General features: G+C 39.0%; 1 protein-coding gene across 5 annotated transcripts; it reads right to left on the minus strand.

The window, feature by feature from the left end:
• Positions 1-20,114: 20,114 nt before the first annotated feature.
• LOC135711180 (troponin C-like) lies at positions 20,115-55,619 on the minus strand. Of its 5 annotated transcripts, none has more exons than XM_065233956.1 (8): positions 55,254-55,619; positions 55,147-55,176; positions 54,917-54,941; positions 38,858-39,124; positions 38,477-38,608; positions 38,383-38,403; positions 20,399-20,485; positions 20,115-20,329 (listed from the first exon to the last, which is right to left on the minus strand). In XM_065233956.1, exons 1-7 carry the CDS (start codon positions 55,263-55,265, stop codon positions 20,460-20,462), a joined length of 513 nt encoding a protein of 170 aa, XP_065090028.1. In that variant the 5' UTR covers positions 55,266-55,619; the 3' UTR covers positions 20,115-20,329; positions 20,399-20,459. The 5 variants fall into 5 exon arrangements, with proteins under 5 accessions (XP_065090028.1, XP_065090032.1, XP_065090029.1 ...); XM_065233957.1 differs by lacking the exons at positions 20,115-20,329; positions 20,399-20,485 and adding exons at positions 30,399-30,987; positions 37,655-37,788 and having other exon boundaries at positions 55,254-55,615; XM_065233960.1 differs by lacking the exon at positions 55,147-55,176 and having other exon boundaries at positions 20,117-20,329; positions 55,254-55,611.
• Between the last annotated feature and the right edge of the window lie 16,470 nt (positions 55,620-72,089).

Consider the following 72,089-nt stretch of genomic DNA (forward strand, 5'->3'; position numbering starts at 1 on the left):
GGTTGATTGAGCTATATTTCGCGTCTGTTATGACTCAAATTTATGTCAAAATTGACGCTCGTATATGTCACTCTCAGAGTACCTAAATTTACATGAACTTTTCTAAGTGTGTATGAATCAATCGCCGCTGGAAAGGGTTAATGCCATTAAGGATCTTGGACAGCAAACTACGGTTTAACGAGCACATATCCATGACAGTTGCAAAGGCCAACTCCATGCTAGGATTTTTGCGCCGCAATACTGCACAATTCGACGACGTGTACGCCCTGAAAGCGCTGTACTGCCCTATGGCCCGCAGTGTTCTTGAATATGGAGTACAAATTTGGGCTCCATGTCATGCTGTTCATGTACTGCGCATCGAGAGAATCCAGAAACAGTTTATAAAGTTTGCATGACGACGTCTGCCATGGACAAATCCAGATAGCTTACCTCCGTACGAGCATAGATGTGCACTTATTGGACTGCAAACACTAACAAATCGCCGATTCTTTCTCCAGAGGATGTTCATATTTGACATGATTAGTAATCATATTGACTGCAGTTGTTTGCTTGGGAACATCAATTTCCACACTCCAGCTCGCCGTCTCCACAACTATTACTTTCTGTGGACTCCCGGACAACGTACTGCTTATGGTTATGACAATCCTCTCGATAGATGTTGCAGACTGTTTAATGATGTGTGTGATGTTTTTGATTTATTTTAATATAAGTAGACCAGTTTTTAAGAATAGGATTGAGTCACTGTAAACAGTTTGTATTGCTAAAATGTCAAAGATGGTGGTTGAATAAATAAATAATTTACAGTGTAATAGTCACCTTTTGCATCACTAGAGCCACTGGCATCTGGAAAAATCGTGTCTTGGGGATAGTAGAAGAGTGAACCATATTGTTAATTTATAATAATTGGTTCTATGTAAATTCGTTCAAAAAGCGAAATGCGTATAATTCTAAATACCCTGTAAAATTACAAGGTGAGCCCTAAAGCCATCCATGTAAAATTCAAGTGACGTTTAATTTTACATGCATTTAAATTTCATGTCGTGTAAATTTAAAATCCAATTTAATTTTACATGAATATGCATGCTCTTTTAATGTGCATAGAAATTCGTCTAAAATTACAAAATAATTTTAACTGTGTACCAAAACACGTTTATTAAATATGAGAACAGCCATTGTTGCATGATGCGCTATATCATGTCATATGCCATCAAATGGATAAGATAAGAAATTTAAAATTATTTCTGTTTGGAATCTGACTTCTGGTACACCTGACTGGTACACCGGCAGTGTTGGCATATATTTATACACGGTTAGCTGCATGGTTCAAGCAAAATTTTGGTTTATACGGATGAAAGTGCCAAAAAGTAGGTTTTTCAATATATACGTTTAAACAAATTTCAAACGCAATGCGGAAAGCCGAGTTATAAACAATCGTCCCAAAACTTTGTACAGTTGTTTGGGACATCAAATGGAACTAAAAAAAGAGTGTTCTCGTTTGGTGATGTCAAGTTTGCGTTTAAACGTACGACTACGTCTGTGATTTATATATGAGGGCACACTTTGTGAAAACAGAAAGTGGAACATGTAACAAAATTATGAAAGGTTTTGAATGTTAACTTCTCAGCTGCCCCTGGACCCCTTTCACTATTTTTATCGCCATTCGATCAGAAATATGTCTACGCATCTGTAAAATTTAAAACTTTATCATTTGTCAAAATTTCACTATTGAAAATTGCACGAATGTGCAACTGTTGCTATGATTATTAAAATTAACACAGATTTAAAAGTTGAATTCCATCTGGTTTCACCAAACGGTGTTTATTCAATCACCGCGTGGTGAGAGGTGGTGTTTTCCAGTACACAACGAAAGGCTACCCGCAAGCAGCCAGCTATCAAGGCTGCCCTCAACCGCTAATCGGATTCACTTCCAATCACCGTGTGTGGTGGTGTCCGGTCGTTGGCATCAGCAGCAGCAGCAGCAGTGCTTTCGGCGCGTGGTGTTGAACACTGTTCTCCAGTACACAACGATAGGCTGCCTGCAAGCACCTAGCTGCAGCCCACATGAGCATCCATAGAAGGGGAAAGAAGCCGCACCACTATTGATCGAAATCAGTAGCTCTTCGTGAGTCGCTGTGGGCCATCTATGTGAAGTGCGTCATACAACAGAGTATAAACAGAGAGAACCCCGCTCAAATTCCTATTCCTACATAAAACACATGCTCCTTCTTCAGTTTTTCCATATAACGGTGACCCACCCCAGTATGCAACCGTCCATATTTGTAAGCAGCATTTCTTGCAAGTTTCTGGTCTGGTAAAAAGGAACTTTACATGAATTAATGTTTGCATGCTTAGATGTTAAAATAAATATCAAAAATATTGGATCATTTGATATGCAGTCGGCACAAACATACCCATGATTTATGCCGCTTTAGAGTGTGCGTGAGAAATCATTGATAAACAATCCTTAAACATTTTAGGTCGAGGTGCCAGGAATATTTTTGAAGCGTCGGAGTTGGAATAATTTTCACCTACTCCACAGCCTTGCTTTCTATGCAAATCAGTTTTATACAAATATTGAATCGCAGTTAGCATTTTGACCTCAATGTTTTTAATTTAATTCAGGTTGCTTTGTGAAGTAGTAAATAAATGCATTTTCTCTGACTGGACATAAATTCTTGTTAAACACTTTGACCTGACACATGAAGATTAAAGTATAGTTGGGTACTTCCATATTTGGGATTGTTTTCATGTAAAACAACTTCGATGGATTTCTATGTCCAAGTGGCTCATGCAAATAATCATTTGAGTTGAATGTCAAGTTCTAGATCGTGTGTTGGTCTTAAAACTCTGTGTATCAAATGCCTGTACATTATTTTAAAAATGACCCTTGCCTATCAATAACATGCCATGATTTACATAATCCACATGTTCTAACAAGACTTCTTCTTGGCGAGATTATAATCATCCCATGAAGCCACAAATGTACCACCTCTACCGCAGAGAAAAATGCATCTCTATTAACCACGTACAGAAAAAAAATACTCGACGACAACGTAGCAGCATAATTGGCGTACGTTTGAACTTGAGAGCTTGGTTCATCTGGTTGATTAATTACCCTCGCAGCAGCAGTAACAGCATCGTGGCAAAACGTGTTTTTCAGAGCTGCGGCGTTGCACTAACTTTCGGTACGCTAATTGACCATCTTGGCACCTCACGGCTGTGAAAACCTTTAGGCGATCACCAGAAACATGAACGTCTACACCGTCCAGTAAATATGCGTGTAGTGAACTACATTTGTTCTAAGCAGTTTGTCTTCATGTCCGAGTCTGGGCACGGGCTGTGAGGCAGACTGTGAGATGATAAATCAAGTCCCACCGATCCGCGCAGGATCGTTGTTCTCTTGTGGATGACCTCTAAGCAAAAACTGTGCTCTGGCATGCGTTCTGCAAGCGTTATTAGCGACTGAAAAGCAATAAAAGAATGTCCACATGGTGCAGTGCGAGATTAGGTACGCAATTAATGTCACGTCCGCCTGCTCGTTAAATGTCAATGTGGGGCGATATTCGATACGGTTGCAATTATAGAGATAAACCGTCGTTATGATTATGCTATTAAATTGCGAGTGTCTCCATGCACCGAGAAGACATCGACCAAACGAGTCATTTTGTTCTAATGACCGCTAAATTGGAAATTATTAACGATCGACACCAGCGGCCTAATCTGAATATATCATATCGTGCAAGACTTTGCTATCTGATTGGTGCTGGTGTTAAAATGCTATGACACTGATTAGCATTAGTCATTAGCATAATAGATTATTGCATCTTTTGAAAAATTATTAAAACGAGCTGTTTCAACTGCGAAGCAAATTGCATCTCTTCAAATATTTCAATACAAACGGTCTAAGTGACTCCATCTAAGTATTACTTCACCTCATCCACCAGCCACACAGTAGAAGATTGTACAATACGCATTGTGATCGCACGACCTACACTCTCATAAGCAAATTAATTGAATCAACCGACCAACCGTGAAAACCATCCGCCGCTAGCAACCATAACATATGAAGGTATCGTGTAACAGCTTTGAGCCGCGACCAAAACGCCATAAACGCATCTTTCGAAAAAAAAAAAAATACAAAGTGAAATTGTTTTACGAAAGCATCAGAGCATCATAGTCGTCACCACCTGCATGTTCTCATGGCCAATTGAGAAGCGTCTAATTGCGTACAGGAGCGTCAGCGGCGGTGGCGGCAGTCTAGCTTTGATTCGCACATTTGAATCGCTCATTTCGTACCGCAGAGCTACCAGATATGGGTCGCATCGTTATGTGATTTGATGAATGGTTCGTTTTGGTAGGCATGTGTGTACTTAGGCGTTGATGCATGCGACATAAAGTATGCCACGCCAACAGCTTCTACTCACAAGACCTATGTGAATGGCATGTGTTCAACAGTCGAGTCTCATTAGGGGAATGATCTATTTATGATTGGGTGACAGCACTGATCCGTTGAGTTTGAACCAGAATGATCTGAAGCACGGTTTATTTTTTATAAATTTAATAAATTAAGAACCGAACAAATTTCAACAGTCCCAGTCATCTATCATCTGTCCAACGCACCACAAAGATTAATGCTTGGTCTAGGTAGAATCTGGACCCAGACATTATTTTATAGCAGTGTCTCTAGTGGTCAGTTCTAAAATGTTTTGACAGCCGTTTGTTTTGAAAGAACTGAAAGTTTCGTGCTGATTTTAAAAAGTGAAGCCCGATGAAAGACGATTTATTTTTCACTAATCTTCGAAAATTCGACGTGACCAGCTCCAAAAGTCAGGAAAACGTTAAAATTGGAGAATAGTTTGATCTGGCCGCAAAGACTCTAAGGAAAAACGCATTCTACCATTTACAAAGACACATAATGAACAAGCCAGATTTGTCGAATTGTCATTACAACTCACAGCGCACACTGGGGATAAAATCGAAACAATGTGTTAAAATTCAATAACTTCGGTGCTCGCTGAAACAAGAGACTAAAAAATAGTCATTCTTATAGAAAAAAGTTTCAGGAATCGATTCGAGTGGGTTTCATCTTGGGCAAGAAAGGGTAAGTTGGGGTTTTTCACTGTTTTTCCCTAAAATCTCCTATTTTGCATGATTTGAATGCTGTATCTCAAGATACCGATGATATAGACGGATTATTTCTTCGGCAAAGTTGATCAAGAGGTCAAGGACTGTTTGATGCTGGACAGAACAATTCGAAATTCTTCCGCTAGGCGGCGCTAGTGAGCATTCGAAGTGTATATGTTTGTGCTGCTGTATCTTAAGATCCAGACTATTTAGACGGATGATTTCTTCGGCAAAGTTGATCAAGAGGTCAAGAACTGTTGGATGATGGACAGAACAATTCGGAATTCCTCCAATAGGTGGCGCTAGTGATTATTGAAAGTGAATATATTTGTGCTGCTGTATCTCAATATCCTGACTATTTAGACGGATGATTTCTTCGGCAAAGTTGATCAGGAGGTCAAGGACTGTTGGATGTTTTTTCGTAAAATTTAGAGTCGGTAGTTTTTGTTTAGGATTTTTATAAAATATTCAAACAAATATCAAAGACAAATCTTCTTCTGATCGCGGTTGATGCTATTGATTATTTAGTAACATGAAAAAAGCAGATTTCATCAGTAGTTTGTCTTGCTTTACATTAACGCATTTCCACGCTTTTACTAATTTTCATTCAAGTTCAATTTAAATTGGTTTGGAATCCGTTATTTTTTGAAAATTTAGCACTTCGCTCAACAGGTACAATTTTTCCGAACTGTTAATTTTTTTAGTGTTCGACGGTATCGTATTAAAAACTTTTCTTCGTTAATTTATGCTGCTTTCTAAAATTAAGCACGCCCAGGGATTCTTACCTCGAATATGCTTTCAAGCCATTCTGCATTCTTCTTAAAGAACCTATCCTTACTGTGGGTTTTTGACCATCGGCGATTAAATTGACCAATCCAGTTTCTAACACCTTGCGTAACAGCCGCAGGTGCTTTCGACAGTGCCCTAGACACAAAGTCAAGTAAACGGTTTTTATCTCGACCAGACGCAAAATATTCCTCAACGATATTTTTATTTGACAGCATTTTGCTTAATGAAATTCAGTGGAACACACTTAACACCACGTAAGAACTGCACTACACTGAGCTACTGTCACGCAAGAAACAATGAGTAAACAAATAATTCTTTTGGATTGGGTTTCGATGACGACATTTTCGCGTCAAAGTGGTCTTCGTGGTCGAGTGGCTAGCGGCGTCACCCGTCTAACAGCTATTTTGCGTGTGCCATGGAGTGAGGATTCGATTCCTGCTCCAGCCGGTGGAATTTTTGTTAAAGATATAATATATACAATAATGACCCGATTTTATCAGCCCCCTTTTTGAAAATATTTTCTAATATTCTACGAACCCATGCGCTATTTCAATGGTTTTATTGCACCAAAGTTTACCCTAAACATCGATCAAGAGGATTAATGGAAAAGATTTCGAATTATGGATATAGGCAATTACTGAACATTAAAAGAATAATGCGTGAAGGGACTGATAAAATCAGGTCATTACTGTAGTTTATAGTTTAATGGATATTAAGAGACGAAACTTGCTTATATGTATAGGAAAAATCCCAATTTATTCACCTATGGTCTGGTCCTATTTACACTCAACATGACTACCAATGATCTTATTTAAAAATTCTCACGTCATTTGATGTGGCACATGATTGATTTTAAAAAAGTCAAACCTGCCACTTCCCCGGTGCAACCCGGAACATATCCGGATTCAGCAAATCTGTTTCAGGGTACTAGATATCATTGTTATTGAACTTGTTTTCGAATTCTAATGTAATTTATTGTGTCGCATGATGGGTTTTGAACTTACTCATAAGCTGGTTATTTTAACTGAGACACTAAGAAGTTGTTCCGGCCGTATCTCCGGAATTGTATGACCAATTTTGAAACTATTCCGTAGCGATCTATGTAATCATAATCCCGAGCAAAGTAAAATATCAAATTGATAACAAGTTCTATGACCCGGTCATTACTTTTTGATAATGTCCTGCAAAATACCTCAGCGGCGAAACCTGCCCAAACATGTTCAAGGAGTTACTGCGCATTGTCTTTGATCTATTTGGATGTATATAAGAAGCTCAAGTAACATTCTAGGTCATCCAAAGCATTCTGTAGTTTAGAACATTTGACAACCAAGGCCTGCACAATGTCCTCAGCGTCGAAACTTGCTCAAACATGTTCAAAGAGGTTCTGTACATCGCTCATGATCAGTTTGATGTATATATGATGCTCAAGGTTCACCAAATTATCCTTGATCTCAGATCAAATAATGTACCAGGTCAGCCATAACCGGTACAGGGTATACCCTAAGATACACCAGAAAACACTCTCTTCGTGATAAAAATGTGACGTAACCATACATTTTCAAAGAAAGAGTAATATGTTTTCACTGTTTCTACGGATAAGTGACGTCCACAGTATAAGAATGTTGAAAATTCAAAAGAAGTTTTAAACAGTGAGGTTTTTATAATTATTGCAAGTTTATGCACCCAGGTCCATGACTATAATGCACATCAGTTTCGTTGTAATTGATGGTGTATGAGATGTTCTAGGTTCTCCAAGTTGCTTTGGAGTTCAGATTATTTGATCTACTGGCTCAATCATGAACTGCACGATGTCCTCAGCGACAAAACCTACAAAGACATGTTTATAAATTTTCTGCGGATCGTTTTTGATTTATTTTGATTTATAATCAAGGTTCTCCAAATTGTCTTGAGCTCAGATCAAATGATTTACCTGATCAACCATAACTGATACAAGGTCCTTAGCAACTAAACACCTCCAAACAACATCAATTTAAGGTGTATTAGAAGTTCTAGGTTCTTAAATCAGATTATTTGATCTACTGGATCAACTAAAATCTGCATGATGATCTCACCGACAAAACTTTCCGAAACACGTTTATACAGTTTCTGCTGTTCGTTTATAGTTGATTTTGAGGTGTATAAGATATTCACGGTTCTCCAAATTGTCCTTGAGTTCAGATCAAATTCTCATCCAGGTTCACTGATTCAAAGCCCTTTGTATTAAAACATCTCCAAACAAGGTTAAACATATCATGCACATTATTTACGTTTGAATTCGATATGTTTAAGACGTTCTAGTTTCACCAAATTGTCCTCAAAACTTGTTAATTAGGCTACCATCTCGCATTTTAGTTTGATTACATTCATAGATCAGAGGGCCTCCATAAGCTCGGTCGGTAGAGCCTGCGACTATAAAGCAAACCATGCTGGAGGTGGCTGGGTTCGAATCCCGGTTGGTCTAGGATTTCAGATTGGAAAATTTCTCGACTTCCCTGGGCATAGAATATTATTGTACTTGCCACACAATATACACATGTAAAAATTGAACAGGCTTGAAAAGCTTTCAATTAACAACTGTGGAAGTGCATCTAGAGCACTAAGTTGAGAGCAGGCGTTAAGTTACAGTTGGGACGTAATAGCCAGAGAAGATCATAGATAGCACTAACTAGCGGAGGAATTCCAAATTGTTCTGTCAATCATCCAATAATCCTTGACCTCCTGATCAACTTTGCCGAAGAAATCATCCGTCTATATCATCGGTATCTTGAGATACAGCATTCAAATCATGCAAAATAGGATATTTTAGGGCAAAACTGTGAAAAACCCCAACTTACCCTTTCGTGCCCAAGATTAAACCCACTTGAATCGATACCTGAAACTTTTTTCTATAAGAATGACTATTTTTTAGTCTCCTATTTCAGCGAGCACCGAAGTTATTGAATTTTAACACATTGTTTCGATTTTGTCCCCAGTGTGCAGCGGTTTATAAGCGCTAAATCATGCGTTTTCTTATTTACGCGAAAAAATATTAATTTAGACATGGAGATTTTTTTGTAAACGATTAGCTCGTTCTTTTGATTTTCAATTTTTCATGATAAGTTAACCTAAAGAGTGTCCACAGTTAATTTGCATCACTTTACGAAAGCTGTAACATTTTGCCCTTTGGATTTTTTTGTTTGTTAATTAATTTATACAATACATCTTAAAACTATTGTCCCAATAAACATTTTATCTTCCGCTATCCAATAAACCTCCTCCACTAGAACGGGAGCCGCTTCCAGTGGTTTCATTGTATGGCAGATTAGCCATCTGGGGTCAGAGCGCTTCCATTGCAGCAATTGATGCAAAACGTGGTCAGCACTCACACATTCATCACGAAACGGTTGCTTTCCAAAGTCGACGACGAATCGACTGAAAGAACTGCTGATGAAGAACAATGAGGAGGACCACACAATGGTTGCTGCCGAGTAATTAGACGATCGCGTTGTGTCACGTTGAGTCACATATTAAGAGTGGTCTGCTTCTGTCGACAGCCGAGTTAACATTGAATGCCATTTGGGTTAATTTTAATGAAATTTTGGGTGAGATGGCCTCTGCGTGTAATGTTTACACTGCATGAGCTTCATTGTGAAATATCTAGTAGTTTTGAAAATGGAGTCGAAGGAATAGCGCGTGTATGAGAAAATTTTGCACACTCACCTCAACAACCCACATCTTTCGCACCGCGCCATCGGAAATAAATTGGGAATCCAACAATCTACTGTTTTTCGTATCACAAAACGTTTCGGAGGACGTTTAACGGTCGATCGGAAGCAAGTGAGTGCAAGAAAAAGTGTTCTGTACTGCATTGAAGATCACAAGAAAGTGGTTGCTGCCTTAACATGCAAACCCAACTATTCCGTTCGGGATGTTGCGAAAAAACTGCACCTGACAAAAAGTTTCGTGCAAAAAGCCAAAAAACGAGTGGGACTACACACCAAATTTAATTCGCTGAAAATCAGCAAAATTTTGCTGATTTTTGACTTGATGAAAGATCAGCAAGCTTTCCAGCAAAATATTGCTGCTGAATTTTCCAGCAATTCCAACTGCTATCAAAATGAAAATATTTGACTGAAAATCAGCAAATATTTCAGCAATATTGCTTTACTGATTTTTAGCAATAAACAATTTTGACATTTGGCAGCATTTTGCTAATTAAACTATTAAACTCAGTAAATTGAAATTATTTTCACAATGGACTTCTAGCTTCTGTAAAAAATCGTTGAAACAAATATACAAATAGTAAAGCTAAATCGCCAGGCTCTTTCCATGTATAATTTATTGTATATAAAAATTATTTTGTACGATTTGTACGAATGCAAAATACTTGCGACTGTATCAGTTTGATGCTTTTAACTGGGTGCCCAGAAATCGTTTATGTTAGCTGAATTTCTCGGTAAAAAAATATCATTTGCTGCATGATCCAGCAATCTGTTTTACTGATATTGATTTTGTACGTTCATTCGAGGTTCAGAAAGCACCAAACTACAATGAACGACAAAATAGGACAGCTAGAACGTGGGCACGTCAACCACACTGCTGTATCATGGACGATGAAGCATAAAAGCGGACTTCAAACTAATTCTGGGAAACCAGTATGTGACTGTGAAAGACAAGTTCGATGTTTCAGAGTTTCTCAGGAAACAGCAAGTGTCCAAGTCCAAGAAATTCATGATTTGGCAGGCAATTTGTTCGTGCGAAAAACGGAGCAAGCTCGTAACAACTACAACCGTAAATGGCCAAGTTTACATGAAGAAACGACTGTTTCTGTTTCTCAAATCACACAACGTTCCTACAATTTTTTGGCCGGATCTAGCCTCTTGTCACTACTCCAAGGACGTTCTGGAGGGGTACATGACGAATGGGGTCAATTTCATGTCGAAGGATCTCAATCCCCTAAAACACCGGAGTTGCGGCCGATCGGCAGATACTGGGCTATAATGAAGCATGAACTCCGAAAGCATCCTAATTTTGTCACTAAGGTGCAGGAAACGTTGAAATCATGGTTGAAAGCAGAACAAATCGTCGGAATTTAAAAGAAAGGTCGGACATTTGTTTTTGGTGTAAAAATAGAGTGAAATAAAAATACGTAATCCGAGCTTATATATAGTTTTACATTCCCTGAAAATTTCATGACTATCGGTTGATCATGATTCTCATTTACAGAAAACATGGTACATAAGAATTATTGCATATCCTGATACTTAATATGTCTGCTCTACAGTAGGAATATATTTTGAATCTACCATTTCCCATCATTTGAATTCCCCACCACCCATCACTAAATTCTTAATATATTGATTGGCGGAAATATGTTAGTGCAACATGTAGAGAATCGTGCTACATGTCGCAATACATTTCAGTGACGCTAGATGATTTTCTATAATATCACCAAAAATTCAATAGGAAGGTGACCCGGAGAAGTGGTCAATAGTTGGAAGCTATTTAGAGCGCCCAAAGTTTCATTAGAGTTGCTAAAGCATATCAACGTAGATTATTGAACCGATGAAATACATGAATGGCGAACAGGTGTGTTCCTGCTTTGAGCTTGTGCCCAGGATCGCCACTGACAGTATTACTTTTCGAGTTAGTTTTACTACCATTGACATACTTTTAAGTTTTTTGGAAATGTATTTTTCTTGCAGGTCCTTATGTATTTTATGGAACTGTTCAATGTTAATGTCATGTAACGAGTTTAAAAACGAAAAGATATGAGATTTTTATTCCATTTTGAATACAGCATCAGCCAACACAATAGGCTTTTTCTTCATCATGCTACATTTCTTTAAGGCGTTAAACTAGATTAGATTTAAATAAAATACATAAAAATTAAATAAGGCCAGAACCAATAAATATGTTTACCTTTGTAGCACGAACGTCAAACCCGTAAATTGGTATAATTTGTAGGTCTACCAGAACCTAACCGTTGATTTCAACCATACTTACCTTGCCAATCAAACTAAGGCCTTGTTGTCCTCTGCTGTCTGAAGAAGTCGTCTCCACTTTACTCCATGGTCACACGTCGGCAGCACCGTGGTCTGCGAAGGATCAGCAGGTCGCCTTCTACTTGGTCGATCCACCTTGCCCGCTGCGCGCCTCTTCTTCTTGTTCTTGTTGGGGCACTTTCGAGAACCATTTTCACTGGGTCGTCGTGTGGCATTATAACGACGTGCCCAGTCCACCGTAGTCGCCCAATTTTTGCAATGTGGACGATGGATGGTTCTCCCAGCAGCTGGTTCCGTCATACATCTGCACTCCACCGTAGATGGTACGCACCTTCCGTTCGAAAACACCAAGGGCGCGTTGGTTGTGGCCGTAGAGTACCACCGGTCTAATCAGCGTCTTGTAGATAGTCAACTTCGTGCGGTGGCGAATTTTATACGACCGGAGCGTCCTCCGGAACCCAAAGTAGTCACGATTCCCTGCCATAACGCGTCTTTGAATTTCTCTGTTGGTATCATTTTCGGTGGTCACCAGTGAGCCCAAATACACGAACTCATTGACCACCTCGATTTCGTAGCCGTCAATCTGAACTCGGGGTGGGAGGCTAACATTGTCTTCCTTTCATGTATTTTGTCCTTGATGCGTTGAGGGCAAGTCCAATCCGCCTAGCTTCAGCATTCAGTTTGATGTACGTTTCCGCCATGGTCTCAAAGTTTCGATGTCGATGTTATCGGCGTAGTCAATAAGCTGGATGGACTTCCTGAATATCGTGCCACGCTCTTCTGATCACACCTTCTAAATTGATTTTGAATAGCAGGCACGAAAGTCCAGTACACCCTCTTCGAGATTCAAAGGGCCTCGAGAGTGTCCCCGATACTCGAACAACGCACATCGCTTGATCCATCGTCGCACATCACTTGATCCCGCTTGGAAATTACTCAGTGCAGCGCTCTAGCCAGTGCCACACCACCGTATTTTAATAGCTCACTTGATAGTTGATCTACACCACCCTAGCAGCACGCTTGTAACTGAAAAATTGTGGATACTTGTGGGCAAACATACTTTTGAATATAAAAACCAATAAATGATCCATAAAATATTGGAAAACGTTCCATAAAAAACATCCAAATGATCCATAAAACATCGGAGAAAATCCCTAAGAAAGTGTGGATGATCTATAAAAAATATCAATATTATCAATATTTTAAGTGAAATTTAGCAACACAATTGTAAAAATGTACCGCTAATTTTTTAAAGAATGAGCATTGAAATTGTACGAATTACCCATAAACATATTGCAATTGATCCATAACACATTCAGCAGTGAACTTTAAACTAAAGAAAGTGATCCATAGAAAATCAAGTTTTCGCGCCTAAAAATATAGCCATGTTCGGATTAATGAAAGCAACTTCCTTAGAGCAGTCTCTTTTTGGACAGCTTGAAGCTGAAATAGGTTTCATTAACCTAATATAAAGTCAAAACCAATCTTAATGCTTATAATAAAACCTATTTCAGCTTCAAGCTGTCCAAAACGAGACTGCTCTGAAGAATTAGCTTTCATTAATCCGAACATTCTTGAAGAACAGCATCGGATATAACCTCAAAATGTCAGAGGAAACAACACCACCGTTGAGTGAAGAATAGAACAGCGATCGAAACTGTACGCTTTGTGAAGGCCATGACCACGTTGATGATATGGTCCAGTGTGATGTCTGCGATTTCTGGACCCATTATAGTTGTGCTGGTAAGACAGCAGCTATAAATGAGGTTCCGTAGACCTGCTCAAAGTGCACATATATGCTGAAGGTGCCGAAAGGAACCAAGAAGTCTGTCCCAAAGAAACCACCTAGCAGAAAGAATAGTGCGAGGAGTGATGCCGGATCCAAACCAGGAAAAGGAAGCAGCAGGAGAAAAGTGCAAAGGAAAAAGCGCTGGAGGAAGAGAAATTCCTCCATGAAAAGCGATAGGAGGCTGTGCGGGAGATTTTTCAAACCTAGAGTTATCTTCCGTCATCTTCCGTATCTTCCGACCTTTCAACAAAGATTTGACTAGATTAAGGATTTAGGGATTCAATTATTATTATAGTGAAGCACGCAAACGATGTCGAATGAGCTACTTACTATTTACTTAGGGTAAATCAAGTAAATAGCGTTTAGGAACAAATTGTAGGTTACCAATTGTAGGATCAAATTAGTAAAGAAGTATCTAGATTAAGCAAATTTAGGGGTTATTAAATTCAACATTTTAACGAACTCCTCCTTCAACTAACCTACTTCAGTAGCTAGTTCACTACAAATCACTAAAATTTAATTAAACGATAGTTAGAGTAACAAATTCAGGCAATTAACTTAATTTAGCTATAAAACGTGTTCAAGATGGTTTGGATAAACTTACAGTTCCGTTTAACCAAACGTGACATTTCTGACACCGACCGTTACCGTAGCTCTCTGAATCTCCCGCAGGGTTGTCGCTGTGTTTGGCAGTACAGGGTTATCCCGATTTTCCGAACAGTCATGATCCATAAATTAGACGTATATTATTCACGTTTTGGACATTATATTATTAATTTTGATCCTTAACCTCTACCTAAAATATACGGGCAGGACAGTAAATCTAAGTTGATGTACAGTGAAGTAATTTTTCAAGGTTTTTGAATCAAAATTTATAAAAAATAGTGTCCTAACCATGATTAATATTTGTCTGATTTATGGATCAAGCCTATATTTTTAAGTGGGCAAACTTAATTTTTTATGGATCATTTTTTTTTTAGTTTAAGGTTCATTGCTGAAGGTTTATAGATCAATTGTAATATGTTTATGGGTAATTCGTTCAATTTCAATGCTCATTATGTAGAAATCAAGCGGTACATTTTAACAATTGTGTTGCTAAATTTCACATAAAATATTGATAATATTGATATTTTTTATGGATCATCCACACTTTTTTAGGTATATCCTCAGATGTGTTATGGATCATTTGGATGTTTTTAATGGAACGTTACTCTATATTTTATGGATTGTTTTATCAATTCTAAAGGTGCATACTTAGGGCTGCCGTTACTTGTGTGCAACCCATTCCAGTCACAATCAATTGGAGCAATTTATCTCGGTGGAAGTGTGCTGCTTGGGCAGTTGCTTTGTTGTTCTTCAGCCGACCGATCTCTTCCTCAACTTTGGAAAGATCAGGGGCCGGTAGCCTGTCGTCTTCTGCGCGTGTTCCAAGGTCTATTGCCGTGCCACCTTCGTTTTCTACTACATCACCGTTGAGGTGCTCGTCATAGTACTGCTTCCACCTCTCAATCACCTCACACTCGTTTGTGAGAAAGCTACCGTCCAAGTCCTTGCAAATATTTGCACGAACTATTTTGCTTCTCGTAGAACTTCCGTGTGTCGTTTATGCGGTATAGATTTTCCATCTCGGTCTTTCTGCTGACGCTTCTTGCTTCGAAAAATCAAGTTTTGTCTGTTCCGCGCTTATCTGCATCACTGCACATTCACATTCAATCTCGTGCGGTGTTGCAGCATTCTCGCCCGTGCTGCATTCTTCTCCTTTACTAACAGTTTGGCGGAACAGATCTATCTCCAGCCATCTTCAAGAGAAGCTGCGCCAAGCTGCTCTTCCGTGGGTAGTGCAACTTCCAGTTGCAGCGCGTAGTCTTGGGCAACTCCGGCGTCCCGTAGTTGCTCAATGTTGGGTCGCGGCGTTCGACTTCCACGGGTGTTATGAACCGTCGAGAGTTTTGAGTGCATGCATACTGCAACTAGGTAGTGGTCCGAATCTATGTTCGCACTGCGGTACGTGCGGACGTTGATAATGTCGGAGAAGAATTTCCCGTCGATTGGAACGTGATCGATTTGGTTTTCTGTGTGTTGGTCAGGGGATCTCCAGGTGGCTTTATGGATATCCTTGCGGGGGATTCCGATTTCAACCAATTTCCATTATTTCTTAGCCAGATATCCAATCTAGTATTTATCAACGCTTCAAAAAATAACTACTTTTCGTGAGACGTCATCCATATTGGACGTAAATCATGGAACATAAACAAACATTTCATGTTCTCAAGCCAAAACTTTAGCAACTCGACGAAGAGAACGTTTGATTGAAGTGATTTTCTCATTTCTTTAAACTGATTATTATGGCAAAGTTATATGACGTTTTTGTAGTGTGTGGACTGTATGTATTATATAAAAAATACGTATATTTAGAATCATTTAAATGAAAACTTGGGAAGACCAGATATATTATAAGACCACTTTTCGGCCCCGGAACCGCTGTGTCCCAGAAGGAGACCAGCCAAGACCCCAAGCTACTGGTCTAGAGCCAACGATAGCTTCCAGGGTGGGCACACAAAGCCACAAAGGTTCCGGGTCTCAGGGCGTTTGGGCGAGGGAGAACTTTCGGATGTAAGGGGACCTAGAAAAATGCGAGTTTGGTTACCTTACGCTTTATTCGGCCAGTGATGATAGTGGGGGCGGAGCAGAAATCGGGTGATGGTTAGATCACGGCCCAACGTGGCTGAAGAATACCGAGGTTGGCAGCTCGGGCGGGATGACGGGCGGTAGTGTCGCTCTAGACGGTGATCGGACGGTCGCTAGGAAGGGAATCGATTCTTGCAGCGTTGGTGGCAGTGATGGATGCGACGATGGTGGCGGCTATGGACCCAGCGCTCAACTGCGCCTGTTCACTATTCGGCGTCGTCGACCGTCGACGCTGTACCATGAGTGATGATAGCCTGGTGGATAGCGGACCAGCAGGGCGTGTTCTTGAACCGCCGGGAAGCCTGGCTACGGCGATGTGACCTTGGTTGTGGGGTCACCCGGAGCCAGCAGAGGCCGACGCGGCCACAATGGTCGACTTGCTGCTGGAACTAACAGCCCACGCTTTCACGGCAACGAGTGGCCAATTCTTGCTAGGCGCTTCGGTGACGACCCGACAAGCACAGTTGCTGAATAACTTTCGGTCCGATAACCCGGACCCGGAGATGATTAGACGGCCGTACTGATACCGGACACTTCACAAACCGCGTGGGTCTAAACGGGGGTTTTGATCCCGAAAACGTCTGGTTTTTCGCACAAATTTCATTCGTCCTCGGCAGAGGCTCGTCACTTACTGATCTCGTCGCTCAGTCGGGATCTCTCTCCTCCGTTCTGCTTTGGCCAGTCGTTTGCGATCCTCTCCATCCGCCCACGATCGTAGGTAGCGTAGAGCGCTATCAGCTACCTACTGCTATCAGACGGCACACGCGATCCACACCGTCGGGCGTTGATCGCCCCCACTTCAAATCGACCGTTAGCTACACTAACAATTTTATTTACCCTACTCCCCACATCTAATGATGGAAAACAAAATGTTACTTGCCGGTAACAATATCAAAGAGGCTTTATATTTTTATCACAGAAATATTACTCTGCAAGATTCAATTTCAAGAAAGGTCATTTTGTTTTACTAGGATTAAAAAATATTTAAATTGACCTTAGAATTTAAAGAATCCTCACTTCAGTACAAACAAAATACCTAAAATGTCGAGTAAAATTTTGAAAGACAATTGGCGATCTATAACCAGATCAATCCTGTTTTTGATAGTACATCGGGGAAATGGATGTAATGTCGGCCTAAATGCCTCTTAATTTTGCCCATATATAAATTCAGCAATTGACTAAATTTTCAATGACGATCAAAAATAACCGTTAGTACCGTCCCAATGAGGCGTTCATCTAGATAAAACTGATAAATAGCAGATTTTTAGCGATGGGTTCAATCTTAGATCCATAGGCCAACATTACCATTTCCCCTACATGGTACATTATTAGGACAAGACGAACAGAAACAGAAAATGTATTCAAAAGCTCAATACTGATTTTTCTAAGCCTAAATATAATTGTTTAGATGTACAAAATATTTCTAAATTTTAAATAGATTGAGATCTAGGGAGAAAGCCAAGAAAAATATAAATTTAAATCTAGGGGGATTTGGAGAATGATTTAAATGAAATTCCGCGATAAAGTTCAGTGGAATTGGATCATGTAAACTTTTGGAAAGAAACTCTGAGGAGAATATTGAGGGAAAGGGAATTCTGAAAATATATCCATAGATATTTGAACATGATTATCAAGAAAAATATGACACTAAGCTTAGAAATATTCCATGGGACTTTTGAAAATTAAAACTCCAAATCCCAACACTTTGTCCATAAGCCCAAACACTTTTAAAAGTTGATTCTTACGGCCTTCCATATTCAAAATAGCTAGTAAGTTTTATCATAGCCTTTTAGTATCATTCTGAATCATCACACACATTATTGAACTTTCGGGATAATGGACTGTCTCTGGGCTCTGTGCTGGAAAAACATGACATTTCAGTAATTTGAAAAATGGATTTAATTGATCTGACACCATCCCCTCGGTACATTTACAAACAAATATGTTACGGATGCCTTGGAATATCCATATGTATGTGCTATAAGGATGGGTCATTTCAAACATTTTTTCAGAAAAATGTTTTTTTGGTTCCATTTAGGGTCCCAAACAACTGTGCAAAATTTGGAGACGATTGGTTGTAGCCCGGCCAGCCGCATTGCGTTTGAAATTTGAATTTGGAAAACCAACTTTTTTGCATCTTTATTGCTAGGGACCACAATTTTCTAAATAACGGCGCCGGTGGTGTAGTGGTAAGCGTGATTACCTCTCACCCCAGCAGGCCTGGGTTCAATCCCAGTCGGCGCCGCCGGGATGTTCTGAGGCATAACATCTCTGATCACGCCTTCCTTCGGATGGGAAGTAAAGCCGTTGGTCCCCGGTTCATGAGTTGATGGGTCGATAGGTTGGGTCCAGGTGTGGGAGCTGCCTTCCTGGCACGTCGGTAGCATTGGTGCTCAGCACGGAAAACAAGATCGACGGAAAAAACAAACCAAAGGAAAAAAAAAAAAAAAAAAAAAAAATTTCTAAATACGTTAAACCACGTATCCAAATACGTTAAAGTACAGCCCAGAAAGTGCCTAACAAGTTTGCTAGGATGTATGGTGCTAGAATGTATATAAAAAAGTTATAGCTGTTCAAAGATCAATTGTTCGAATTAAATGCCAAACATCCCTTTTTCTGCCAACACTGCCGGTGTACCAATGAAAGTCAGACTCCAAACTGAAATAACTTCGGAGTTTCTTATCTTGTCGATTTGATATGTTCAGATGAATTATTCAAAAACAATTTTTCAATCTCAAAGGCATATTAAGTGATGACGGGGGGCTAGCAATACCCCCGCCCCTCACTCATTTAAATGGAAGTAAAGCTTCAAACTGCAATAAATCCGATTCTTCTGATCTTGTCAAGTTGGTATCATATGTATTCAAAAACATATGTTCCATTTAATAGACGTAGTTAGATATGGTAAATATTGTGCTATTACAATTTGATTGCACATTAAAACATAAGTCGTGGGCGCAGAGATATACTTGACCCAACGATACATAAATTCAGAATATTCTTCATGCATCCCAAACGAAACTCTGCCCCAATGTGAGTAAAAAGTTTCCTGTTTATTTGCACCAATTAGACAACTTTTGCCCAAACACCTAACGTCCATCCAAAGTGCTGCAAAACACCCTGAAATAGACACGTTTTCACACCCCACAAGGATCGCCCGACCGTGAAATTAATCTTTTCCGACTGTCTGAAAATTTCACCAAAATCATGAATGGGAAATATAAACACCGCCGCACAGTGGGTGACCTTCCGCTCTTGATGGTGCTGGACAAATGGTTTCTTTTTCTTCTTGCTTGTCTCCTGTACTCACCGCCCAATATAGAGAAAACTAGAAATTCAAATTATTTCCACTAATCCCTGTGACTTGTTGACGATTGCGAGCCGCCTCCATTCAATCGACGGAAATCCATTTTCCGGTTCGCACCACGAGCAGACAAAACAACGACGATGACGACGCACGTGGACGCTCAGAAAAATAAAACGAGTTGACGCAACAAGATTGGATTGATTTTTTTGCTTTGCATCCGATTTCGGTACATTCATTGATCTATCGTCTCCAAATGCCGCAATTCAATTTGTGCACATGTTAGACGAAAACATAGGAAAAGCGTTTATAATACACTTGCATAACATGTTGATTTTTGACTGTTGTTGGTCTTGAAAGTTTCGTTAATAACTTGTTTTTTTTTATTAAATCATGTTTCGTTGTGTGGTTATATGTTGTGTTTTCTTTGATTCACTTTTGTTCCTTCTAGTTGGGTTAGATTTATTTTTCTTTGGATAAAACTAGATGCAGAGGTGGAAAGATCGCTAGAAAACGATGCAGTTTCATCAAACTGTGCGGGAAGATGCTGTCGGAAAATTGAAAAAAATAAACATCTCTTATTCTAGGTCGAGAAGACAGTAAACCGCTCATTTTGCTTTCTCTACCATCGTACGGGCAACGGCCAGTCACCTTAAATGGGGGGAAATGTATTGGTTAGAGACTTTTTTTTTGAATCGAAAGAAGTATGATTTCATTTACCATTTATAAAACTGCGTCTCATGATATGATGTCTCTTGGGAGGGGGATGTGAGTGTGAGTTCTAACTCTCCTTATTTTGATCTCGATCTAGGAATTATAAATTGGAAACACAATTAGGTTAACTAAAAAACTGCGCTGTAATGGATTTAATCTAAATTTGGCTTACCAAGAGCATAAGGTTGACTTTTTAAGCGTTTTAATTTCACATAAACAAATCGCTGGCCCAAAGCATAGGCAAACCAAAATTGTGCTATGAATTTGTACTGTACTTATATTGTTAGTAAGGCGCGTTTTATAGTTTCAAGCTTGATGTGATGTTAACAGTGCTTTTGTTGCTATTATTCTTATTGCTTGTCAAATATTGTGTATTACTGTAAATTTTAAAAACATTAACCCATTTTGTAAAATATTTAAATTGATTTGTAGTGCAAACTGGCTTACTTACTTACTTATCCTGGTCCCACATCCCTCAGGATTGCACCTGCATCACAATGTTACGTCAATTCACTCGGTCCGTGGCTTGTTGTCTCCAATTTCTTGACAGTCCCACACTTCCAAGATCCTGCTCCACTTGGTCTAACCACCCTGCTCGCTGTGCTCCTCTTCGTCTTGCACCGGCTGGATTCGAGGCAAACACCATTTTTGCGGGATTGTTGTCCGGCATTCTTAAAACGTGTCCCGCCCATCGTACCCGTCCAGCTTTCGCAACTTTCTGGATACAGGGCTCGCCATAGAGTTGCGCCAGCTCGTGGTTCATCCTTCGCTTCCATACACCGTTCTCACATACCCCGCCAAAGATGGTCCTAAGCACTCGTCGTTCGAAAACACCCAGTGCTTGCAGGTCCTCCTCAAGCATCGTCCACGTCAAGTGCCCGTAGAGAACTACCGGTCTTATCAGCGTCTTGTACATGGTACATTTAGTACGGAGGTGAAGTTTACCCGACCTCAGGGTCTTGTGGAGTACGTAGTAAGCACGACTTCCGGCAAAAATACACCGACGAATTTCTCTGTTGCAGTTGTTATCCGACGTCACCAATGATCCGAGGTACACAAATTCATCCACCACCTCGAACTCATCCCCGTCGATTGTCACGCTTCTGCCTATGCGAGCCCTATCCCGCTCGGTTCCTCCAGCTAACAGATACTTTGTCTTCGATGTATTCACCTTAAATCCAACCTTCTCTGCTTCACGTTTCAGCCTGGTGTACTGCTCCGCCACGGCATGAAACGTTTTTCCGACAATGCCCACGTCGTCAGCGCAGCAGATGAACTGGCTGGACTTATTGAAGATCATGTTAAAGCCCGCACATTTCATAACACCTTCTAGCGCAGGAAAGACCATCGCCTTGTCGAAGTCCTTTGCGAGTTTCAAACGAGTCCGATAACGCACCCGATATCTTCACGCAGCACTGTACACCCCAAGCATGCTACAAGTCTAAATCATGGTTTACAGAACCTTCATAAAACCAAAATTGTTATTTGAGACCATCCATCGTAGCCCTGATCAGTCTGGTCAGCTTCCCGGGAAAACCGTTCTCGTCCATAATCTTCCATAGCTCTTCACGGTCAATAGTATCATGGGTGGCCTTGAAATCGATGAATAGGTGGTGTGTAGGGACTTAATATTCACGAAACTTTTGGAGGATCTGCCGCAACGTAAAGATTGGGTCCGTTGTCGATCGCCCGTCCCAAAAACCGGTTTGATAACTTCCCACAAATCTGCTTGCTAGCGGCGATAAACGGCGAAAGATGATCTGGGAAAGCTCTTTGTAGGCCGCGTTAAGAATAGTGATCGCTGGATAGTTCTCACATTCTAGTGTGTCGCCTTTTTTATATACTGGGCATATTACTCCTTCTTTCCACTCCTCCGGTAGCTGTTCTGTATCCCAGATCCTGACTTTTAGTCGGTGCAAACAAGTGGCCAACTTATCCGGGCCCTTATATGATAAGTTCCGCTCGGATAGCATCTTTCCCAGCTGCTTTGTTGTTCTTAAGCTGTCGGATAGCATCCTTAACTTCACCTATCGTGGGAGCTGGAATGCCCCCCTCATCCACTGTACCGACGAAGCCATTCCTCCTGCCGCCTTGGTCCTCCGCCTCTGCCCCGTTCAGATGTTCATCGTAGGGCTGCTTCCACCTTTCAATCACCTCACGTTCATCCGTTAAGTAACCCCTTCCTTATCCCGACACATTTCGGCTCGCGGAACAAAGCCTTGGTGGGATGTGTTGAGTTTCTTGTAAAACTTGCGTGTTTCTTCAGAACGATACAACTGCTCCATTTCTTCGCACTCCAGCTCTTCCAGGCGGCGCTTCTTATTCCAGAAAATATGGGTTTGCTGTCTTCGCTTCTGTTTATATCGCTCCACATTATGACAGTTTCCTTGCTGCAGCATCGCCGACCGCGCTGCGTTCTTCTCGTCCATAACCGTCTGACACGCTTCGTCGAACCAATCGGTCCGTCGATTCCGTTCCACGAACCCAACGGCGCCTTCAGCAGCACTGTTAATGGCTGCTTTCACGTTGCTCCAGCAGTCCTCAGTTGTGACTTCGGGCAGCTTCAGTCGCTCCAGATTGTACCGTAGCGGGCGTCGGTACCGAATGTTGTTGGCGCACCTTGACCATTAGAAGGTAGTGGTCCGAATCGATATTTGCACCGCAATAGGTCCTGACGTCGATAATGTCTGAGAAGTGCCTTCCGTCGATCAAAACGTGGTCGATTTGCGATTCTGTTTTTTGCGATGATCTCCTGGGAGCCTATGCTGGAAGTAGGTACTACGTATGGCCATGTTCTTAGAGGCGGCGAAATCGATGAGTCTAAGGCCGTTGGCGTTCGTTAGCTGGTGAGCGCTGAACTTTCCTATAACTGGTCTGAATTCCTACTCCTGGCTGACCTGAGCGTTAAGATTTCCGATGACGATTTTGACGTCATGACTTGGGCAGCTGTCGTCTTCTCGTTCCAGCTGCGCGTAAAAAGCGTCTTTATCGTCATCGTCACTTGCTAAGTGAAGGCTGTGTACGTTGATTATGCTGACATTGAAGAAACGGCCTTTGATCCTCAACTTGCACATTCTGCTATCAATTGGCCACCACCCAATCACGCGCTTCTGCATTTCACCCATCACGATGAAAGCCCAGCTCATGTGTATTGCCGCTGCTCTGGTAGATGGTATAACCATCCCTATACGTATGTACCGACGATCTCTTCCAGCAAACCTCCTGCAGCGCTACGATGTCAAACTTGCGGACCCTCAGTAATGGAAAGAATGCGGGTACTTCCCAAGAAATTGAGAGATTTGCAGTTCAATGTTCCGAGTTTTCAATCGTTAGTCCATTTCCGTTGCTTGGGTCTATGCCGATTGTTCCGGTCCGTATTTACATTGCTTGCTTCCAGAACTTTTGTTTTTCTACGGCTGGCTTGTAGGGCCTGCACCAATCCCCGTTGTCTCGCCGGGGGACCACCGTGCACAGCACTGTTTAGAGCCCCACGCTGGCATAAGGACGTTGGTCAGCCGCTCCTAACATGGAGAACAGACGCCGTTTTGAGCCGCACCTCCATGGTGAACAGACACTCGAAGACTGAACTCTCCGGAGAGCATACGACCAAGGTCCCACCGGGGTTGGTTACCCGATCTTCCCTATGGTTACTCGTACCCCAGCCGGCACCGCAGGGAGGTAGGGTTAGGAGCTACTGGACAAGAGGCTAAGGACCGCTACTGGGGTCTATTTTATACCTGCAGATATGCGAAGTATCAATGGTACCGGCTACACACTTAGAAATACCTTATTTTACACGTGATGGAATCCATCTTTGACATAAAGGATAAGACTTGACTAGAAACTATTCTGAAGATCTCTAATTGTTAAATTGGACCAATCATGCCTCTAAGATTTTCTTTGAGATAGTAGGTTGGTCAGGAATTATTCCAAAAACCATTAATTGATCAATATTTTGGCCATTCTTCTGATTGATCAGTTATTATTTTGCTGATTTTTAATTGTTGAATAACTCAAATCATGCCTCTAAGATATTCTTGCAAGAAATTCGGTTGATCAGGACCTTCAATTGATCAAATACCTGCATAATGTTCTCTGGGTATTTTAACACTTAATTTGGTTGACTAGTTTTTATTCTGCAGATGTTTTATTGGTCAATAAATCAAATCATACATCTACGATATCCTTGCACCAAAGTCAGACTATCAGGAAAACTCGACCAACAATTGGAGAATACCCAGGGAACAATATGCTGGTATTGGATCATTTGAAGGCCGTCAAAATATTACCTTGCCAACCGATTTTCTTGCAAGACTAACTCAGTGAATTGATTTATTTTATTGAACTATTTAAAATTTTCAGAATAACTACTAATCAATCAGAAGGATTTCCAAAGCACCCTTAAAATATTATTCAGCTATTTGATCTATTAAAAGTCTTAAGAATAATTCCTAATCAACCGAATGTCTTGCAAAAATATCTAAGAGGCATGAGTTGATCAATAGAACAATTAGAGCTCTCCAGAATAATTACTTATCAACCAGAAGAATACCCGAAATATCGAGAGGTCATTATGCAGCTATTTAACTTTGTATGCCACTTTCTCGCAAAGCGTAGGCCACCACGCAACCAAAAGCACCATGGGATAGGGAAAACTTTACCACTGCTTTACAAGGGTGGCCTTCGGTTTATGAGGAAAGGGCTAACAAAGTTTTGTTAAGCAAAGCTACTAGGCCATTTTCAATTGTTGGTCGAGATTTCCTGATAATCCGACTTTTGTGCAAGGATATCAAAAAGGCGTGATTTGATTTACTGAACAATTTAAACACTGCAGAAAATAACATTTCAAACCAGAAGAGTTGCCATAAGACCCAGAGAGTATTATGCATGTGTTCCATTTACTGAAGGTCTGTGGAAGCAGCGCCGGTGGTGTAGTGAGTGCCTCTCACTCCAAAAGGCCTGGGTTCAATCCCAGTCAGCGCCGCCGGGATTTTCTGAGGCATAACATCTCTGATCACGTCTTCCTTCGGAAGGGAAGTAAAGCCGTTGGTCCCCGGTTCAGGAGTTGATGGGTCGAAGGATAGGGTTCAGGAGTGGGAGCTGCCTCTCTGGCCTCGGTAGCATTGATGCTCAGCACGGAAAACAAGATCGACGGTAAACAAATAAAAACAAAATTAAGAAAGTCTTTGGAATAATTTCTTATGAACCGACTTTCTTATAAGAATGTCAAAGAGGCGTGATTTGATCTATTGAACTATTATAAATCTTCAGAATAATTACTAGTCAACCAGAAGAATTGTTAAAATACTGTGAGAATATTTTGCAGGTATTTGGTCAGTTGAAGGTTTTTGGAATAGTTTCTGCTAATCCAACTTTCGTGCAAGAATATCTTAAAGGCAGGATATGATTTATTGAGCAATTGTAAATCTTAATAAATATTACTAATCAATCAGAAGAATTGCCGAAGTATCAAGGGAACATTATTCAGGTATTTGATTAATTTCCGGGTTTTCGAACACACTAAGTTCATTTTACCGAAATTTTACCGAAATCTCAACAGCTGAACGCAGAATAAATTTTGAACATAATCGAAGCACTTTTGAAAATGAGAAGTACCTTTTCACGTGGAATTGCTTTAATATACTGTAAGGTGTATTTGACCCTGAATCCCCATGAAGAATTCACATTTTCCCATCGAGACCAAGTTAACTCGTAACTTTCTAACCCAGAGTCATCATTTCATTTGCGATTTCAGTGTATCATTGACAAACTTCAACCCCATTAGAATCACATCTCCAAAAATGCGATTGACTCAAGAGCAGTTCCAGGCTAAATAGCAAATACAATTGATTTCAACTCGACCTTCACCGATTCACATAAAACTTTTCAAAATTGTTTGCTAAGGGTAATCATACCCCGTAACGTGGGTAGTTCACCTTTTCGTGGTATGTTACGGGATCTAAGATCTACCACCGATTCCTAGTCTCGACTACTTTAAACTAGGGGAACAGGATTTTTCAGTAATCAAAGGAACACATCTTAAACCTTGTTACTTTTTATGCCTTGATGATAGTGACAAGAGTCGGCTTTGTCCACCGAGGATGATCTTGAAACAAGGAAAACTTTAGTAAGTTAGTCTTCATCTATGTGATTCCAAACCTTTTATTCGTTGTTCTCTAGTATGAAGTGGTTAACCCTAGTCTTCTGATGCATGATCATTATCCGTGCTATCCCTTAATTGTGTTTCTAATGAATCCAATTTTAACTGACAAAGCGGTGCACATTTGGAGGGTGTTCCAACACTCTGAGGGGTATAAATAGAGGAATCTTTCAATTACAGTCGGATCCTTGCAATAAATTCAAGAATTATAACTGTAAAAAAAAATCGAATACTTCATCATTTCTCAATACTGATAGAGAGTAATACGATATGCATTAAACTAAGGACGCGGGATTAACACAATAGATCAAATTGCTGGTCACAGTGGTGTTAGGTTCCAAACAGAGGAAAAACAAATTGCAATAATTCACATTTGTCCTGAAATCTATCCATTTTGAATTTAAATGCCGTATTTGACATGTTTCAATAAGTGTTAGGACAAATGTTACTTCTGATCAAAATGATGCCGTAGTTAAAATTTTAGAGAAAAATAAAGTCTTTATTTAAAATTAAACGGTATTTTTTTCAAAATTCCCTTTTGAGTAAACATTGCAAAAAAGTCTTGAAAACTAAAATTTCTCGAAATTTTCGTTTGCATTTTCCGTAATTAAAAAAAAATGATCATGATTTTTTTTTTATTGAAAATTATGGACACATGAAAATTGACAAAAATCAAACAACAACAACCATGTATAATTTTTGAGCAGAAACTGGGTAAAAATTACACAAAATTGCATCAAATATTTTAAGATTTCTGTAAATTTTAATAAGTTCAACTTTTTTCAATATTTAAAGAGGGTTCTATAACATTTCTCAAAAAAACCATTCCCCCGAAAACCATTCCCCAGAAAACCATTCCCCAGAAAACCATTCCCCTGAAAAGCATTCCCCGGAATGTACCATTCCTCAGAAAAGTATGCCATGTATTAGATTGACTAATTTTGTTTATTATAGTCACTCCTGGAATCTTCTTTCGCGTATATAAAAAGAATAGAAAAACTTCTTAATGGATCAAGGCGTTTTCCTTTCTTTGAAAATATAAGAAAAGGAAATAATTAATTTTTTGGATATAGGGTAAATGTCGGCTTCGGCACCTATTGACTGTTTTCGGCAACCAAAATTTAAACGTTAATTTCACTATGTTTTACCATCAACACACTTCCCTGAATGTATCCAAATGATTCTTTAGTCTTTCAGCTTCAATCTGATTATATTTGTAGAACCGAGCATTGAAACAAACAGCAGATGAATTGAAACAAACAGACACGTCATATATGTGCGTGACGCTGTGAAAATGCTAATAGAAGTGCGGACGCTGCTTAGATTGACGAGAATACGTAAATTCCCCTACGATAAAGAAGGGAATATTCCCTTCTTTTAATTTATGAACGAGAACATGATTAATTCGTTAAATGTATAATAAATATGGGAATATTCTGTTCTTTGAAAATTTAAGAAAAGGAAATCATTACATCTTTGGATAAACGATAAAGAATGGAATATTCCCTACTTTAAATATGTAAATAATATGAAAAATAAGGAAATATTCCCTTCTTTGAAAATATAACAAAAAGAAAGAATTAATTATTTGAATGTAAGATAAAGAAGGGAATATTCCTTTCTTTGAATATATAGAAGAGAACATTATTAATTCGTTAAATATATGCTAAAGAAGGGAATATTGCTTTCTTCGAAAATGTAAGAAAAGGAAATAATTAATTCTTTAGATAAACGATAAAGAAGGGAATATTCCTTTCTTTGAATTTATAATAGAGAAAATAATTAATTCTTTGGATGTATGATAAAGAAGGGTATTTTCCCTTCTTTTAAAATATAGAGAAAATATATAATCAATAGCTTTTTGCAAGGGATTCGGGGTAATGACCATTTGGGATAATAACGAGTGGAATAATGTTATGAATTTGTAATCGGTAGTTCAACGTTTCATGCACCGATTTTTTAATCCATCACGAGAAATTCTTCAACTCTGGTCGAACAATTCTTCGATAAGGTTTAACAGTTTCCGACTGGTTGAATTGGATTGCATAATAGACCTTTTGACTTATTAAATGATGAACGAAGTGCTCGAAAACTTGAAGGTTGTCATTTTATAAAGAGCTAAAAAATGGTTTGAAATTGATAAATACATACACTCAAAATAAACTACACGTTGAAGCTACGTGAAATATCACGTAAGCTCTCAATTTTCCTCACTCTCAGTTTTACGTAACTCACGTAGAATTTATGTAATGTCCCTAGAGTTTCTTTTTAACACACCTACATAATCAATGAAATGTACGTGATTTTCACATAACACTGAATCTATGTGCGTTTCACGTAAAGCTTATGTGATTTCCACATCTAAAAAAAAGAGTGGTACGTACACTCAGAGCGGTGCAAATCTTGGCAGCATCATGATGTGCTTTTGTTCGGTATTCGGTAGTGGCAATATGTAAGTATAACATTATGGATTATTGTATTCTCTTAAAAAAAACTGTCTGTTTCATCGTGCTCAACAGAATGATTTCAAGCTGTCCAGCTTACTCTATGAAAAAAAGTATCTCGGCTTATCGGCTTATGCGTATCGAATATTTAAAACAAATCTGATGTGGTGTATTTAGAATATTTATGTATATATTAATAGAAATATTATTCAATTATACAACTATGAATACAGTAAAGATTGTATCTACATATTAAAAAACATATTGTATAAAAAGTGTAAAAATATTGAAACTAGAATCCTCCAATGAATGTCACCGACCAAATCATGTAACTTCTATGTGATAATCCTGTGACGGTTAAGCTTCATGAAATGAGTACCTCTACATGCGAATCACGTAGCTTTTATGTGAAAAGTACGATGGAAAAAATCTACGTAAGTTTTCACGTAGCATTTACCTTAAAATTATTGTAAGTGTTGTTCTATAAAAGTAAACATAGTGTATTATCAATAGTAAAAATAAGAAAAGATAAAATTACTAATTTCATCATCTTTTCTGGGGAATGGTACATTCTGGGGAATGGTACATTTTGGGGAATGTTTTTCTGGGGAATGGTGCATTCTGGGAAATGGTTTTCTGGGGAATGGTTTTCTGGGGAATGGTTTTCTGGGGAATGGTTTTCTGGGGAATGATATAGAACCTTTAAAGAGTATGCATTTTTCTTGAGCCATTTTTTATTTATTATAAAATATGACCAAGAACATTTTGAGATATTACAGATCTTAAAACTCTCTCAGATTTTAAAATTTACTGTGTATTTATCTACAACTTTGTCTCAGACGTCATTTCGATCCCAAGTGACGTTCTCATGCTATAATTTATTGAGAAAAGGGAAAGACGTCATTGTTAAAATTTGTACAAAATCCAAAATTGCTGAACTTCAGGACAAATATGAATGGGTGCCTACAACAAACAATTATGCAAAGTTTCATACAAATCGAAAAAGGTCGAGCCTGATCGAGAAATCGAATTACTCTCAATCGGAATGTTGTGGAACTGCTCTCAAGCTATCTGATACAAATAAATATACAAAGCTAGCTATGCGTTTTCTCAATGAACTCAAACGACTGGTTTTTATCGCATGAACGTGACATCCTTGCGCAATGATGTAAAGTACCTACCTAGCAGAATAGTGAAAATCAAAAATGTGCATACAGCAAAAAAGGCGAATCGTTAAATCGTTAAATCAAAAAAACACACCGAAACTCGAAGCAAAGAAAGCGAAACCAATTCCAGTTCCCACGAAACTCGACGTAAGCATCATCCTGCGTGTTAGCGAGAAGAAAGAGAGCGTGTTTGTTTCACAATCAAATGAAAGTCACGTGGTTATCGGTAAATATCAAAAAGAATTTATTTCAGTCGTCCTTGTTAATCCTTAAAAGCAAAAGCGATCCTTGAAATACCCGTTGAACTTTTTTTTTGCATCAAAGCATCTCTGGTGAATTATTCCTGCATTGTTTTAGCGTTGAAGTGGGGGGAAATTTTGGCTAGCTTAAGATCTCTGAGTAAGCGTGATATTGAATCCGTAATGGTTGAGCTCGTGGATGACTTACTGATTGTTGCGTTGGTTTGTATATGATCGGAGGGGTGATTAAAAGTGATGTTGGCTTCTTATTGAACTTATCATTTATTCTTTATTTCGCAGCTTCAAGCAAGTGGTATGATTTTGGTTTTATTTATGTTAATGAATCTGAATATCTGATGGCGGTTCGGCTTCCTGCTATCAAACGATGTTGTCCTGAGCTTATTTCTATTTTTTTATTATCTTTTATTGGTAAGTAGTTTTATTAGTAATAGTACGCTAGATTAAATTTTTCTCTGTAGCTTCGGTGACGCTGAAACACACGGGCTGCTGCAAAGCTTAACCTACAAATCGTAAAGATTGGAAAAAGCATCAGATGGTGAACGGATCTCAGGCTGTTGCTAGAAACCTATACAAACCAGGAAGACAGGGGTAAAGCAATTCGGAGAAGATAAGCATTTTAGGCAAAGCAAAAAACAGATCGCAACGGGATTATAAAAGTACGAATGGACTAGGGACAGGTGCGAGGTGTTCGAATTCAGGGCGTGCGGCAGCGGTTATTACCTCGTCGGTGGTGCGATCAACGGCAATAGTTTACGAATCGATTTGGAACGCATTAGTTCGTACTGCTTGGTGTACTTGGTGTAGCTCATTCTATGGTTTCGTAGTTTCGATTAATACGTCCAAGCATAATTGTACCAAACACATTCAAACAAGTTTTTTTGGTTGCTTTAAATAAATAATAATTTAGTTGTCTATGACAAAAGTGACGCTTGTTTGTATCTGTCTCCGAGAACTGACATTGACATTAGTTTGTCGTATATATAAATGCTGGTTTGCTGTAATATACGGAATGTGTCCATAACTGTATAATAACGGGTATGAAAAAATGAGAATGATTTCAATACCGTCCAGCGCTCTTGTGCGAGAATCGCGACTAAGTTGCATCGTACGCGTGATCAGAGCCCCTTCTCCAATATTCATTGACGTTTTTGTTATGTTTTTAATAAAAAAAATACTGAATTCGTTGAAGAAAAAATGTTTTTTTTTTACTAGCTGACTGAAAAAATTCTAATTTTTTATTAAACACCCTTTGCTATTCTTGTTTAGGTAGTGGGCAGCAGCAACATTATAACTGAATTTGAACTTATATTTGAAAACTTTAATGATTGCCAGCATCGAAGGCGGGACGTATCATTTGGCTTATCTTTCTTCTAAAAATTCATAAATTCCTGTGTCATTTATGAGGGCTCCTAGTGTTGACAGTTTAGTAAACATTCTGAAAACCTCTGTTCTCCAAAGAATTTAAGAGACTGACATTTGGAGAACTTCTGTTAATATGTAGAAACCTCTACAGAACATCTAGAGAAGTTCAGAGAGCACCTAAACAAGTTCAGGAAATATCTAGTGAAGTCACTGAACATCTAGACAAGTGAAGCACAGACAAACAGATATAACTTTCACCATCACATTATTCGTACATTAAGTTTTAGTTGGGAATGTGCTTGCATGTGTCATGGTGGCACCACTAAAGCGTTAAGCAAGCCACTACATTCCGAACTTATCAGTGATGCCAGTTCTTTTTCAGGTCAATTTAGTATATTTCAGCTCTTGATAATGATAAGGGACCAAGGCATCCCACTGGAGACATATACGGTAATGACCCGATTTTGCCAACATCTTATTGGACCAAAGAGTAGAGGTAACACCCATCTTGAAGATGCATAGGAATGATTTGGAATAACGATTTTATGAAATTAGTCTAATGCACGGAGGGGTTGATAAAATCGGGTCATTTCTTTACCACATACTAATCTGACGAATACAGGAAAAAAATAATGTTGAATATTTCACCCCAACAGTCGACTGGTCATTCCGCTTGTTGTGTAATATTACGCTGTACGATGTACACATAATTTGCGAACAAATCATTTTAATGAGTGTAATACTGTATCTACTTTTAGTAACTGGTATTTAATATATCATGAATATCATTGATTGATACATATTGTTTGCTTTGTACACATTAAGGTGATGAGCGGTGGTAGAAAAGGCACGCATTAGTGATGCATTACCATGTTTAAAAACATGTTTCCAGCCAAAAAAATCACACTTCTCCGGAACATCTAGGCGGGACTTGTCGACGAAAAACTCTAGGCCGGGGATCTGCTTGGCACCAGCTTCAATGTACGTCTCATCACCCATTACGATGCAATTCGGCTGCACCAACTAATCGTGGTACAGCTTCCAGGCGCGGGATTTGGCCACCGTATTCTGTTTATCGATTCGGTAAGGCGCCTTCCTTACCTTGAAGATATGAAGTCCGGCCCGCTTCATTGTCTGCTGGACGAACCAGACGGAAGCATTGACCTTCTTAGCCACGTCCCGAATCGAAAGGTTCGGATTGCGCTTGAAGGAATCCCTCACCTTTCTTGCGTTCACGGGGTCGGTCGTCTTCGCTTTTCTTCCACTGCCAGCTCGCCGCTGGGTCGTCTGAGTCTCCTTGAACGATTTTACCACACAGGACACGGTCGAATGGTCGATTCCAAACTGTTTCGCGTTCCACCTGTGGGACTGGCCTGGATTTTTCTCGACCGTTCCCATAATTTTTTGGTGAAGCACTTCTTGCTTGCAGCCATCTCGATAACCACTTGACAGATTGTAACGAGATTTTGCACATGTAAACATTACACTCTTAACTAGTTTTACTCAACATTTCATTAAATTGTACCCATGCATTAAAAAGTTATACACAAATGAAAGTGTTACATTTTTTTCGAGTACAATTTTTATTCTGTGCGATTCATGGAGTATTCAAGGAATATTCTATGCTGATCAAAAAGCTTCAAGATTAGTGCATAGACCATCTAAAGAGATTAATTGTAAATCTAGAAAAGTCCTGTTATCATCATATAAAGCTCAGAGAGTATCTACAGAAATTAAGGGATTATCTTGAGAATTTGAAGTGATTCCCTGCAACGTCCACAGCTGGTCGCCGTGACCTGCACCAAAACATTTTCCCTCTTCGAATTCCATACTTCGCATAACTTCGCATAATTGTTCACTGGGGACAATGAACCAAATTTGTGTCGGAATTCAGGCATTTTGACTCACACCTTATTTGTTTAAATTACCTGTTCCATATTTTTCAATAAATCAGAGCACGAAAACGACTAATCTAATCGACATGATGCTTAAAACAAAGTTGTAGGAAACTGAATAGCCTTTACCGGAAAAAAAAATCCACACTGAAAAAAATCACAAATTTTCGTCAAGAAATGAAAAAAAAAAATTTGATGATGAACTTTGAAAGTTTTTGAAACATAAGTTTATTTTAAGGTTATCAACACTTCTAGTTTTTCTTGAATGAACACAAGCAACACTTCAAATTGACCAAAATTGTTTTCTATGAACAAATCACATAAATATTGTGTGGAAAAAAATCAAAATTTTACTTTTTTTTTCATGATTTTGGTCAATCTTGAAATATCCGTTGTGTTCACTTCTGAAAAGTTAACTTTTTTTATAAGCTTCAAAAGAAACATCAGATTAATAATCTTAAAAAAAGGGCTATTTTTGTTATTAATGTTTCAAACAGATTTTAAATTTTATTTTAGAGAAAAAATATGTGTTTTTTTATATTATTGGCACAAATTGAGGATTTTTTCAGTATGTAGTTATTGCAGACGTTATTTAGATAAGATGAGCGCTTTTCGTGCTGTATTGAGAACTATCTAAGTCGAAATGGTTGAATTCTGACAATAACTTGGTTCATCCCCTAGCGAAAATTCATGAAATTCTGAGAGGTAAAATTTAAAAAAAAAATATTTATTATTTCGCTATTTGGCCTGGAACTGCTCAATTGAATTGTTTGTAGTAAAAGCCAAGATTAACACTTTTGAAATTTCTAAGTGATAATGAGATCCATCTTCGACAGAGATTCACCTTATTTCTAGAGAACTTCCGGTAGCCTTTTGAAAACTTCAGATATCATCTAGAGAACTTCAAAGAACATCTAGGGAAGCTAAGACGGAATGATTTCAGGAATATCAAGAGAAATTCATGGAACATGCAGAAGATACCATGGAACATGCAACTGCATGGTTCATCTAGACATGTTCAGAGAGTATCCTGTGATATTAACGCCGGCCAGCCTTCAACTTAAGTTGAGGGTTTGTAAATTGAGAGCTATCTAAGTCTGTACCATTTTTACATTAGTATAATTGAGTGGCAAGTACAATCTTACTCTACGCCCAGGGAAGTCTAGACATTTTTCAACCCGAAAAAATTCTACATTCCGGATCCGGAATCGAACCCAGTCATCAATCAGAATGGTCTTGCTTTATAGCTGCTCCTTTCCCAAATGAGCTCAGAGAGGCCCTTTAGAACATCTAGAGAGGATCACTTAACATCTACAGAAGATCAGTTCTAGCGAAGCTCAGTCACCTTAAAAACTTTGTCGATTACAACAATTTCCTGGATGGCCAGAATGTCATGATATAGCCCATACAGGAACTTCATATGCACTTTTGTGTTGCGTAGTGAGAAAATTATGTCCACCAACCAAATGGACTTTATTCCCTGAACAAGTTTTCCAATGACAGCAACTTTCTAGGATGTCGCAGCACTAATTGCCCTGTACCTTGTGATCATATTTTGTCCAAAGGAATTTTAACCAATTTTGGGTATTCATTCCTGTCTGTGATATTGCACATTGATGATCTTTTAGACTTGCCTAAGATGTAATGAGATGATAAAATTTCTCAAGATATTCTGTAGTCCGTTTTCACAATCGCTTTGTAATTGTCCTGGAAGCAATCTGAAATTGTAATAAATTACCAGTGGGCATATAGTCCACCAAATTCTCCTGGGATTTTCAGCTGACGGCAATCTGTATCTACTAATTAGTTCTAGTTCGTTGGTGAACAGCTGGACAATGCGTACCATTGGTACTTCACGTACCTGCATGTATAAAAGTATACTTCAATGTAGTCCTTAGCCTCTTGTCCAGTAACTCCTTTCCGCTGTGCCGGCCTATCACAATGACAATCATCAAACAGCTGATGGTAGTAACGCTTGGTACATTCCTATCTAAGTGCTTGTTGAAGCTCTCTCCATGAGCATCCACGAAGTTGACGAAATAAGTAAAAAGCAACTGGTGAAAGTCGCCTCGGCGGTGATCCATCGCCGATCTGGTCATTCCCGACAATCACGACACTCATCTGTGCTCGCTTTGAAGCAGTTGTTGCTTCACTTGCTTATGTGAGTGTGTTGGTGCCTGAGCCCGACGGCTTCCGTTTGATTTTTCTAGCTTGGCTTTGTTTTCATTTTGTGCTGTCGTTTCGCTTTTGCTCACCATCGTACTGCAGAAGACTTTGGGCTTTTCATCATCAGTAGTGAGTGTTACGTTTTACCTGTGAGCAGCAGGCTTGCTGAAACTCCTCAAACTCACTGAAGGTTTTAAAACACTCATGTCCTCTAGTGAGTGGCGGCAGGAATATGGAAGAAGTAAACAAAAACTCCTCGAGAGAGAGGGAGAGTGAACTTCAGCGAGAGGATGATTTGACGTGAGGGGCGCTTTTCGAGACTCCGGATGACTTTTTTGTTCGACGCAAGAAGCTCAGAGTTCACCCAGAGTGAGAGTAAGAGCGTGTGATTGAAAACATGAACATGAATGGCAGCAAACCTCACTCTCATTTTATCCCCCTTCGCTCACAAGCTCTAAAGTTCAGTGGAATGATTGGCAGTAGGCATTCTACTCCTCAGAAAAATGATACACTCGGCTCATTTCAAACTCGCGAGTGAGGCCCCATCAAGCCTGGTGAGCAGTGACAATTACTGGTGATAGTTGTTTGCCATGGCTCTTACATCTCACTGCGTCACAAAACGTGCTGTCAGCGATGGTCGGTTGATGCGTTGACGAGTGTCTGTCCCGTGAGTGACATGATATTTTGCATCACTGGGTACGAGCACCCATAGGAAAGATCGGGAACAAACCCCGGTGGGCCCGTGGTCGTATGTTGACAGAGATGGGGATCTCCTCTCTCTGGAGGTGGCAGCGTCTGTTCTCCATGTTATGGGGCGGCTCAAAACAGCGTCTGTTCCCCGTGTTAGGGGCGGCTAATCTTCATCCTCTTGCCAACGAGGGAATCTAAACAGAACTATATCCTCCTGCGAGACAAGGGTTAGGGAAAGGCTCAACAAGCCGTCCTTAAATACAATCGTTGCAACTATTAGAGAAGGAATTACGGATTGCAACAATCGGCAAAGACCTAGTCGACGTGGTCGTTTTCCAAGTAACAATTGTATGAGGCTGCTGTCCCAAGTAACAATTTTGATATTATAAGCGTTCTGTAGACCATTCTCTAGATTTAAACCCTGGATCAAACTTGCAATGCTCCTTGTATGTAGACCATGCTTAAGACTTGTAGAATGCTATAAAACTTCGATGAAACTTACAATGTATGCTTGGGATTGCTTCCCGGGTTATGATAGGTTAAAATTGCGAGGCTGGCGACGTACAGCCATGGATCAAGTGAAGTGAAGACGACTTCTGTGTATAGCATAAGACATACCCAGGCATGGTTATATCAGTAAGTTCTCTGGATTGCTCCTGGAAATTATCGGAAATGTCTTGGAGAATTTCCTGAAGTTCCTTGCAATTTAACCTGGAATTGCTCTAAATTTTACCTGTAGACCCAGTAGAATCAGTTGCTCTCATGGGTATATGATCTACATCAATGGTCTTTATCAAGCAATGATTATTAATGAAACAATTAGCAGCCAGAGCACACACAATTATTTGCTTTGCAATATCTTCGAAATTTGGAGTAGAATCCTGTTTCACTCTAATATAATCTATATTAAAAGTGTTCAAACGAAAGAACGGAAAACCTCCCATGAATAGGAATGGCACGGATAAATTTGAAGGATTCACAGTTCTTGCCATGTCAAATTGTGACAACCAACCCGATCAATTTACCACACCCTTGTAATGCTTCCGCAACGTTCCGGAATTCGAATCACCCGCAGTGGAAAAGGTTACAAAAATTAAATCCATACAAAATTTGACAAACCATAAATACAGCAAAGCAGGACGCGGCACAAGTTTGGGGTTGCATCTTGGACGAGTACAATTCACGCACACACCACTTTCATTGCGCAAGCGACGGACGGACGGACAAAGGGACGTCACATTTCTACATAATGCCTAGTAGGAATCGATGGGTGGTAGTTCGATGGTCCAAAAGAGTTCCCAAAAAATAGAAAATGAAAACGGCACATCTATGAGATCGATCGACTTGAACACCACAACTGCAAAACTGACACTACATATCAAAAACTAAAAAAAAAAACTCGCGGACAATCCTACACCTGTGATTGTGAGTATTTTTTTTTTAAAGTGCAAAATGAATCTCTAAATATGATGCTTGTTATAAATGCTGTTGAACCCGATGCGGATGTTACTGGTGAATGAATTATGTAGTTAATGTATTTTTTTTTTTAATTTGTCCAGCTTTTTTCCAATGTGGTAACATAGAACAGTCACAGCACACGGCTCACAAACGTTGAACAGAACGGAAAACGAAATTGTTGTTTGTGTGCTTTGTACCGTTGAGTGTGCCTGGTTCTGGTTGTTGCTAATATACCATAAAACTTGAAAAATTTCGTGTTAGGTCGAAATCGCCAACATTCGATTAGGTGCAATGGTGCAGGAAAGCTTTAGGCGGAAAGCTTTGCGCAACGGCCGTTATTGTTTTTATCAATGCGTGAAAGAAGTGATAGTTGGAAAGTGATTATTCACCTGTCATAACCTCCATGAATTCTGGAAGTAAGTGTGAAGAAGGAAATTAATATTATTAAAAAGATTCCGCTTGAATTTAAGACTAAGATCATACCTTCAAAGTCTACCGTTCCTGAACCGTCAGCGTCAATCTCATCTATAATGTCGTCCAGCTCCTCCTCGGGCACTGCACCGTCTAGTTCCCGCAGGATCTGTTTGAACGAGTCTACTGGAATGAAGCCCTTGGCTGTGAATACAAAGTGTCTGGTTAAAAGCGGCAATAAGGAGAGGTAGTGATTAGTCTGAATAGATTTCTTTTAATAGAAGAAAACTGCACCGCAGTGCATTCTTGGCAAATGCTCAAAACAGAACTGTGTCGCTCTATCATTTAGTAACTGCAGTTGTTTGCAACACTGTACTGTCGCATAGACGATTTGAGCTGTTGTGTAATCACGGATTAGGGCAAAACAGAGATGGACTTATTCCTTTCACTAACCTTCCTTGTCGTACATCATGAACACCTCTCGGAGTTCTTTCCGTAACGCGTCGTAGTCCTCCTCTGGTTCTACGTAATTTGACGCCAGTTGCACGAATTCACTGAACTCCAGCTGGCCAGATTCATCCACGTCGTACTCATCGATAATGTCATCGAGCTCTTCTTCTGACAGTGTTTGGCCGAGCAGTTCCAGAATGGTACCGACAACGTCGGTGGGAATGCTGCCGGTCTTGTCCTTGTCGAATGCATCGAAGGCTTCCTTTAGCACTGTGAAGGGGGAGTAGAAAAAATGAAGATCGGATTAGTTAGTGCAGGTTTGAAGTAGATGGTAGAGTATTCTTTACAATGAACGTTGGATCGTGTACCTTGCTGGATTTTTTGGAGTGGACAGATGATTTGTTTCTTTTGTTCGATATAATATGGCACCAGGGGAATGTTAGATTATCTAAGATTGTTGTATACAAAAATAATGTGGTCACCGGAATACTTTTCAAATAATTGAGTAGCTAATTTCTTGAAATAAATACCTTCTCGCCAACTCAATAAAGCTACAAAATTTACTTATTGAGGATTTGTACGAAAATAAATAGTTTGAAAAAATGTCTTGTTCCCTGCAGTTTGTTGTTATAATTACGAGTACAGCTCTGGCAAGAAATATTATCAGAAGATGCTGTGATTTTTTGTATAAGCCATTTGTTTTATTTGTAAAAGAAATCCATCCACATACGCATTCAATTATTTAAAAAAACGGTCATTTTACGAACTGTTATTAAACAAAATTGACAGTTACAAATGGGATCTAATATCGGAAAATCATCCAATTCTAATTTATTAACATTAACTGATCTTGTCCTTCGTAATAACATTAAGATTTAGTATAGCGGGGTGCGAGCTTTTTCAATCTTATGAGTTGTTAAAATTAGTTAAATTTCGTACTGCTTCTGACAGCACTTACCTCCAGAGGGCAACTTGATTGACTTGAGAATGCATGGCCAAATGCATTTTTAATTAAAAATATCATCAATAGAGCATTTCGTATCGTATTTCACGCTGGATAAATTCCACGCTAACTGACAAATCGATTTTGTTTTTGCCTTTCCGAATTCTTCCAATCTTCACCAAATTGTTCGATAAGGGTAATGAACCAAGTTTGTGTCGAAATTCAGCCATTTTGAATCAAAATGGTGTGCTCGATATTTTTCAATAAACCGTGGCACAAAACTTGCTTATATAATGACGCCTGAGACATAGTTTTAGAAAACAGGTTTGCCTTTTTGGAAAAAAATAAACACTGGGAAAATCACAAATTTTCGTAAAAAAAATGATGAAAAGTTCAAAAACAAAAAAATTCAAGTGTGCTAAATTTTCTTAAATGGATGGATACACGATGGATACTAAAAACTTGACAAAAATCGATAAACATCAACTGTTGATATATATTTTTATTTATTTTTTTCACGCTTTATTTATGGTATTTTTGCAAAGGAAGTGGATTTCTAGTTTAAAATATAAGCATTAAAAAACATTTGTGGAAAAAAGTTAACATTTTTTATAAGCATCAGTTATGTTTTTTTTTTTAATTAACTGATATTTTTTTATCAATCCGATTCGTACTTTCCTCAAAATTGTCCATTGTTTGCTTTCTACTTTCTGAATTCAATTTTAACACTGCCGTACTACAATGGAAGTAGCAACTCTATACTGATATTTGACGATAAGCATCTAAAAATAAGTTTTTTGTCTTATTATGTTCGTCGAAAATTTGTGATTTTTCATTTATTGTGTATTTTTTCCTGGATAGGCAAACCAGTTTTCTACAACTTTGCCCTAGATGTCAATTGCTAAGATGAGCGATTTTCATGATTTATTGAAAAATATCTCAAACGCCATTTTGAAAAATTGGATCAGAGTTAAACTGGCCGAATTCCAGCAGAAGCTTAGCGAACAGTTGGGTGAAGTTTCATGAAGTTCTAAGAGATAAAATCTAAATTTTGTTTATTTTTTCACTATTGGGTCTGACATTGCTAGGAAATGCAGTGCTAAGGTGATTCGCGCTCGACTGTGGAACTTTTGGCCGAGTTCACTATTTCGAGTGTCCAGCTTTAGCCCAATGATCGGTCATCATCACCATAATTCGATTATCACCATCATCACCGTCATCAATAGCCGCATCCAAATAGCAGCAAACGGAATACCTAGCTGATAGGGAAGAGCGCTACTTCGTCGTAATCGCTAATTTCCGTCGTATCGAGCAGGAATCATCTATAATATCAATGATTCCACCGTGCACAAATCAATCATACGTCTGTTCATAAGTTACCATACAAAGCTTATTAGAGCACATTGCATGAATATTTACACTCGTTGTTCTCAAAAACCAAAGAAGTGCTCTTAGCGAATCAATTTGTTTTACCTTCATCCGTAGAACGAAGAAAACTTAAAGGCGTTTCAATGCGCTAAGACGGAATTGAAACCCGTAGAACGAATATGACTAGAGTCAAGAAAGGGTGTTAGATTTCTTACAATAACTCAACTATTTGTGACTTTTTGACAAATCCAACGGTACGTATGGAATTGTAAATACATTTGGAAGTTTCCGTTCAAAAAAGAGAGGTTAATTGTTGGATGTGTGGGATGGAAATTGGATTAAAAACCCTACGTTTATTTACAATCGATGTTTTTTTTTCTCTTTTCGGGACTCAACACCACTGCGACCAGTAATTTTATCTATTGTAGCTTTTGTGCCGTTATCAAATGTTATGCCTGATTTTATCTCGTGGCACATGGCTGTGTCCAGTGCTGTAAATTTTCATATAATTCGATTGAAGATGAACCAATACAACCATTCAATCAATTCTGTGTAAACGAATTCTCACATGACCATAATTTGAAGAGCCCCTTTCTCATTCGAAGCTCATTGTCACTGTCAATTGAGTCACTAAGTATCATTTCAGGCATACCATTTGATAACGGCACAAAAGCATTTGTAAACAAACTTTCTAAGACCCTTTACACGCGAACCAAAGTACGCCCACGCAAACCAACAACATTATCGGATAGGGGCAACTATCACCTATTATGCCTGATTTGATATACGACAATGGAGTATGGAAGAAATCCAGCGAAATGGTCCCGAACAAGTCGACCCGATGTCGGATCAATGTAAGGCTAATTTAAGGTCGATGTCAACCCAATGTCGTGTTGTTGTCGGGTCAATTTTGAGTTTATGACGCTTCAATGTCAGGTCAACATCGGGTTGCGGTTTGATAGAAGTCAGATTGGTGTCGGGTTGGCTTCGCTTTTTTGCCGGAATGTCGACCAGAGCTCCGTTTGTGTGTAGGTTACACTCAATTGAATGATATATAGCGTTTCTCAAATGAGAATGATCCATGCCTTCGTCAAATGACTAAGCAACTGATATCACCGATTCGGAGGAGGTCCCCTTTGATAGCGAATAGCTACTTTTCTCATTTTCATCAAAAATGCTCAAATGATTTTGAGAATTTACAGCACTGGCTGTGTCTCTCTCGCCTGATAGCACCTGAGGAGTGGAAAACGGGTCTAATGATCCTTTAATGACTACAAAGTTTCATTATCTATACTTCCTGCAAATTTTCTCATCTTCCACAAACTTCCAAATTCCATATTTTATGAAAATCCTCTCAATTCTATCTATTGGTCTTCTATTGGTTTTCCCACGACCTCCAAGCTTCTGGAATTACGTTGAACCTTGAATTTTTATAATGATCTGATCAAAACAAAGTTTCCAAAACTTCCAGTAAGTTCCCAAATTAAAACATGCAGTGCTGAAGAGCCTGATAAACTTCTACAATACTCGCTTAGCTTCTATGAAACTCCTTGAACTTCTACAAAGTTTGCTGAGCTTCAACAATTTTGGTTTAATAAAAAATAGACAGCATTTCTATAAAGTTGTTTGGAGTTCTGGGATTTTTTAAGTATTTCGCTTAAATTCTATGAAGTTCTTCAAAATTTTCAGAATGTCTATGGAATTTCCAAATTATATTTTAAGTCCATTAAACTTTTCAGGACACTGAGCTTTCGTGAAGTTCTGTATTGAACCAAATTGCCTTTAGTTCATCGAAGTTTCCCAAACTTTTATAAGGTTCTCAGTTGTATAATGTATTCCCGAATTTCTGCAAAGCACCCCAAGTTCTATTATTCTATTTTCTATGAATTTATACTGTATTAATACGAATATTCTACTTGTAGCATACTTTTTTGTTTGTTCGTGGTTAATTTTAAGAATAATCCCGAATTATTCCATCTGCTGCTATTTTTCCATACGAATTCGAAAAATTGTTCAAAAATCCTTTTACGGAAGTTCTGAGTAGGTCTCCGAATTGAGCATAAATTTCATCTCTAAGAAGATTAAAGAAAAATCACTACACCGGCGGAGTATCTTGATTTTCAAAATTGGCTAAATATCTTTAAAGTGCGCTAATTTCCCACACATTTTTTATGACGCTCTTAAAATTTTTCTGAACTTCAAAAAAACTTGCTAAGATCGACAAAATTATCTGATGTTTCATGTTCAACAGAATCTAACAGAAGCTCTATGAAGTTTAATGAACTTCTACAAACTTTGCTGGGCTAATCATAATTTTCTGAATTACTGCACTTCTAGAATGGTTTCAGAACTTCAATACAATTCAATGAATGTCTACGGGGCCTTCCTTAGCTCAGTCGATAAAGGCACAGCTACAAAGTAATATCATGGCACCATGAAGTGGCTGGGATACATTCCCGGTCCGGTCTAGGAATTTATCGGGTTGGAAAATTTCTCGACTTCCCTGGGCATTAGACTGATGCAAAATTTGAAACAGTTTCAAATCAAGTCCTGATTAGCCTCCCAAAATTTAAACTCATTTGGTAAGAAACTGACTTGGCACAAACTATTCGAAGTTTGTATGGAAATTACCATGGGAAAACCAAAATGTTTGTTCATTGCCTTCCACCCATTTTCCATATTGCTTTTTCGAAAATTTCTGTAACTATTCTTACGGGAAATTTTATAAGCTACAACTTTGCCGTATATTGTTTTTCAGCCAAATGTCAAATTAAATTGTTATTAATTTTTTGAGAGATTGATAATCTCATGGCATGATCATGCAGCTGTTCTGTGGGCAACACTGTATTATGCAGTGTGGCATAGTAGCCATGATATTTGTGCTCTATTCTTCGCACCAGAAACACCAATGTTGCCTGCTGAACAGTTGAATGAGCATCATAAGACATCAGTGACTTGAATCATTAATAATTGTTGTTCCTTACATTTGATTGAAAAATGGTTTCGAACAAAGCTGTAGCTGGGAAAATTTGCTACAATCACTGTTATCATTTTTTAAAGCATGGTGATATGGTGAATTTTTAGATAGATATGAACAAAAACATAAGTTTTCCCATAGTAATTCTCATATAAACTTGAAATGGTTTGTGCCCAGTCAGTTTCTTCCTAAAGTAGTTCAAATTTTGGGAGGCTAAGCAGGACCCAATTTGGAACCGTTTAAGCACTGTGGAGCAAAACTTTCAAATTTTGCATCAGTATACTGGGCATAGAGTATGATTGTATTGCCACATAATAATACTATAGGGTGTCCCAGAATTTCTAAGCACGACTTTAGAACAACCCTGCTTGTTTCAGATGACGTTTGAACAGCTGATTATCACGCTGAATGATTGTTTACATTTCGACCAACGCGCAAACAGAACGCGCAAAAATGGTGTACTCTCTCCAACATTTCTCTGAGTCAGTTAGCGAAATTGGAAGGTGTAAGCATCGAAGCCGTTCGAAAGCCGAACCCTGTTGACCGAAATCTGGACCGAAAAATCGTGTAAGCTCGCAAGGAAAGTGCTTCGATTCGAGACGTAGTTGAATAAGTGGGATCCTCGAAGAGTAACGTCCTGTGGGCCAAGGCAAGAATGGGTCTAAAGACGTATAAGAAGCAGAAGAATCCAAAGCGGAGTGAAAAACAAGCCGTATCCGTCAAACCAATAGCTCGAAAGTTATACGACCAATTGCTGTGCGGAAAATCGGTGTGCTTGATTATGGACAATGAATCATACGTTAAATTTGATTACAAAACTCTTCCTGGTGATCAATACTACACCGTTTGTGATGGCCGAAGTGTTAACGACGCGGATAAGTCGATTTTTACCGAAAAATTCGGAAAAAAGGCTATGGTTTGGCAAACAATTTGTGAGTGTGGTATGCTTTGTGAGTTGGTACAAATTGCTCTTAAGCACAACAGAATTATGAGTCCTGATCAGATACATTATTGTTTCTTCATATTGGTTACATGAAAAAGGCAATTATCAGTCCAACGTGGATGAATCCGAGCTTTTCTTAACTTGAATAAGGGATAAAAAAAAACCTCTAATATGTTAATGTTATGTCAGCGTCTTGCCTTATGAATTCAAACTGTTATTACTGTAACTGTACTTTAACCAGTAATCGTCTATGCGATTTCCGGATCAAAAAACCTTTACTATTTACCTTTAATTTTGTTAATTTGCATAGCCTTTACTTTTGCATTATACACACTTAGTTTTTCAAACTAAACTGGCACTGCCAACCAGCTTGCCAATTATTTTTCTGAGATCAGAAAAATTTCTATAAACTAGCTCAAACTCAGCAAGTTTTCCACTGAGATCCTGCAAAATAAACTGCTGAGCTAGTTGGCGGTGCCAATCTCAGCAAAAAGTACGAAGTGTGTTCTAAGTGCTGGAATTAGGGCGTAACAGCTTTTGCGAACAATCAATTCTCTCGATGATTTCTAGGAATTCAAGGCACGTCCTTGCACACCAGCGTACCGATGTTGATTTCATTTGCGTGGGTGAGTTTCAAATTTCAAAGAATCTTCTAGAGAAGTTATTGTCAACAAAAGCTGCTACGGCCCAATTCCAGCTCTATCTTGATGACGAATTTCGGTGATTTGTTTACGATAAAGAGACGGTGGAAAGAAGGTGCATGGCGTGGAAACTGACTTTAATCGTGAATTTGAACATTTTGGCGATTAAAAAAGTATCCCAATAAAGGAAATGTATAATTGGGATTTTTTTATTTGTTTCTTCTTCTGAGAAATTTATCGCAAGGAATACTTAGTGTTCTGAAATAAAGTTCTTGTAGAATAAAAGATATCAAGCTAATAGATATCCATACATTTTCAGATTGGATCTCACATCCTTATAAATCAAAGTTAAAAATGTAGGTCTCTGCTTGAACTGATAACAATTCGTCCCTTGTCTTGTCATAGGGAAATTCAACCCTGCTCTTTTTCTTCCAGCTTAAATTACTGTTTCAATCTGTTTTTAGGTTTCTATATTTTTGAGCCATGATAACGACAGTGGTAAACTAAATGTTAAATACTGAATAACTGCAAAAGCTAAATGAAATACCTCAAAGAAAAATAAAATAATTAAAAACAAATTTACCCTTTGGAGGATAACATGACAAAATTATGCAAATACCATGGAAATAGCTCCCTCATTTAAATTTTAAACTACACCTCACTTTCCTCTGCAATTTAGCAAACCATGGCCCCCTTAGTAATGGAATAAACTCTTTTGCTTATTACAGCGCTCCTGGTGGATGTTTTGTAAGCTTTTGACATCTATTTGTTGACAACAACAATAACAATAACTGTGTATTTTTTTCAGTTCAGAAAACGATCTTGTTTTGGAGACAGTTGCAATGCAATGGAACCGTAAAAAAAAATCGTGCGCAGTCCCCTGGAAAATCCATCGTGGTCCCCGTCCAAACCGGCTAAAGTTATGAATTTTCCTAGATGACGCGTGCTCAAAACGTACAGGGACACCTTGACGAAGAAGCGGAAGCCTCAAAGTAATCACCGGAGTGGAACCGTCAGCTCCATGGATAGGTCGTGATGTCCATCAAAAGCAACCCAGGTATGTCCGATCGCGATTTGAGTAAAATGTATGGTGCCGACCGTGCAGCGAATTCGCTACGGCAAAACCGCACCAGTAGGCAATCTAATCGATCACTCAAGCAGAATACCGTAGCTAGAACCCGTGCTCGAAAGCTGTATTACGACCTGCTGACCAAGTGCGGTAGGTGAATACTAGACTGATGCAAATTTTGACATTTTCGCTCCACAGTGCTCATATGGTTCAAAATGGGGTTCTGACTAGCCTCCCAAAATTTGAACTCATTCGATAAGAAACTGACATGGCACAAACCATTTGAAGTTTATATGGAAATTACTATGGGAAAACCAAATGTTTTGTTCATATCCATCTAACAATTTACCATATCGCTCTGCATTAAAAAATGATAACTGAGCTCGCAGCAAATTTTTTCAGCTACAACTTTGTCCAAAACCACTTTTCAAAATAATGCATCAAAAGTTATCAATAATTCAAGCCACTAATGTCTTATGATTATGCTCAATCAACTGTTCAGCAGGCAACATTGGTGTTTTTGGCGCTTAGAATACAGTACAAAAATCATGGCTACTATGTCACACTGACTGAAGAATACAGTGTTGCCCACAAAACAGCTGCTTGATCATGCCATAAGATTATCAATCTCTTAAACAATTAATTACTATTTTATTTGACGTTTGGCACAACAATTATATTCTGCTAAGTTGTAGCTGAGAAAATTTTCCATAAGGATAGCTTTTGAATTTTTGAACAGTGCAATATGGAAAAAGGTAAAAAGACAATGAACAAAAAGTTTGGATTTCCCATAGTAATTTCCATATAAACTTCAAATGGTTTGTGCCAAGTCAGTTTCTTATCAAATGAGGAACTCAGGACCCGATTTGAAACCGTTTGAGCACTGTGGAGCGAAAATGTAAAAATTTGCATTAAATAGTCTAGTGCATACTTATGGATGATGAAACCTATGTAAAGGCCGACTTCGGACAGCTTCCAGCAGCATCATTTTACAATGCGAAGGCTCGAGAAGGTGTCCCTGACAGATTCAAATTTGTTTTTGCGGATAAATTCGCAGGCAAGTAATATGCAGCTGCTGGCAAATGTCATTTTCAATGAAAGATCTCACGTGATATTTACAGAGATACTTCTGTCACTATCATTGGATGGGAAAACGATGATAGAGATTTTATTCAAAATCTCATCGAAATTTTTTGTCATGACTGAACGTGACAATGTTGTGATCATCGTAATTACTAGCTCATTTATTGGTGTTAATGTTACTAGTACCGAGAAAAATCTTAATAATATATTCACTCTACCGATTATAGACGTTTGCTTGCTTAAATTCATCTAAATCAGTTGCCTGACGAATAAACTTCTAATATATAAACAAATTGTTTAGCCCGGCCATGCTTTACGCTGTGCTAATATGGTCTAGTTGTTGGATTTTTTTTCTTTATTCAAGAGATTTTTAGCCATAGCCTAGTTCATCTCTACTACCAGGGAAAAAAACTACTTCAAAGGATTCAGATCAAAGTTCTGAACATGATTTTGAAGTTGCCTCCCTGGTACAGTACTACCGAAGTACATAGAATTTCGAATGTTGAGACTTGAGAACAAATGTCTAACAAAATAATTAATAATTTCAAGCAAAAATCGTTGCAATCCTCAATTGCAACGATTAATTCTAATTAAGGCTGGTAATCTACTGTAGTAACTGGAGCACCTAGTATAATTTGAAATGTAATTTATTTTGAATTTGAAACAAATAAAGAGTTAAAAAAATATAAATCAGTTAGAAATATTGATGTCAAAACCACATAAGAATTATTCTCATGAGTGTTTGATCATTGGAAAATGACAAGAAATCCAATGATAGGTAGTTTCATCTCGTGATAGTGAGAGGACCTGTTTTCTCATTGTCACATGACGGCCGTGATATTTACCAGCTCTGGCTGCGGCTAGAAGACAAAGGTTTTTGTCACTGAGAAAACGATGAACTCGGAGTAATATAAGAAACATTTGCGGCATAACTTTGAATATCAGTGGTCCCTCTACGATGTCAATGCCATTTGACATCAGCTGTCCAGTGATATTCAGAATTTTGTAGGTATTGATATTGATGTTTTGCAGAACTGTTTCGAAGTTGTATTTAAATCAAAATATTGTGAATATTTGACATGTAACAGGTAACGCCATTTTTTTTATACCGAAAACACAATCAAAACATTAAGGAACAGTATCGAAACTATTGTCTAATGTGATTTTTTCAGTAAATATAATCATCCCGGATTAAATAGCCTTTTCAGTTGCGATGGTCGGGCATGGGTTTTTTTTACCCGAAAGCGGCCGGACTGGTATGTTTATAAAAAAAAAAATTTCGGGTCCCAGTCGGGTACGGGTAGCAACAAACGTGGAATAGTCGCTTACGGGTATTTCTAGCAGCATATCCAATTAGTAAAGTAATGATTTGAGCATCAAAACAAGCTTTTTGGCGAATTTCTTCAACAAATAAATTGTAAGGTTTATGATAAGTATATGTGAATTGGTTTGTTAACCCAAAACTTAACCCGTACCTGTACCTGACAAGTCTGGTACTAGTATTCATAAAACTAAACTTTCGGGTTCTGATCAATGTTGCTTATTGATGAGCGATGCCGCGATTTGAAACCGACAATAATCTCCACGGGAGATAACTACAAACCAAAACTGTCTCTGTTCATCAGTCACCTACCGCTTCAAGAGAAGAGCGAAAAAGTACCCTTTACTTTCACCAGAGCGCAAAAAATTTAGGTTCAACGAGTCATTTTCATTTGAATATGAACACACATCCGCCTCATCATTTACTGCCTCGTGAGAGTCTGAATAATTGGGAAGTAACCGAGTCACTGACAGCAGAGCACTCAGTCAGTAGCTCAGTCAGCACGTTTATTCTTCCGTGATGGTACCCAATCCTTGTTTTGAATGACTGAGCGTACATTTTCTATGGAAAAATGCCTCATTTACATGCTGTGTGAGTCAGTGTTCACTCGGCTGTCGACAGGAGCAGACCACTCTCGATGTGTGTTACGCAATCGGCTATTTACTCGGCAGCAACCACTGTGTGGTCCTCCTCATTGTTCTTCATCAGCAGTTGTTTCGGTCGATGCGTCGTCGACTTTGGAAAGCATCCGTTTAGTGATGAGTGTGTGAGTGCTGACCACGTTTTTCTTCAATGGAAGCGCTCTGACCCCTGTTGGCGTAATTGCCATACAATGAAACCACTGGAAGGACCTCCAGTTCTGAAGGAGGAGGCTTTTTGGATAGCGAAAGATAAAGTGTTTATTGTGTTGTACCTTTTGACTATAGTTTTAAGATGTATTGTACACCCGAGAAAAGTCCAGCATCAAAATGACAGCAAATTGAAATCAAGTTTTGATATCAACATCAAACTGAAATCATAATTTGATTTCAGTTTACGTAATTGACAAATTTGATACCTAATTTTGTTTTCATTTTGCTGTACATTTGCTCTTTAGAAATATGTTGTTACGGGTTTGTTTTCATTGCCTTAGCATAACATCAAATTGAATACTTGTTTTGTTATCAACAGCAAAAATTGATATCAAATTGAGTTTTCAGTTTGCTCTCACTGATAGCAGAAATAGTTTTCAATGTGATGTCACAGGACGATTGCTTTGCTCTCAATTTTGATATTTTAACCGTTAAAACGACCGAAACGACAGCAACCTTAGCAATCATTATCAGTGAAATCACAACATCAAATTTAGATTTCAATTTGATCTCAGACTTTGCTCGGGTAGTGACCAAGAATCTTCGGCTCTGTAAAGTTAAGTCGCTTGAGCCTTAGCAAATAAATTAATAAACAACAACATGCTGTGTGAGCCAAGGAAAGTGGTTTGAGTCGCCTGTTTCTGAGTGACTGTATGTTTTTGTTGGCTTTTTCATTGCCTCGTCTTTTACCGTTTGGTACAAACGGTCTGGACAGAGCAATGGATTGAATAGTGCAGTGCTTTGACACTCAGCCTAAGCTCTCGATAATTTTACGCTCTGACTTTTACACCGTTATCCATTCATTCTATGAAATGAACAAATCCAAGCCGGTAGCGAGGAAACTCGGGCACTGAGTGAGTGCCGCTCAAGTTTCAGGCGGCTTCACTGAGTGACTGAGTAAATGGTTGAGCAAGATTTTACTGGTTATTCTGTACGGATGCGGACACACGTCAAAGAAAGGGAAAGAGAGTTCTTTTTCCTCTCTGTTTGTTTGGGTGTAGGCAAGGGCGTAGCCAGGTTTCGAGCTAGACAGGGGCGAAAAAAATTTACCATGGAAATTCAACGAACGCCATTTCCCGAAAGCGTTTATGTTGCTGATTTTAGGCGGCCAGTCACCCCCCCCCCCCTGCCCCCTTCTTGCTACTCCTTTGGATTTAGGATGCACCTTTGTTTACAAACAAATGATGTTGAGCTGTCAAAGCTGTCGCGCTTATTCCTGCTTACACTACACCAGTGCTACACCTCAAAAACGAAAACGACTTAAATTTTGCTGCGGGGAGGCGAAATGGTTTGCAACAAATGGATGGTTTTGCGCTAACGAGGCATCTTGAGAGCAATGAGGGAAAGATGGACACCTTCTGTTTTAATCCAAAAAATAGTGTCGCATAAAACTAAATGTACGGAATTTAGTGCTTTAGTTCACAACCCAAGTAACAATTTGGGTTTTATGAGGGTTCTGTAGATCATGATTTGGACTTGTAGAATGCTATAAAACCTCGATAAAACCTGCAATGTTACTTGAGAAAGCACTAACCGAACAGCTAGACTCACTCTGACCCAATTTGTCTCAATAAGCACACTCTGACTCAGACCTCGAGTTAGATTCATGGTGAATCAGAACGACTAAATCTCAATGACTGAGAGAGAGAGAGCCTGGTTAGATGAACACATTATCAGTCCTTTTCGTAGTGAGAGCCTGGTAGGAAAATGAACATTGTGAGTTGTATCTCTCAAATACTGGTACTGAGTGTTCATTGATGTGAATATTTGCAACATTGGTTCTGATCGGGTACGGGTATTAAAAAAATCACATTCTGGGGTTGGGTCGAGTATGGATTCTTGATAATATTATGAATCGGGTGCAAGTCGGGTACAAATATATAAATTACATATCCAACCATCTCTTTTATTCAGTTATGACGATATCACCAAACTGATGACGGTAAGTTCGATTAACAGCCCGGTCTAGAAAATTTTACTGGGTTTTAATTATCTGGGCTTCCATGAGCATAGAAGAAAGTGCTTTAAACTCCGGTAGCTCTAGAAACGGTTGACCGATTAAAAAAATCCGGTCTATGGTAAAGAAACAATGTTCTTTTCGTGTACCGTGGACCCCCGTTAACATGAACGACACTTCATGTATATTACCGGAGATCATTTTTAATTTGTAGTTCTAGTAACCCTAAGACCATCAGAAAAAGGAGTATCTGGTAGGCTTATTTACTATTTTGTTTTGGCTATGCGTTCCATTCGGCATCGTTTCATTTCGTTTTTCTCCATTCCATCTACTAAATGCCATTTGAGCAATTTTAATTTGCAGAGCGTGCAGATAAGTGCTCAGATTAAAAGCGGTCAGACTATTGGAGGTCTACGGTATTATTTTTTGAAACTTTGACCTTTGTATTTGTGTATTACTACGTGAAACCACAGACAAACAACATTTCATTTGTTTGCTGAGATTCAGCTAAGCATTATCCGAGACTCAACAATCAAATGTCACTTTTGCTGAGATCTCAGTAAAACTTATTTTTGCCGAGATTTTCACAGCCGAGCACGGATGAAAAAACTAAGTGTGTATGTCTGTTTGTCTGTGGTTTCACGTAGTAATACACCAATACAAAGGTCAACGTTTCAAAAAATAATACCGTAGACCTCCAATAATCTGACCGCTTTTAATTTGAGCACTTATCTGCACGCCCTGCAAATTAAAATTGCTCAAAGACATTTACAAGATGGAATGGAAAAAAAGCGAAATGAAACGATGTGAAACGGAACGCTGAGCCAAAACAAAATAGCAAATAAGCCTAAGTGTGTAACACATTGAATATTTTTCAATATAAAACATCGTCATTAAAACGCTACCGCCATCTATTGAGTGTACTGTGATGAGCAGTACTACTACTAACTACTAAAAAACATTTAAATTGACCATTAATTGCATGTTCGATGAAAAAATTGCGAGTGTTATTCTTGTTTGTTTATGGTGACACGGTTGGTGAGAAACATATATTTCAAAATTTAAATTCAAAATCGTTATTGGCGGCGGCGGCGCATGAAAAATTGCCGGTGCCGGTGCCGGCGGCGCGGCACCGCGGCTCACAGGACTAACTGGAGGTTTACAAAACCGACTGCTCCAGAAGTGGATTCTGCCCTTCATCCAGTCACATGATGATCCGGTGACATTTTGACCGGATCTTGCGAGTTGTCACTACAGCCGGGAACAACAATGGTACAATAACAACGACGTCCAGTTAGTTCCGAAACCCTCAATCCGCCCAATTGTCCCCAGTTCAGACCCATTAAAAACTACTGGGCAATTATGAATAAAGTAAAAGGTACAGTCTCCAAAACGGCAGCTCAGATGAAAAATTCGTGGGATAAAATCGTCAAAACAGTGGGTGAGATCGTTGTGCGCTACTTGTTGGGTCGTTTTAAAGGAAAAAGTTCGAGAATTCCTTTGAAACCGAGACGAACAATTCATTTCGTATTTCTTTTTTAAATATAAGAAATATTATGCACTTGAATGAAAACCGTTTTTAAATCCGTTAATTCAAATCTGAAATGGATTCACATGATAGTGCTCCATTACTAAGTGAGCCATGCTTTTAATAGCACATATTTACCTTGATGAATACCAGCAGTACTCCAACATTCACTGAACATACTGATTTTATCTATCAATTGAATGAAAATGTTTTGGTCCATAGAGCCAGTTCGTGCCCATTGCAAAACATATTTTAATCTCCGTATATTTCTAACGCTAAAAACCAATACTGATGATGGAAAACAAGCCTTACATTTACGCATTGTGACAATTAGTTTAAGGGAAAAAGTTGCAAGCCATGGCACAAAGTACCGCTTTCGAACGGTTCAAAGCAAGTTGAAAAGCCCACTGACAAATACAAATTTTCACATCCAAACCACCGCACCAGCACCAGGAAATGGGACATATTTCCACCACTCAGGCATCACTGCCGCAAGGTCAGTATGAACAAGCCATCCGTACGTTCCTCGCGATGTTCTGCGTTGACATCGTGATATATCTCCGTACTGGCCAACCATTTATCACTCATTCTTTCCATAATCCCACCCACAAACGAAAAAAAAAATAAAAAAAAAAAATAAAATCTTCTCATTTAATGAACCGAGCATACAACTGGTGACGATCACCTCGATCCACACTACATATCGATTTTGATTCGGACAGTTAACTTCAGTGACGTAACACCACTCGTAACTCCTACAACGTGCACACAACAACAAAATCCAGCATAGGCAGCGGCGATTCCAACACAAAACGGTGATGATGGATGATCCGGATGAGTCACGCTCCCGGCCCGGTGGCCAGAACCCTTGGATTCTTCAACGTGGGAGGGGGTGGGGATTTTGAATAACGAACTTTCTAAGGTCACTCTTCACTTCGCTCCCCCGGGAATAGTACCGGAGGCAGCAGCATTTAAATTGCTATTCGTTTTTCACACCAGCACATTCCGCGTTTGCTTCTTGCTCACTTCGCACATTTGTGGCAGATCAGGGCACTTTATCATAAGCGGATTCACTTCTTGTTTGGAGGAATTTTATTCGATCTTTTCTGCGTGTTATTTTTATAGATTTTCAACGGAGGTTAATATTTTCCATTTTTTTTTTTTGGCTTGGATGTTTGATTTTTCCGAAAGGATTTTTTTCACTTCGCGCCGCTGATTTCATTGTGGGGGTTATTTTATTTTATTTTATTCACTTTAATTTGCCCCAAAGTAATATATTTGTCACTGAAATGCACTTCATTTTTTGGCAGCCCCACCTCCCACTCTGAATGGTTATGGCACGAGAATGGATGAGAATTTTCACTTTGTTGCAAAAATATACCTTTCAGCTGGTCTTTGCTCAGCTCCTGTGAATTGAAAAGATGTTAGAGAAGATTCAATTAATTATCTTGGTATGCATCATTGTTTATCATCAGCATTAATAATATGATGTTCGACTCTATGATAATACGAAAATGGCATTATTGCGATTCAAAAAAATAAAAATACGATCTCAAACAGTTGATCGCAAGCAAGTTAGCATTGAACATTGAACTTTTAAATTATAATTACGTTATCCATCTTCGCTCTGCCGCCTTCCTTCTAAATAAAAAAAATTAAACAAATTTCAAACAATGTAATAAATTGTCGACCCTTGTTCAACGAAACTGTATACTCACCACTTTTTCCATGATGAATAGGTAATTAAGCGCAGACTTTTACTAAGATGAATAACGAAAACAAGCAATCAAAAAAATCACAACTATCAATCACTTTTCACAAGCGTTTTGCTTCTTTCTCCTCCACTTTGGGCACGCTTGTGGGCCGCAGGCGAGAAATCAATTAATCGTCAACCCCGAAACGATTCTGCCTTTTGTGTCACCGATCCGAATTTTTCCTCCTCCTTCCAGCACAACCTCCTGCACCGCGTTCTCAGCGATCGGTTCGATTTTTCGAATTACAATTGATTGCTAAAAGTGTCTTGCTCCGATTTGTGACGCGCTCGCGACGCCAGATTCGTGGTGCTGCAGCTCCTGTGATCTGTGATCAATTGTAATGCTGTCTATTTTAATTTGGCTCTGATTCACACCATCTAACCAACCACAGACGGCATGCGAATGCGATTTTCACTCAACGGTCACAGCAACGCAACGACATCGATGAGGGGCGGGCGGGAAAAACACAGCAAATTTTCACTCGTCGCCAAAAATCCAAAGGGGATCAAAAGGTGCGCCACACACTTTCTGTCTCTAGCCGATAAACAACACAGGAAAATGAGAAAAAATTCCACTGAAATACACCGGGTCCTGACTTCAAATCCAAACACTGAAAACTAAGCCAACCGTCCAATGTCAGCAACGTGTGCTCGGGATGGCATCAGTTCGCACATCACTACTGCAGGCAACAGCTACATCTACTACAACTACATCACCAACAACAGCAACAACAACTGCTACTACTACTACTGCAAAAATCAAAGGAAGAAATTTCTTCGAAAATTAAAAATCGCCAATTCGATTCCGATGAAGACGACGGTAAACAGCAGCAGCAGAGTGCGCGCGATCCTGCGAGATGATTCGCGTGCGGCCCTAAACGCGACACACACCACTATCTCCGGGGACGGCGGACGTCGACTGCTGATCTGTCGAACCGAGTGTCCCAGAATGGCACAACTTGGAAGGGAATGGAATTCCGCTCTGGAGCAGAGTCGAATTTTTAATCATACGGCATATGCTGCGGTAGACTGGTCCAACAATATTTAGTTTATCTGAAGTTGAGGAAATCTTTTCTGCAGCTACGTTAAACATTTAACAGAGCAAGAAGGCATTTGACATCTCAAATCAGCCATCTCAAAACCGGAAAAATCTCGGCGAAAATACAAGAATCACGTGTGAATACCAAAGGAATCGATCAGCCAGCTCCGGATATTTTCCAGGGGCAATTCAACCAGGGCCAAGGATTGCCGCAGATTTATCTGGTCTTGACTGATTTTTAAATTCTGACATATTGTTTAATTAGGTAATTAGGCCGGAACAGTTTAAAAAAAATTCCTTTATTACTCCCCTTTTAAAAATTGCTGATAAGCATGAGAAGAAGAGGGGGAACATAAAATATGATTTATTCGTGTTTGTTCTCTGCTATCTGAAATTTTTTTTAAACATTGCCTAAAATTGTAACGCGTTTGATCGCTAGCTCATAATCTGACTGCTGTTTTGTTAGTATTTAGGCAGCTAAGATTGGGCCCATCGCTAAAAGTCTGCTATTTATCAATTTTATTTAGATGAACGCGTCATTGGGACGGTACTAATGGATATTTGTGGTCGCTATTGAAAATTTAGTCGATTCCTGAATTTTGTATGGGCCCAAATAAGGGGCTATTAGGCCGAAATTACACCCATTTCCCTCATATATCTTTTTTGTAATCCAATTTCAGCTAAGGTGTTTAACAAGATCCTTCTAGAGGCCTGTTCTAAGAGGTTTTCATACTTTCAAGCAAAGTTTTGTAATCATTTAGTTACAATATCCTAGGTTTTAATTTGTGCATGTTGTTTTAGGCAACTGTAGTGTTTGTTTAGTGTCAGTGTTGGGTTAGTAGGGTTAGTAGGATTGTAGGTAAAATTGCTGTTATTGAAAAATGTATAAACTTGTCTTAGTAGGTAGTTTGAAATTGATATTTGTTTATAAACTTAATTGAATGTGACAGGATCGAAAGGGTGTTGTAATCAACTGTGGTAGAAAAACTCAATAGGCGAAGGAGATGATATGGATGGGTGGTGATAAGCTACAAGGAAGGAAAATGGAGGAAATAAGGAACGAATTGAAAACTGGATGGGAAAAGGAGGGCTTTTGATAGCTGGGATGGTCAACCATTGCCCAGAAGTAATCAGGCGTTTGTGCCTAGAAGACGTGAGTGGAGTACAAAAGTGAACCAAAGTGCAGTGAATGACCTTTTTATGTTCCTGGTGTTCATTCAGGTAACTGAATTTGACCAAAAATGATTTTGGCTTGGTTTTAAAAAACCATTTGTCCTTTAAGACCTTTTTGGTTTATTCCACGGATACCCTCACAATCGGTACTTTTCGACCAAGTCAGTCTCGACTGTCTTGGTCTAAATGTCAAGGACCTTCCACTCTCCGGCTTAATAATTGCCAGAAAGGAGAGCATTCTCGGACTCGGAAGTCCTAATTGTTAAGGAGGAAGACCCTTCTCGGCTTGACCAAGGTGGCCTTGTCACGGTCAGCTGATATTTGCCAACGAAGGGAGACGCCGTTGACACCGAAAAGGCTACTTTAGTAGCTGCACAGGGATTGCTATATTCCCTGGTTGCAAACCGTCATCGCAACGCGCAAACCCAAGCCTCAAATCCGCCATTGTAGTGACAACAGCTCCAGTCACCAGGCGCCATCTTCCAGACCAGTTGAAGACACCGATCCGCCATTTTCGACGGAGTGATCATGCCACGGACCGCCATCACGGTTAAACAACAGCTGCCCAAATACAATCACCACCAGCGAGCGCTCGCCATCGTCCAGCAAACACCACCAGTACGTACCAAGGAAGCAGAAATCCATAGAACACACCCCATAATAGCCCAATAAAACCTTCCGCACCATAATTCCTTTTGGATAAACTTCTAGACTTTTTCCACCCACACTTTAGCTTCCAATTAATTTCACCATCACTTAAGAAATCCCACAGTTTCTGCACAGCTTGTTCCGCGTACCCCTCCGATTTACCCAGTAGCATGCCGGCCCTGTGACACAGTTCTGGGGTCTCATGCTACTGAGCTAGATATCCGGGAGTCTTGGTTGAGCCATTAGGGTGAGTCTCATCTAGTCTCAGTTTACAAGAAGTAATGTTTTCTTGTATGAATCAAACATCTACTTCATGCTCTAGAAAGATTTTGTTCATCAATTTTTCTTTTTTTTACATAAAAGCAACGAACAATTCCTTGGCTCCGTTCAAATGGTAAAGGTTTCTAATTGACTTTAAACGAAGACTACAAATCAAGAAGACTGGCAACTGTTCCCTTCTCCCATGCAAATGTCAAACGTCACTAATAACAGCGCCTCGGTCAATCAAAGGTGGAACTTTGAAGCACAAGTGTTAGTGAAACTGCTCATAAATAATGACTGTGTGTGTGACCTAATTTCACCGAAACGAATAATCATAACATGGTACTCGTTGTTGTTTTTGTTTGGCTCTACAAAATTGCACGGCAATTAGTATCCTAATCCCAGCAGGCCGGTGGTTTTCCAACTCCAAACCGAAAAACTTGTCATGGTGGGTCAAGTAGAGGATTGAAACTCGAATCGATACCTACACTCTGTCCAGTTAGCTTAGGACCACCTGATATTTTACCCATATGGTGATAAATAAATATATATATTTTGAGCATACCCTATTATATTATGTTTGTATTAGTGAACGCCGCATAATGAAATAGCAGTGACAGATGTACACTCCAGGATCTGTGTTTATTCTGACATAAACATGTTTTTCGGTGTCCAGTTAAGTTAGAACCACTTGCTCTTTTCGTGAGTTTGGAGTTATTTGTGGCGCTAATAATCACAATGTCGAAGGGAAAAGCACTCACCGACAAGGAAAAAGGAAAAATTGAAGCATTCCCTCAGAAAAAAAGTCGGCATTAGAGAAATAGCACGCCGGCTTGGTCGATCGCATCATGTGGTGCTCAACTACTTGAGAAATCACGAAGGATATGGTCAAATTGCGAAGAAGACTCGTCGATCGAAGCTTTCCGGACGAGACAAACGTAGGATTGTTAGAATCGTTCGAATTCTGCAGAATATCTGATGCAAATCAAGCAGGAGCTCAATTTGAGTGTATCCCGGGAGACTGTTCGTCAAGTTTTAGTCAAAAGTCCGAGCTAAAAAGGCAAAAGCTCCAAATCTGAGTCCATCTCACATCGAAAAACGCTTAAACTTTGCACGGAACAATATGAATCGACAGTGGGATACGGTAAGTTATCAGTCAGACTCATGATGCTGTAGTATTTAAATTTGTGAATATTGCATGATTAAAACAATTGTCTTTAACACTTTTTATTTTTGCGCAGACGATCTTCAGCAACGAAAAGAAGTTTAATCTGGACGGCCCCGATGGATTTAATGGATACTGGCGCGATTTGAGGAAGGAGGAGCAATATTTCACGACCCGGAAGTTTGGAGGAGGTTCATGTATGACATGGTGTGGCTTTTCTGCATCCGGTAAACTAGAAATCGCCTTCACGTCATTCAAGATGAATAGCAGAGATTACATCACGGTTCTGGAAACACGTCTGCTACCTTTCATGCGCAGATTTCGACGCAAAGAGTTCACATTTCAGCAGGACAACGCTGCTATTCACACGAGCAAGGAAACAAAACAATGGATGATGGACCATAAAATAGATCTGCTCGACTGGCCAGCCCGGTCTCCAGACCTAAACCTAGTAGAAAACCTCTGGGGCATTATGGTTCGCAGAATTTATGCTGAGGGACGTCAGTATGCCACTGTATATCAGTTGAAATCGGCAATATCTGAGGCATGGGGAAATATTGAGAAGGCTGTCCTCCAAAACTTGGTAAACAGCATGCCGAATCTGCGTTTAAAACGCAGCAACCTGATCCAAATCCGAAGTGGTTCTAAGCTAAATTGACAGCAAAAATTAACAAATATGCTCTCAAAATACATATATAACTTTAAGTTTTAACTAAATGACTGCAATGTAATGTATAAATAATGAACTCAATAAAACATCAACAGTTGCTTTAAAACTTCACAAATAACGTTTGAATTATCCCAAAATATAGGTGGTCCTAAGCTAACTTGACAGAGTGTAGTGAAAGTAACTCTTGCTTGTGAACGAGGAATCGGAATATTGTTTATTTTGCCTGTTGAAAGCTATCAATTGTAAGGAATTGGCAGCTTCAACCGCTACCGCCATTCAGAAGCTGCTGAAAATTCAAGGATTCAAAAAGAAGAAAGATCCGGTACATACATCACGATCTAACGGAAGGCGTAGCAGAATTTAATGTTGGAGAATATAAAAATGAAAGGTTGAAGGACTACAATCCCAAACGGTACGTATTGATAAAAAAATATATATTCATTTTAGATGTTGTTAGAACATGAAACCAGCGAATAGAGATCCTCTGTATGCTTTAACAATTCTTGGAATCGACCGACCCCTTCCAGATAATGATAAAAAACGACACAACTTAATTCCCCCACTGTGGCCAGGTGACAAAGCCGTGCAGAACGTGCATGTATTTTACTAATGCACCATACGAATGCCCATAAATGCATCACTAAAGGACTTAGGAAAAGTGGATATTCTGAGATAGCAAAGGTCCCACTACCATTGTGAATGGCATTTTTTTTCCTCTGTTCAGGACAAACACTACTGCGACCAGTAAATTGATCTATTGTAGTATATCCCGTGTCCTTAGTTTAGTGCATGTCGTATTACTCCATCACTATTGAGAAATGATGAAGTATTCGATTTTTTTACAGTTGCCACTATTGCATTCTTCGCAAGGATCCGACTCTAATTGAAAAGTCCCGCTATGTATACTCTTCGGAGTGTTGAAACACCCTCCAAAGGCGCGCCCCTTTGTCAGTCAAAATTGGATTCCTTAGCAACAAAATTAAGGAATGACACCGATAATGACCATGCATCAGAACCCTAGTCTTAACCACTTCAAACTAGGGAACAACGAATAGAAGATTAGGAATCACATAGATGAAGACAACTAACTCATTTTTTTCCTTGTTTCAAGATCATCGTCGGTAGACAAAGCCGAGTCTTGTCACTATCAACAAGGCATAAAAAGTAACAAGGACTAAGATGTGTTCCTTGGATTACTGAAAAATCCTGTTCCCCTAGCTTGAAGTAGTCAGGACTAGGAATCGGTGGTAGATCTTACATCCCACGAAAATGTGATCTACCCACGTTACGGGGCTTGTGAATGGCATCATTGTCATAGTTTTTATTTTCAAAACAAATTTACAATTTCAGCTGGAATTTTACTTGTTGTCAGCATAAAGCAAAGAAAGAAAGTTTAACTTTTTACAACAATCATAACAAAACCAATAATTGACAGCTATTTATTTCTACCTATATGTGTGAATGCACTCGTGAATTAACACACACCATCATATACGGGTTCCACTTTTGCTCCGATGAGGCGTTGCCGTTACTGTCTCTTGGTTTTTGGCAGAGTTGCCAGTCTTCTTGATTTGTAGTCTTCGCTTTAAACAAGTTTCAGGCAGCTTGGTTCTAATCTAATTTGGGTACAACCATAAATGTAAAGGTGAATTTTTGTCTCATTGTTCCTCACTAGGCAAGAACATTGAGATAAAGAGTCTTGATCAATTGAGACACATGTTTTGATATGGTTAACATCATCATCGTGTATGTCGCCTACACCTTAAATTATATTTAAGAGATCGTGTGGTTTATAGAGAAGGGGAACGATAATAAATTACGTCACTCTTTAAGAAGTAGGGGGTTTGAAAACCGTGACGATCCATACAAAAAACGCAACAAAGGCAAAAGGAAGGGGGCTTGAAAATGGGCCCTTTACTTGTAGTACATAACTAACGTTCCCTAGGTAAAGACATCTTTTTACTTTGCTTACATTTAAAGGTATATACAAATTAGGTTTGTTTTATGAAAAACAAAAATTAGAAAGTATCAAATAAACCATTTCATTTCTATCACATATGATTTTTAAATTTATTAGTAAGCGATTGCACTAAGTAAATTTAATTAAAATTGAATATGCGTGTTGTTGTTGAAATTGACTTCAAACTAATTGCAACAAAATTGAGTCTGTCCCGGCCTACAACAATTGCTGCTTAAATATAAAATAATTTAATGTAGCATGACAAACTTCACTTTATAATAAAAATGAAAAAAATAATTAAGATAATGCATTAAAAAATAGACAAATTTACGCTGGCCATGGCAAAACAACTACAAAAGGTAGTTCAATGGAAATTTTTTTCCTTAAATCCTACGTTTATTAAGCTCTCTTCAAAAATGCTTCGAAGCCCTGCCGGGTGGCATTACGGCAGTTGGTCGGACCCTTAGCCATGGCCGATGAAAAGATTAGAGTAGTAAAATTTACGTTTATTTTCTGTTTTTTTTTTTAGTCTAGTCTACACATACAATTACGTTTATTTTCTGTTTTTTTTTTATGTTTTAACATTTGGTTTAACATTTCAATTGATTAGCCTTTGGCTCTTCACCTTTGTTATAGTTAATTGGTTATTCTAATGTTATGATTGCGTTAAGCGCTAATTTACAGGACACCCTTTTATTAGATTGTTTTCGTTTGAATTTAAAAATTTAATAACCTACCTACTTGAGCACAGGAACCTACCTCTAACTACTAAAACTAGATTGCCAAATCACGAATGATCTGGTGGTTTGATCGCAGACAGGTGACTCTGAACCTTTCCAGCGTGGAAGTCTTTCGCTCCTCGAGTGTTTGAAGACCGGCCAGGTGGTGAATCTCAGAATTACGAGTTCGCGGTGGACTGTTAAGGATCATTCTGAGGATCTTGTTTTGGATCCTCTGAAGCTTTAGGTGGTGGCACTTAGCACAACTCTCCCAGATTAACATACCATACTCAATAGCTGGCAGAATGATCTGCTTGTGGACAGCAACCTTGTTTTTGAGGGACTGGCTGGTCTTCCTGTTTATCAAAGAGTAGAGCGACCTGATCAAGATGTTACACTTGGGGGATGTCTTGTCCACATGAGATCAGAATAGCAATTTGCTATTGAAGGTGAGACCAAGGTAGACTACTTCATTCGACCATTCAATGGGAGTGCTATCAAGATGGACCTTGACGTTAGCAGGCGGAACAAGCCTAGGTGAATTCGGGGTGGAAACAGAATGGTTTGTGTTTTAGCTGCATTGATACAAATCTTCTAGCTCTTGAAATTGTCGGACAGAACATCCAGACCTGATTGTAGTTTACTTGCCAGAGCACGGATCACTCGACCCTTATAGATGATGGAGGTGTCATCTGCGAACATTGACAGGATACCACCAGGGGAGGAACGTCTGACGTGAAAATGTTGAATAAGATAGGCCCAAGCAGGCTACCCTGAGGGACCCCTGCATCAACTTTGAACGTTTCAGAAGGGACATTGTTCAAGTAGACCTGGAATGATCTGCCCAACAAGTAGTTTTTGATGATCTTCACGAGATAGATCGGAAAGTTGTATCGATGCAGCTTGTACACTAGACCATCATGCCAGACATTGTCGAACGCCTTTTCGACGTCCAACAATTCCGCTTGATGATGTTAGTAACCCGTGCGAGTTGGTGGATGGTAGAGTGGTCTTTCCTAAACCCGAATTGTTCTTTGAGAAAGATGTTATTGTCATTTGAAAACACCAACAGACGGCTGAGTATCAACTTTTCGAATCAGGGTTGCTTCCACTCACTTGCTATAAAAAAATGATTTTCGGAATTATGAAATCATTGGATGATATAATGATATGTTGTACTTGCAAGTAACAAGAAAAGGGTGTAAAGTATGTGTTTGACTCATAAAACCTGTCAGTTCCGCTTTCAGAATGTCACAATCAGTGATCTTATGATTCGTGAGCGTTCACTCAGAGTGAGCGCTCACGAATCGTGAAATCGCTGATTGTGACGCACTGAAAGCAATATTGACAGCTTTTATGTTTCAAACACATGCTTCACGACCTGTTCTTGTAACTTACAAGTACTAATTACCAATATAACATCTAATGGTTTCGTAATTCCGAAAAACAATATTTTTCAGCAAATGAGTGGAAGCAACCCTGTTTCGAATAGCTTCGAGATGGAGGACAAGAGGCTGATGGGGCGATAGCTTTTGGCACTGGTAGGATCTTTGTCAGGCTTGTGTATTGGAATCACTTTGGCTAACTTCCATTATGTAGGGAAGTAGCCAAGCTCCAAACATTTGTTGAAGATAAGGGTAAGATGGTTGAAGAAGTCAATACTCAAGTTTTTCAACTCGAGGTTGACTACACCATGCATACCCGAGCCTTCATGTTTTTAGTGCTTCTAATAGCTGCTATCACCACATCAGCCGATATTCTACTATCATCATGCACTACTACGGGGGTTTCAGCGACTCTAGACATTGCCTTCAGTACGGCAGGCCCATGGGGGCTCACCATGGTTTGGCCAAGATTATGTGAAATCACAAAATGTTGACCAAGAGCATTGGCCTTTTCAACTGAGGTTATGAGTAGGGATGGGTCAGTTCTGGTCAACAGAGGAAAGCGGAGGAATCGATCTCGACTTATTTTTCAAAATTTTGGTCATCTTGCAAAATGGGTTTGCACAATCTTGGAGAGAGCGAATCTTGTTAGCAAAATCGTTATTTCTTAGTTCCACCATCCTGGCCTGTATAATTTGGGTTATCCTAATGACATTGGTTTTCAAGTGGGTCAGCCTAGAACGCTGAAACTGCCTACGAATGGTGTTACGGAGCCTGATAAGATCTTTGGTTGGGCTGTGAGGTTCGCCCAAAATTTTTCGATCGGTCGCAGCTGGGGGTTGGGAAGATGTTTTTCACCAGCACCTTCAACCGCTCTTTCTGGTTGATTGCTTTCTGCTCAACACGGCCGGGCTTGACTGACGCTTCCGCATACCAATGTCCATCTTGTCCAAGTACTCACCGTTTGGCCAGTTGCTCCGACTTCCCAGCCCAAGGCGCGGAACGATGAGGTCACCCTGCCCTTAGTCGTCCTCTTCCGATTCTGCTGCACTTTACGGTCGCGCAGCACATTGTGTGGTGGCTGTAACCAGGCTTCCGTTCGATGCTGCAGCCTTTCGTCAACTTCTTCGCTCTGGGGTGGAGTTAGCAGTACGAACAAACCATCGAGCGTAAATAGTTGCTTGACTGTTTTCATCATGGCTGCAGCCAATCAACTGATAACGCAGCCTATGTTTTCTGTACACAACAGGGTTGCTATGATTGGCGATGCATAGGAGGTAGGTCACTCCGCACACCAATCTTGGGTCATCCTTTTTGTCAGTGAGCCGCAGGTGTGTCGGTCATAGAGCAAGCTGCGATTGTTTGTAAAATACTCATCCCGGCAACCCGGTATTTCTGACACCTTGAATGTTTTGGTTTGAAATCGCAAGGATAAATCTGATTGAGGATGACGCGGGAAGTGATGGGTGTTCAAAATTTTGATGTTTTGTGTTTCATAGGGTAATAAAAGTCCTGTGTTTTAGTGACTTATAATGCCCTCAAAGGCAGACCAGAAACCTAGCTTTTCGTGATGTGAAAAGCATCGGTCTATCAGAGGCCGGAAAGAGTTGGAACCGGTGGGGAGCATTGTTGGAGACCGACTTTAGGATGATGAATAGACTTTTTTAGATTGTTTTGTGTGAGGTGCAGCATTATTTGAATTAAGGGTAGTAATGGGGTCTGATTAACTGCATCTTTATCTTGAGCCCACTCTAGAACCTACATTTCATATTTAGATCTATAAGTGAACGGTTGGTCTGAGTTCCTGTGGTATATTGAACTAAAGGATGTTCCTGAACACACAGTCCAACATAATGTTGTGAACAACTGCAATGACAGTTGTCCAGCAGTGCTCCCATTTTATTTACAACAATCCAATGCCTACGATATTTTGCCGAAGGTATGCCGATGGATGTGCCCAAGCTATGCCGAATCTAATTTCGGCACAATGTGCTGAGTGACTTACCCCTTGATTCCGCACTAGGTTGTAGGGTAATCACTAAAATCAGTTCATTTTTTTATTTAAATGCATACGTTATTTTCGTTGACTCACTGTTCTGCTGCCTCAGTGTTGTTTAGTTTCCCCTACTATATTTTCTCTTTAACTGAATTGAGTTAAGGCCCACACACATTGCATCCATTAGTGATACATTGTGGTAAACTGACAACATAATTTATTGTTCAACAAAATTATAATAATCGCAAAAATTAATCAAAATTTTAAAGTAAAAAGCTAGTTGTAATTGTTTTTTTTTACTTTAATTTGCACTTTTAAAGATGTTTATACTCACGTAGACACTTTAGGGGGGAGGGGTAGAAAGGGTTGGCAATTGTCTGCGGTCCATTCAAATTTCCAAAAAAATATTTGAACAAAAGTCCACGTTCAAACCCTCAAAAATTATCTACGTCAGAAAGTCAAAAAATTTACTAATAAGGGTGAGTAAATTGACATATCAAGGAGAGGATATGGAGTAAATTAAGAAAATAAGTTACTTTTACTGTATTTTAAAGCAATATCAAGAAAAACGCTCTAGAAGTTCACTAAGCATCTAAACGTAGTCTACGTCAACCATTCGGTCGTGTCTTGTACACAACCCCACCATTTTTTTTAAATTCTGGATGCGCGTTAATATTTTCCCTGGGTTTTGGCAAAACCTTGAGGTAGTTTAATTAGGCTACCAGGTCCCAGGGCTGATCTGGATCTTTACCACATTGGAAAGATGCACATTAGTGTTGCCAGATCAGTTTTGATGCTTACCAAAAGTGCATTTGAACCCGCTTATAAAAGTATATAAACAGATTAATCATTAACATTGTTTATTGCTCTGTACTAATAATAAATGATTAAGCACAGCATTTGATATTTTAGTAGGAGTGCTGGATTTAGTCACAGTAGTCACAGTAGTCACAGTAGAAATCATCTGTTTTTTTTTTAATAAATCCTTTATTGAATTGGATTTATTTCTATGGGTATGCACGTTCGGTGTTTAGAATCTAGGCGAGCACACTCAGAGAAGTATTGTCAGTTTTAAGTAACTTAAATTTGATTCAAAGCAAAGCAAAACTCTAGTAGCAGTAATGAATTGATGTATAATTAAATAGATCATTCAAGTTTCAAATTATTTCCAGCTTACACATTTCATATCATTTTGCAGCATCGTGGCCAACTAAATCCAAAAAACATCCAACCACCTACCTCAATCTAATCATTGTTCCTTCCCATGGCGATCATGAAGCCTGCATGTGGCGAGTCAGCCATTACCCCTCCTTTACTATTAAGAGATGAACTAGCCTATAGCTAAAAATCTCTTAAATAAAGATTAAAAAAAAAACCTCCTTTACTATCGGCCTTGGATTGACTTGCTCTCTTACTGCCCCACCCTGCGCTGCAAAATGGAAAGAAAATGAAATTTTTACTCAGATAGATTTATTTGGGTTTGCAAGGGAATTATGCTATTGAAATATTGCAGAAAGTGCCCAACAGTGCTCCTTCTATTTGCGTGACAGGCTTTCATTGTTGTTTTCATTGAAGTATTAGTCAGGGAACAATGTTACACACCATTTTTGTACATGGTATTGTAACTAATCTTTGCTTCATTTTGGTTTGGGATAAGTGTTTGAACTATGGCCACTGTGGCGTGCTTCTATTGTGACATATCCATACGTATTTTGTGGGACGAAGTAGTGGAAACGTGTGAGCGTAGTTGGAGCATATACCCTATATAATTTAAAAATCAGCTAGAAAACTAAGTGAAACATTTTATTCACTAGAAGGTGTCACCTGAGACGAACTTATCTATATATATAAAAATGAATTTCTGTCAGTCTGTTTGTCTGTCTGTCTGTCTGACCCTTATAGACTCGGAAACTACTGAACCAATCGGCGTGAAAATTTGTATGTAGGGGTCTTTGGGGCAGGGAAAGGTTCTTATGATGGTTCGAGACCCCTCATAGGGGGTAGTCCCTTAGAAAAGAGGGGGGGGGGATCTACGTACGTTTTTTTTTTTTAATTCAAGGCCGGCACACTCAGGTAGTAAATAATAAATATATGTCAAAGTCAAAAACAACTTGAAACACGCTAAATTTTAGGTTACATGCACAAGTGCAGGTACTTAATAAAGCATGGGTTATAATTGATTTGGTAGGTTAGAGATTTCAATTTTTTATTAAATTAGGCTTATGAGATATCATAATCATCAAATGAACTTAAATAAGAAAATTTAGACAGCCCAATAACATTAGGTAGATTAACAAAAGAAATAGGATGCGGGGGGTTTGCTTAGGAAGACAAAAGCCTTTAAAGCAACTGGCAACTTGCCTTTTCATACATATATTGTTTATTTATTTTGATGGTTGCTTTAAAATATCCATTTGGTATACTATATGTGTGAACGGATGAATCAGTGGGAAATGGATTTTCGGTTTCTTTATATTTTGCAGTACAAATCTAGTACTATGTGTCATTTCCTCAAAACCCCCCAATAATCGACCTCTTCAATCCCTTCCTTTTCCCATGGCGCTCAAGTGGTCCGCATAGACTATTCAGCCATTACCCTTCCTTTATCCTCGGTTTTGGATTGACTTGCGCTCCCATTGCCCCACCAAACGATGCAAAATGGAAGCGGTGATACCTATTAAAATGGTTGTAAAACCGTGGGCTAGCTAAAGAAAAAGCGTGATATATTTTTGGAGTTTTTATCATATACAGTGTATCTCAAAATTGATTGTATAGCAGTACTTAAGTTTTAGAAAAAAAGCACAATTTAAAAAGATACGTCTCTGAATTTTTGGCAGCTGCATTGCATTTATAAATTATTGGCTCAGTATTGAGCATATTTGGTAGATTTTACAAAAAGTTAGAACACTTCAAGGAAAAGGCATTTTTCTTTAAAAAAAAGTTTTTTTTTCTTGATATAAAATGAACATAACTTCTTGAATTTTTTCTCATTTTTAGTCATTTTTAGATCATTTATCTGCCACTAATTTTACTGAAATTCGTCCACTAGGTAAAAAGTTGAAAATCAAGCATTTTACTAAAATAAATCTAACTTCATACATGCTTCTTCAATAAAGACCAAAATTATAGCAATAAACCAACAAACATCTGTTCAATCACCAGCCACGATTTAAAAAAATACGTCTATTCAACATGTTTGAAAAAAATCTTCTGGGGTGTACAATCAATTTTGAGATACACTATAGATATAAAGGTATTTAAAGATATAAATATAAAGTGTGCGAAATATGAATCAGAACGGTGTGATTTGACTATAAATCTAAAAAATAATACCTTGAAGACTAAGGGAGCTAACGTTTTTACGTCTTGGTAAGAGTTTCACATTTTTTACTAATAAACAACTTTGTCGAAGAAACAAAACCTCCAGATTGAATAATTAAAACTATACATTTTGAATAGCTATTTAGTACAAGTTTAGTACATTTTTTTTTTACACTAAAGGATGTCGCTTTTAAATCCACCGAAGACAACGTCACTTAAATTACACATTTTGGAGTTATTAATCTTGAAGTAATGAAATTGGGTTGTTGGTGGAATGCTTAAATAAAACAGCAAAAGAGGTTATCTTCCATGTAATGCCACTTAATTAATGTTGGTATCCATAACAGATACGTATTTCGACTGCAATGTGTGAATGACACTTATTAAGACTGCACATTGTAATATAAATATTTAGATAAGTGGATGCTGTTTTATTATAAATGTTGTTCCACAAGATTGCATTCCTGGAGCAATGTGCAGTGGGTTAGACGGTAAAACATAGTAGGTACTCAAATGGAACCTTCCCGCGGGACCATCGAACTTGCTCGTGTGAAATCAACATTAATAGCGTTTGAACCCGTCTAACGCTTATCCACCCATTTATCGAGTGTAAAATCCACCTCTGGAAAGGCGGGGTGCCTTCGCGTTCTGCTGGGTGCGATTTATGTGTCCAATCTAACCATGCTGGTCCAAATGTCCCCATCATATCCTCAGAACGATCTGTTGCCGGCGTCGTCATATTCATTTCACTGTCGTCGTCGTCGTCGTCGTTGGCAGCTTCGTTCATGGCAATCGATGGGGAATTTTATGAGATGCGCCATGGCCACCGCGGTTAGCTGCTTCTTCTCATCCCCCCGATTCTTAATTGAGTGTAATGCGCCAATAAACATACAGAAGGATACTGTGGGGTGCGAAGGAAAAGGTGGTGTGAAAAATTTAATAAAAAGACCGATGATTGCCCGCTGCAGCCAGAGCGGCCGGCACGGCGGCATGCCTTTCGATGCCCAGTATGTGTGTGTGTGTGTATTTCATGGTAAGGAGACAAACAACATCAAAATCTTAGTGTAATTTTGATGTGCTGTAAAAAAAGGTTCATAACCACGTGTATCACCTCGCACGGTGTGGGATTCTTAACCACTAAAAATGACTCTTTAAGCGAACCCTACACGGTAAGAAATATTGCAGAGAAAAAGCAGAAAGAGCCGTACTCTAAAACAGAGAGAATCGTTGGTTTATAAAGCGTTATGAGGTCTCCCGGATGAGTACCCAACCATGAGCCACAAATTGAATCGAGAAAGTTGATCCTCTGCTGACACTTTTGCTTCAAATACGTAATGTGGGTTTTCCAAGTGCACTTTGAATCAAACCAGATCCCAAGGTCAGGCATGGCAAATAATTTACATTCATTTCGTGCATTCATTAACATTCATTTGCCTATAACTTTTTCCATCAACAAAATTCCGTTAAATGATGTATGTATTATTTGTAGGTTGTGATATTAACTACAACTTTTGTTGATAACTCAAATCTGTACTCTTATGCATGACGAACTAGAGCGGGCAGAACCTATTACTATTTTTCAGTGAATGTAAATAACATTCACTGAAAAACATAGGTAAGTTCTGTTCGCCCCGGTTCATCATGCATAAGATATAGAGACTTGAGTTATTCAAAAAGGTTTGTAGCTAATATCAAAACCTACAAAAGCTTTATACATCATTTCATGGAATTCTGTTAACGAAAAAGTCAGAGGTAAATGAATGTAAATTATTTGCCAAGCCTGTCCAAACTTGAAAGACAATGATTGAGTAATTTTTCTGCACAAAAGATTAAGCTCCACTTGGGCTGGGTACCACTTTTGAGTAAACAGTACCAGGTCAGTTTTCTGCGGCGTAAATTCGATCCCTAGATTTCTAGCCCAAGAAGACAAGCTATCGAAGGAACTTTGCAATGGTCCTTGCAAGTCCACGGCATGTGGACCTTTTACGGAAACCACACCGTCATCAGCAAGTTGTCTTAGCGTGTATTGTTCTGTCAAACAATTGTCGATATCTTTGACATAAAAGTTATAAAGAAGAGAACTGAGACATGTCCCATGTAACTAATTCTGGAAGTTGTCAGTTGTCCAAAATAAAAGTTCACATCTGTACAGATTGTCTGACAGAATTTCAATGGAAACTGAATGCTGAAGCCAATTGCTCCTTGTGCGCAAAGGCCAGTTGAATATCTGTGGAAAGCAGCGCTAGACAGTCGTTTGTTCTTTTGCTCTTGCGGAACCCAAACTGTGTATTTCATAGCAAGTTATTTGATTCGACCCAGTGATCGAGTCTCCGAAGGATCATTTTTTCCAACAATTTCCTAATGCACGAAAGCTTAGCAATCGGATGGTCTGCGTTATTGTCAGACACTGGTTTGCCAGGTTTTTGAAGTAGGATTACGTCATACGGCAACATATTGGGAGTGT

Source organism: Ochlerotatus camptorhynchus, unplaced genomic scaffold, assembly GCF_037179485.1.
Source record: "Ochlerotatus camptorhynchus isolate MF236.1 unplaced genomic scaffold, CSIRO-AGI_Acam_v1.1 ptg000423l, whole genome shotgun sequence".
Classification (NCBI taxonomy): Eukaryota; Metazoa; Arthropoda; class Insecta; order Diptera; family Culicidae; genus Ochlerotatus; species Ochlerotatus camptorhynchus.

Coding starts and splice junctions, on each gene's coding strand:
- LOC135711180 (XM_065233956.1), bottom strand. Junction 54,942..55,146: donor GCAGAGCGAAGATGGATAAC/GTAATTATAATT, acceptor TTCAATTCACAG/GAGCTGAGCAAAGACCAGCT. Junction 38,404..38,476: donor AGGAACGGTAGACTTTGAAG/GTATGATCTTAG, acceptor ACTTACTTCCAG/AATTCATGGAGGTTATGACA.